Here is a 71,855-nt window from a genome sequence, read left to right as displayed (position 1 = left end):
CCAGTGTCTGTTGTTTCCATCTTTGTGTCCTTGTGTACCCAACATTTAGGTCTCACTTATAAATGAGAACATGCAGTATTTGGTTTTCTGTGGCTGCATTAATTTGCTTAGAATAACGGACTCCAGCTGCATCCATGTTGCTGCAAAGAACAAGATTTCCTTTTTTTTAATGGCTGTGTAGTATTCCATGGTGCATGTGTACCACATTTTCTTAATCCAATCCACCACTGATGGGCACCTAGGTAGATTCCACATCCTTGCTATTATGAATGGTGCTGCAATGAACACAAATGCATGTGTCTTTTCGGTGGAAGAATTTGTTTTTCTCTGAATATATACCCAGTAATAGGATTGCTGGGTTGATTCATAGTTCTATTTTTAATTCTTTGAGAAAAGTCCAAACCAGAGTGGCTGAACTAATTTACATTTCCAGAAGCGGTGTATAAGCATTTTCTTTTCTCTGCAGCCTCACCAACATCTGTGATTTTTTGATTTTCTGATAATAGCCATTCTTTTTTTTTATTATTATACTTTAAGTTTTGGGGTACGTGTACACAACGTGCAGGTTTGTTACATATGTATACACGTGCCATGTTGGTGTGCTGCACCCATTAACTCGTTATTTAACATTAGCTATATTTCCTAATGCTATCCCTCCACCCTCCCCCCACCCCACAGCAGGCCCCGTGTGTGATGTTCCCCTTCCTGTGTCCATGTGTTCTCATTGTTCAATTCCCAACTATGAGTGAGAACATGCAGTGTTTGGTTTTTGTCCTTGCGATAGTTTGCTGAGAATGATGGTTTCCTGCTTCATCCATGTCCCTACAAAGGACATGAACTCACCATTTTTTATGGCTGCATAGTATTCCATGGTGTATATGTGCCACATTTTCTTAATCCAGTCTATCATTGTTAGACATTTGGGTTGGTTCCAAGTCTTTGCTATTGTGAATAGTACCACAATAAACATACATGTGCATGTGTCTTTATAGCAGCATGATTTATAATCCTTTGAGTATATGCCCAGTAATGGGATTGCTGGGTCAAATGGTATTTCTAGTTCTAGATCCCTGAGGAATCGCCACACTGACTTCCACAATGGTTGAACTAGTTTACAGTCCCACCAACTGTGTAAAAGTGTTCCTATTTCTCCACATCCTCTCCAGTACCTGTTGTTTCCTGACTTTTTAATGATCACCATTCTAACTGGTGTGAGATGGTATCTCATTGCAGTTTTGATATGCATTTCTCTGATGGCCAGTGATGATGAGCATTTTTTCATGTGTCTGTTGGCTGCATAAATGTCTTCTTTTGAGAAGTGTCTGTTCATTTCCTTCACCCACTTGTTGATGGGATTGTTTGTTTTTTTCTTGTAAATTTGTTTGACTTCATTGTAGATTCTGGATATTAGCCCTTTGTCAGATGAGTAGATTGCAAAAATTTTCTCCCATTCTGTAGGTTTCCTGTTCACTCTGATGGTGGTTGCTTTTGCTGTGCAGAAGCTCTTTAGTTTAGTTACATCCCATTTGTCAATTTTGGCTTTTGTTGCCATTGCTTTTGGTGTTTTAGACATGAAGTCCTTGCCCATGCCTATGTCCTGAATGGTATTGCCTAGGTTTTCTTCTAGGGTTTTTATGTTTTTAGGTCTAACATATAAGGCTTTAATCCATCTTGAATTAATTTTTGTATGAGGTGTAAGGAAGGGATCCAGTTTCAGCTTTCTACATATGGCTAGCCAGTTTTCCCAGCACCATTTATTAAATAGGGAATCCTTTCCCCATTTCTTGTTTTTGTCAGGTTTGTCAAAGATCAGATAGTCATAGATGTGTGGCATTATTTCTGAGGGCTCTGTTCTGTTTCATTGATCTATATCTCTGTTTTGGTACCAGTACCATGCTGTTTTGGTTACTGTAGCCTTGTAGTATAGTTTGAAGTCAGGTAGCATAATTCCTCCAGCTCTGCTCTTTTGGCTTAGGACTGACTTGCCAGTGCAGGCTCTTTTTTGGTTCCATATGAACTTTAAAGTAGTTTTTTCCAATTCTGTGAAGAAAGTCATTGGTAGCTTAATGGGGATGGCATTGAATCTATAAATTACCTTGGGCAGTATGGCCATTTTCATGATATTGATTCTTCCTACCCATGAGCGTGGAATGTTCTTCCATTTCTTTGTATCCTCTTTTATTTCATTGAGCAGTGGTTTGTAGTTCTCCTTGAGGAGGTCCTTCACATCCCTTGTAAGTTGGATTCCTAGGTGTTTTATTCTCTTTGAAGCAATTGTGAATGGGAGATCACTCATGATTTGGTTCTCTGTTTGTCTGTTATTGGTGTATAAGAATGCTTGTGATTTTTGCACATTGATTTTGTATCCTGAGACTTTGCTGAAGTTGCCTATCAGCTTAAGGAGATTTTGGGCTGAGATGATGGGGTTTTCTAGATATACAATCATGTCATCTGCAAACAGGGACAATTTGACTTCCTCTTTTCCTAATTGAATACCCTTTATTTCCTTCTCCTGCCTGATTGCCCTGGCCAGAACTTCTAACACTATGTTGAATAGGAGTGGTGAGAGAGGGCATCCCTGTCTTGTGCCAGTTTTCAAAGGGAATGCTTCCAGTTTTTGCCCATTCAGTATGATATTGGCTGTGGGGTTGTCATAGACAGCTCTTATTATTTTGAGATACATCCCATCAATACCTACTTTATTGAGAGTTTTTAGCATGAAGGGCTGTTGAATTTTGTTGAAGGCCTTTTCTGCATCTATTGAGATAATCATGTGGTTTTTGTCATTGGTTCTTTTTATATGCTGGATTACATTTATTGATTTGCGTATGTTGAACCAGCCTTGCATCCCAGGGATGAAGCCCACTTGATCATGGTGGATAAGTTATTGATGTGCTGTTGGATTCGTTTTGCCAGTATTTTATTGAGGATTTCTGCATGGATGCTTATCAGGGATATTGGTCTAAAATTCTCTTTTTTTGTTGTGTCTCTGCCAGGCTTTGTTATCAGGATGATGCTGGCCTCATAAAATGAGTTAGGCAGGATTCCCTCTTTTTCTATTGATTGAAATAGTTTCAGAAGGAATGGTACCAGCTCCTCCTTGTACCTCTGGTAGAATTTGGCTGTGAATCCATGTGGTCCTGGACTTTTTTTGGTTGGTAAGCTACTAATTATTGTCTCAATTTCAGAGACTGTTATTCTTCTATTCAGAGATTCAACTTCTTCCTGGTTTAGTCTTGGGAGGGTGTATGTGTTGAGGAATTTATGCATTTCTTCTAGATTTTCTAGTTTATTTCTGTAGAGCTGTTTATAGTATTCTCTGATGGTAGTTTGTATTTCCGTGGAATTGGTGGTGATGTACCCTTTATCATTTTTTATTGCATTTATTTGATTCTTCTCTCTTTTCTTCTTTATTATTCTTGCTAGTGGTCTATCAATTTTGTTGATCTTTTCAAAAAACCAGCTCCTGAAGTCATTAATTTTTTGAAGGGTTTTTTATGTCCCTATCTCCTTCAGTTCTACTCTGATCTTAGTTATTTCTTGCCTTCTGCTAGCTTTTGAATGTGTTTGTTCTTGCTTCTCTAGTTCTTTTAATTGTGATGTTAGGGTGTCAATTTTAGATCTTTCCTGCTTTCTCTTGTGGGCATTTAGTGCTATAAATTTCCCTCTACACACTGCTTTGAATGTGTCTCAGACATTTTGGTATGTTGTGTCTTTCTTCTCGTTGGTTTCAAAGAACATCTTTATTTCTGCCTTCATTTTGTTATGTATCCAGTAGTCATTCAGAAGCAGGTTGTTCAGTTTCCATGTAGTTGAGAAGTTTTGAGTGAGTTTGTTAATCCTGAGTTCTAGTTTGATTGCACTGTGGTCTGAGAGACAGTTTGTTATAATTTCTGTTCTTTTACATTTGCTGAGGAGTGCTTTACTTCCCACTATGTGGTCAATTTTGGAATAGGTGTGGTGTGGTGTGGTGCTGAGAAGAATGTATATTCTGTTGATTTGGGGTGGAGAGTTCTGTAGATGTCTATTAGGTCCACTTGGTGCAGAGCTGAGTTCAAGTCCTGGATATCCTTGTTAACTTTCTGTCTCATTGATCTGTCTAATGTTGACAGTGGGGTGTTAAAGTCTCCCATTATTATTGTGTGGGAGTCCAAGTCTCTTTGTAGGTCTCTAAAGACTTGCTTTATGAATCTGGGTGCTCCTGTATTGGGTGCATATATAGTTAGGATAGTTAGCTCTTCTTGTTGAATTGATCCCTTTACCATTGTGTAATGGCCTTCTTTGTCTCTTTTGATCTTTGTTGGTTTAAAGTCTGTTTTATCAAAGACTAGGATTGCAACCCCTGCCTTTTTTTGTTTTCCTTTTGCTTGGTAGATCTTCCTCCATCCTTTTATTTTGAGCCTATGTGTGTCTCTGCACATGAGATGGGTTTCCTTAATACAGCACACTGATGGGTCTTGACTCTTTATCCAACTTGTCAGTCTGTGTCTTTTAATTGGAGCATTTAACCCATTTACATTTCAGGTTAATATTGTTATGTATGAATTTGATCCTGTCATTATGATGTTAGCTGGTTATTTACCTGTTACTTGATGCAGTTTCTTCCTAGCATCAATGGTCTTTACAATTTGGCATGTTTTTGCAGTGGCTGGTACTGGTTATTCCTTTCCATGTTTAGTGCTTCCTTCAGGAACTCTTGTAAGGCAGGCCTGGTGGTGATAAAATCTCTCAGCATTTGCTTGTCTGTAAAGTATTTTATTTCTCCTTCACTTCTGATGCTTAGTTTGGCTGGATATGAAATTCTGGGTTGAAAATTCTTTTCTTAACAATGTTGAATATTGGCCCCCACTCTCTTCTGGCTTGTAGAGTTTCTGCGAGAGATCAGCTGTTAGTCTGATGGGCTTCCCTTTGTGGGTAACCCAACCTTTCTCTCTGGCTGCCCTTAACATTTTTTTCCTTCATTTCAACTTTGGTGAATCTGACAATTATGTGTCTTGGAGTTGCTCTTCTCAAGGAGTATCTTTGTGGTGTTCTCTGTATTTCCTGAATTTGAATGTTCACCTGCCTTGCTAGATTGGGGAAGTTCTCCTGGATAATATCCTGCAGAGTGTTTTTCAACTTGGCTCCATTCTCCCTGTCAGTTTCAGGTACACCAATCAGACATAGATTTTGGTCTTTTCACATAGTCCCATATTTCTTGGAGGCTTTGTTCATTTCTTTTTATTCTTTTTTCTCTAATCTTCTCTTCTCCCTTTATTTCATTCATTTCATTTTCCATCACTGATACCCTTTCTTCCCATTGATCAAATCGACTACTGAGGCTTGTGCACTTGTCACGTAGATCTCTTGCTGTGGTTTTCATCTCCGTCAGGTCCTTTAAGGACTTCTCTGTGTTGGTTACTCTAGTTAGCCATTTGTCTAATCTTTTTTCAAGGTTTTTAACTTCTTTGCCTTGGGTTCAAACTTCCTCTTTTAGCTTGGAGAAGTTTGATTGTCTGAAGCCTTCTTCTCTCAACTTGTCAAAGTCATTCTCCATCCAGCTTTGTTCCATTGCTGGTGAGGAGCTGCATTCCCTTGAAGGAGGAGAGGCGTTCTGATTTTTAGAATTTTAAGTTTTTCTGCTCTGTTTTTTCCCCATCTTTGTGGTTTTATCTACCTTTGGTCTTTGATGATGGTGATGTACAGATGGGGTTTTGGTGTGGATGTCCTTTCTGTTTGTTAGTTTTCCTTCTAACAGTCAGGACCCTCGGTTGCAGGTCTGTTGGAGTTTGCTGGAGGTCCACTCCAGACCCTGTTTGCCTGGGTATCAGCAGCAGAGGCTGCAGAACAGTGAATATTGGTGAACAGCAAATGTTGCTGCCTGATCATTCCTCTGGAAGTTTTGTCTCAGAGGAGTACCTGGCCATGTGAGGTGTCAATCTGCCCCTACTGGGGGATGCCTTCCAGTTAGGCTACTCAGGGATCAGGGACACACTTGAGGAGGCAGTCTGTCTCTTCTCAGATCCCCAGCTGTGTGCTGGGAGAACCACTACTCTCTTCAAAGCTGTCAGACAGGGACATTTAAGTCTGCAGAGGTTTCTGCTGCCTTTTGTTTGGCTATGCCCTGCCCCTAGAGGTGGAGTCTACAGAGGCAGGCAGGCCTCCTTGAGCTGCGGTGGGCTCCACCCAGTTCGAGCTTCCCGGCCACTTTGTTTACCTACTCAAGCCTCAGCAAAGGCAGGCGCCCCTCCCCCAGCCTCACTGCCACCTTGCAGTTTGGTCTTAGACTGCTGTGCTAGCAATCAGCACGGCTCCATGGGCATAGGACCCTCTGAGCCAGTCACGGGATCTGATCCCCTGGTGTGCCATTTGCTAAGACCATTGGAAAAGTGCAGTATTAGGGTGGAAGTGACCTGATTTTCCAGGTGCCATCCATCACCCCTTTCTTTGGCTAGGAAAGGGAATTCTCTGACCCCTTGCACTTCCTGGGTGAGGCGATGCCTCGCCCTGCTTCAGCTCATGCTCGGTGCACTGCACCCACTGTCCAACAATGCCCCATGAGATGAACCTGATACCTCAGTTGGAAATGCAGAAATCATTCGTCTTCTGCATCGCTCACACTGGGAGCTGTAGACTGGAGCTCTTCCTAATTGGCCATCTTGGCTAGACTCTCCCCCATTTCTTGTATCTTCATATACCTAGTAATTTGAGATTTCATCCTGGATATTACAAGTGATAAGTTGTAGAGACCATGGATTCCATTATGTTCTGTTGAAAAATACTGATTTTGGTTGTTTGTTTAATTTGGAAAGCAGTTAACCTGGCTAATCTCAAACCCTCAGCTCTGAAATCTCAATTAAGTTCCTTTAGCCTTAGCAAGGTACCTGGAGTTCTCCAGCATATAAGTAGTTCAACAATTGGTCAGAAATTTGGACAGAGTTTATTTACAGAATTTGGGGCTCCCCCTCTCTGGCTCTTTCCTTTTTGCAATTCTACCACCACTATCAGCAGATGCTATAATCACCTTGAATTCTGTCCACTGGTTCCTGAAGTCAAAAAAATTAAAACATCTCTATCTGGGATTAAGCCACCCCACAAGGCACTTTCCAGGGCCTGCCTTTAGGCTGAAAGCATTAAAAAAACACCCAAAATAGGAAATCTGCTTCATCCAACCCCCTTCAGTATCTGCTGCTTTTGTTCACTCTCCAGTAATTTCAGAGAACTGGGTTCTTAAAAATGTTTTATTCAGAGTTAATAGCTGTTATTCGCGGGATGCTTGATCCAATAGAAGCTACTCAAACATTACCAGAAGAAACTCTACAGACACTTGGATACTGACACCTTCACCCTGTTATTTAAAAAGTTGTTCATCCCTGTCATCTACCCAACTTCTTTCCTGCCTCTCTGCTCTAAGCCCTGACATTCTACTGGTATGGAAGCCCTTTATGGCCATGAATGTGAGCTATCTAAACACTCAGAAAGAAAGAATCTTGACTTTCTTATCTTCTTTGACCTTCTTCACTCTATTTCAGCCAATACTTCCACAGGGGCCCACCTTTATCCTTGTCATCACTCTGAAATATGAAACACAGACATTTCACTCTCCACCCACAACATCTAGTTTCCCAACTCCTGCACTGTCTCACTGCCAATGGCCTGAGGGGTATACCAGTTGACCATATCTTTGGTTAATCTTCCAAAGAATGCAAAAACTAGAAGTTGAAGTCTCCCTCCTATTAAAAGACTTTTTTTCCCCCTGACATTTTGTAATCTTTTGCTATGTGCTTACAGGGAAGTTTTTCAAGAACCACGGGAGATTAGGGGCAATTTTCTGATGTTTCATAAAGAAAACACGTGGGGCTTGGTAGTCCAGAGTGGTGGTTGACAGCATGGACTTGACAGTCACACAAGGCCATACTCCGGCTCTACCCTCATTCACTGTAGAACCCAAAGCAAGGGACTTCCGATTTTGGGAGCCTTATTCAACTCATTTGCAAAATGAAGATGATAAAACCAACCTCACAGGCTTGCAGTGCAGAGTGTAATTAAGATCTTGCTCATAAAAAGCTTCACATGGTTTTTTTTTTTTTTTTTTTAAGAAGAGAAATGGGTCTGGGCTAGGGCTATTTTTGAATCCAAACACAGAGAGGTACAGGCAAATACACATGTTCATGTGTACACAACAGGGCCCACATGCCTGCATACAGACACCAAAATGTATGCATAAAACATCCAAACACTTATATGTAGTCACCCAGTTGTGCATGAATCCACATAAATGTGAACATGCAGCCATACATCAGGTTGGACAAAGAAATGCATGTCATAGGTATCCCCCAAGTAGCATAACCCAAAGCATGCACTCAGGCTACATGCACAGACAGATAGAGACGGCAAACATTCAGGAAAGGTGGCAGGAACACACATGCACCTCATCAGGTACTCACAAAGATGTGCATGTGTAGACATAAGTTGGAATGGATGCCCACTTATCAAGCACAAACACACACTCCACAAAGCCTGGTGCATGCATAAATTCATCTGTCAACAGGGACATGCTGAAACATACATGCACACAGGAACCTCAAACATGTACCCAGAGTGACACACACACAGACAGATGTATAAATAAGGATAAACATGGCAGATGCATCTAGGAGAAACCACTGGACAAAATCACGCAAACTTTCAAAGTTGCATGAGCACACAGGGCAGTTAAGGGTAAGGTTGACTTGCAGGGAACGAGAAAGAGGAAGACAGAAAGACAAGATCAGAGAAAAGAGGAGACAGACAGGTGAGCAAAGTCCTACGCAGGGCTCCAGGCCCATCCAGAGTAATCTGAGGGCCTGACACTGGCCTTTCTTCCTGCGGATACTGCTTAACTCAGCGCCATGCTCTAGGAGGCAGCCCAAGGTCAATTTCCTATTCACAGCTTCATGGGTAAGGCTTGGCTATGCTAAGGAAGGAATGTGGACAGAGGTTCCCAAAAAACTCTGAATCCCTTCCCCCTTCTCAAAGGAAAAGCTTTGATAACGTTAGACCAGAGAATTGTAGAAGCCAGGAGGGGGCTTAGAGAACATCTCATCCATTCTCTTCAACCTACAGATTAATAAAAACAGCCAATATTCATTGAGCACTTACATGTACCTCCTGTGCTTTGACCCATATACTTCTCACCTAAATAGCTGAAGAGCTAGGAGGTGTTTTTGGCTCCATAAGGTTCAGAGAGATGAAGTCAGCTGTTCAAGGTCACACAACAAAGACGGGATAAGGTTTGGATTCCAATCCATGCCTTAACCTTGCTCTTAACCACTGTACCATCCATCCAGAAAGGGAAACAGAGGCCCAGCAATGGAAAGGGATTTTCCTGGGTTCACCACTAGCTCACTCTGAAAGCCTGTACCCAAGGCACCACCACTGGGACAAGTCCCTCCCACGTAATTTCAGACACCGTTCTCTTACTCCACGCTTCAGAGTAATCAACAAGGCCAAAATTGCTTGACCTCTATGTCCCCAAATACTAGAATTCTCCCAACCTGACTCTCCCCACCCCCTCCCTGGCCAGGTCATGGCAGCCTGTCTGAACACTCAGTGCCCTTCCTAGTGCCAAACTCACTGAGAAACACTCTCCAAATTTCTACCTCTCTCCTTTTTAAGAAACAAGGGAGAAGAGGAAAGACCCAGGCTTGTGGCGAGCCCAAGTGCAGGCTGGTGGCCAGGATTAGATGGATTGATGTCTGCCCAGCTGATGCTAATCCTCCTTCCCACCTCTTCCCCCACAAAATCAATAAACAGCTTTCCTCTCTCTGCTTTGTTCTCTGCTCTTTGATTCCTCCACACAGGTCTCAGAGCTCAACAGCCAATTTGAGCCAGTTAGAGTCAGTCCCAGGAGTGTCAACCTCACCCACCTCCACTTGTCCAAAGTTGGTGACCTAGAGGAGAGGTGCAATCCTGGAAGGACCAACCATCAGAGCCTGTCCTGTGGCCATCTGGGGCCCCTCTCAGGATATGGCTGAGGCTCATCTCAGACCCACATAGGACCAATATCAGCATCTGCCTAATGCTCATGTCAGAACCCATTGGGACCAACCTCAGACCCTATATGGTGCCACTCTTAAGCCTTCCTGAAGCAGGGCACTCATATGCCCTCAATGACACCTGAGACAACACACAGAACCCTCTTGGCACCAAACATGACTTCAGTATTCTCCTAGTGTCAAGTTCAGTGCCAACTTGTTTCCCATCCTCCCGTACACCTGGGGGCAGTCCCAAAGCCAACACGATGCCTTTCTCTCCCTGGCCATACCTGATGTTGATATCAGAGCCCTCCAGTGTCATCCCTGTGTCCACTGCTGATGCTAGTTTCAGCACTCATCTCCTCTCCCAGGGTGATCTAGGCCAGTCAATGATGGGGGACGAGAAGAGAGTTCATATCCCAGCTCCCTCACTTACTCCCTGTGTGGCCTCACTCGAGGATTTATGGAGTCTAGATCTGCTCATCTTCAAAATGAGGGTGATCAGGATGAACAAACCTCATTGTTACAAAGATTCGACCAGATCATACACACCTAGACTTAATCTTCCCATATACGACCGTGCTCACCAAAGGGTAACTGTCCTGTTTACTAAGGAGGAATTTACCCGAGGGAAGGACAGGAGGTCTACTCATCCCTTCTCCACTCCCACCTACCCCAGGATCTACCTCTGTGCCTAACACTGGAGTTTGCCCCAATCTCTTCTGCGATTGTTCCCTCTGCCTGCTAATATTAGTAGCCCCTGACAAAGCAGGAATCGCCCTTTAAGGAGACTTAACTTAAAGGAGACTTAACTTAAAGGAGATTTAACTCACCCTCAAATATGATCTTCTTTTCCTAAATACTCCCTTTCTACTGGTGGGAAAACCAAATCCAGAAAGGGGAACTAAGGACTCAGAGCAGGAGAGACGGGAGCTCAGGGCCACTCACGCATGTCCCTTGCCTACTGTCTGTTTCCTGTCCTCCATAGACCTTTATATAAAATGAGAAACATAAATAACAATCATAATATCAATAGGGATGATACAATCAATCTAGTGGGTTTCCCTAAGGATCTGGGTTGGAAACCAGTGGAGGTCTTTGTAAATTACAACCCTTGGGACACTTGAGATTTTTCCACCATTTGGGGGTTGTTGTTACTATTTCTCCAGACCTGGCCAATCCCTCTGCCAACTGATAACACAAGGTACTCTTCTCCAGGTGTGTGGAAAGTTCCCTTGAAATATGGCTCTGGTCTTCCATCCCTGTCCCAACCAGAGATGGTCAGTGGAGGTTCCATGGCACCCATCCTGGCCTCACTCTGAGGTTCCAGTGAGGATTCTGGGCATCAAGAGACAGCTCTGGGCAAAAGCAAAATCAAATCAGCCCCTGGGCCCAGTGCTGGGCTGCTGGGCTTTCCGGGATGACCTACTGGGCTTGCTACACACTCTTCCCAGAAACTCCACACCCACAGCCCTGGGTCTTCCTAGCCCCAAGACTTTCAAGTCCATATGCCTGGAATCCCCCCTCCTGAGACCCTTAACCCTGCATCCTTCACAACAGAAGACCCCTAAATGCACAGCCACACTTCCGTCTCACCCTAATAAAACCCAGACCTTTGCATTCTTCTCCTGGGGAACCCCCAAATCCACAATTTTGGGGTGCATTCTCACTCCCAGATCCCAAATCCAAAGCCCAGGTGCTCCCCTATGCAAATATTCCAAACTCCTTTGTTCTACCGCTTATCTGTTGCCCCCTCCTAAATCCACAGCCCTGGGGCACCCCTCCTGAGGTACCACAGATTTAGTCGGGAGGTACCCTCCTGGTTCAGCTTCCCTGGGGTCCCCCTCCGCCTCCTTTGCTGGTTGTGTCCAAAGCTTGGTGGGGTTCATGGAGAGGATGTAGTTGGGAGGTGAAATGAGGTGATTATGTAATCAGCCAAAGTCCACCCCTTATTTCAGGCAGTATAAAGGCAAACCACCCCAGCTGTCACCATCTATCATTCCACTGCCACCATGCTGGCATCAGGGCTGCTTCTGGTGGCCTTGCTGGCCAGCCTGACTGTGATGGTCTTGATGTCTGTCTGGCAGCAGAGGAAGAGCAGGGGGAAGCTGCCTCTGGGACTTACCCCATTGCCCTTCATTGGAAACTACCTGCAGCTGAACACAGAGCAGATATGCAACTCTATCATGAAGGTGTCCCAAGGCAGGGAGGTGGGTGGCACGAGGTGGGGGCTGCCCAGTTGGCTGAGGCTTTGTGGCAGGGGATTGACCAGTGTGGACCAGAGTCGTAGGAAAGGGAGTTTTGGAGTTTCAGCATCAGGGTCCTAGCCAGGAAAGACAGGATCTTGGGATGTCCAGCTCCCTGACTGTGAGAACCTGGGGGCGAAACATCCCAGTACATGAAATCTCGGTGCTGGGCCCATTCAGACTGGGGGCTGCTCCCTCTAACCACCCCACCCGCCTCCATCAGATCAGTGAGCGCTATGGCCCCGTGTTCACCACTCACTTGGGGCCCCGGTGGGTCGTGGTGCTGTGCGGACATGATGCCGTCAAGGAGGCTCTGGTGGACCAGGCCGAGGAGTTCAGCGGGCGAGGTGAGCAGGCCACCTTCAACTGGCTCTTCAAAGGCTATGGTGAGGGGGTGCCCAAGAGGGGGAAGGTGGCAAGGCCGACTCGATGGCCTCCATGTCCCCAGCCTTCTCCCTGACTCTCCTGCCCACTGAAGGCTGCGGCAGAGCCCCCTGTCTGGCCTTCTCTCTCCAGCTCCCTTCATTGCGGCCTCTGCCTCTTGCCTGTCTCCAGCATCCCTGTCCCTGTCCCTGTCCCTGTCCAGATTTCTCCCTGCCTCTCTCACTGGAGTCTCCTCTTTCCCCTCTGTCTCCATCTCGAGGACAATCCTGGGTTTCTGTTTTCCAGCCCTGGTCCTCTGTCTTCATTTGTCTTTTTGTTGCTCTCAGCTTCTGAGCTTCTCCGTGTTTCTCCTCTCTCCGCTTCCCTCTCCCATTTCTTCCTCTGTCTTAGGATTTCAGGGTATTCCTACTTCCACATCTCCAGCCTCCTCTCCTGGTAACAGTCTCTCCTCCTTCCCGACCGTCTCTGTTTCTCTCTCCGTAGTTTTCTGTCTTCACCAGCTCAGCTTAAGAATCTTTCACCATTTTTACGCTTGAACCTGGAAGGTGGAGGTTGCAGTGAGCCGCCAACATGGGGACAATGCACTTCAGCCTGGGCGACAGAGCGAGAATCCGTCTCAAAAACAAATAAACAAACATACAAACAAAAAAGACTCTTTCACCATTTTAATTTTCTCCTCGCAGATCTCCCCATACCTCACCTCTCCTCCTTCCATAATCTTCTCCCTTCTCTGTCTTTTTCTCTCCCTCCTTCCCTCCCTATGCTCCATGGAGTGTCCCGTCTCCCTCTGTTCTGCTGTGCATCTGTCTGTCTGGCCTGTCTCTTTTCTGATCCTCTTGTTCCTATTCGGTCTCTGTTTCTCTGACTGAATTTGCAGCTCTCCTGCGCGAGGCTTCTGTGCCTGCCTCCCGCCCCCCCGCCCCGCGCGCCTGACCTCTCCCCACCTCCCCACCCCTGCGTTCCTCTCCCAGGAGTGACCTGCCGCACCTGGGAGCGCACCAAGCCGCTCAGGCACTTCTCCATCGCTACCCTGCGGGACTTCGGGGTGGGCAAGCGTGGCATCAAGGACGTATCCAGGAGAAGGCCGGCTTCCTCATCAAGGCCCTCTAGGGCACGCGCGGTGAGCAGGACACCCCGAGTGTGGAGGCGGGAGAAGGAAAACGCCCAGGGCGAGGAACCCGCGCGCGTTCTGTCTGGGGATTGGGCCTCGGTGGGGAAAGGCGCCCGCGCTCCCAGCCCTGTAGTCTGGCACTGGGAATGTGGCTCATCAGGGCAGTGCCTCCTGGAATTCTCAGACTAGCATCAGACCTCTGAGTTGACTCTCTTCCCAACCCCCTTCTCCCCCAATACACCGCCACACCCACAAGCTCCAGCATCGATCCCACCTTCTTCCTAAGCCGTACCGTCTCCAATGTCATCAGCTCCATTGTCTTTGGTGACCGCTTTGACTATGAGGACAAAGAGTTCCTGTCACTGTTGCGCATGATGCTGGAAAGCTTCCAGTTCACGGCAACCTCCACGGGGCAGGTAACTGGCTGCAGCCTGGCCGTCAGGCCCCTACCACAACCTGCCAACTGCTCCCCTACATGGGGACAGGTGCCCCAAACTCCCACCCCCCTCCAGACAGTGTCCCCTCAAAATCAGCCCCCAGTATTGGACAACTGGACAGTTGCACCAGAACCTGGGATGGGTGCCCAATACCCAGTCTCCAAGGACACCTGGATAGCTCAACAGTTGCTCCCCAAAACAGAGCCTGCGGGCAGGATGCATACCCTCGGCTCAGCTCTCTCACCTGGGCATGTGTTCCCATCCCCAACTTACTGTAATTTCTAACAGATGCTCCCTACCCCGTTCTTCTGAATATTTTAACACCTGGACAAGTGACTGCCTCAACCCACCTCCTGCATACCTGAACACCTGGTGCTGCAAAATCCAGCCCATCATAATCATTTCACATCTACACAAATGTCCCAGATTAGCTAACTGGAATATCTGGCCAAGCGCCCTCTACTTCACCCACTTAAATACCTGAAAACATGGACAGCTGCCCTAACCAACACCCTAAACACATAAATATCTAGACAGATTATTCCCAGACACCCAAATAAGTGTTCCCCAACACTTTCCAATCATACACCTTACAGAGGTGCCCCCAATGCATCCCACTTGGATAGGTAAACACCTGAACAGGTATCCCCTCCACTTCAACATCTTCACCAGCCCCACTTTAATACCTGAACACCTGAACAAAAGCCCCCAGTCCAGACCCAATAAGTATCTCGGTAGTTGTCTTCAACCAGGCCCACCTGAATGCCTACATACCTAGACAGGTGGCACTCCCCTCATACCAGCCCCGTCTGAGTAGCTAAACACTTGAACAGGTGTTTTCCAACACATCCTGCCTTGAATGTCTGAACACCTAGCTGTGCGCTCCAATCCACCCTCATTGAAACCTAGATGTGTGCCTCAGTCCATGTTATCTAAATTTCTGGACAGTAGCCTTCTCACTTAACCCTCATGAAGACTTAGATATATGTTCCCATTCAGCCCCACTGAACTACCTAAACACCTGGGCAGGTAGGTGCCTTTAACCCAGTGCCTTTCTTGCTCTGACACAGGTCCCATTCCCATCAGTTCCTGCCTCCTGACAGTGGTCCTTCCCTTCCCATCCTCTCTCTGCAACCCCAGCTCTATGAGATGTTCTCTTTGGTGATGAAACACCTGCCAGGACCACAGCAACAGGCCTTTAAGGAGCTGCAAGGGCTGGAGGACTTCATAGCCAAGAAAGTGGAGCACAATCAGTGCATGCTGGATCCCAATTCCCCACGGGAATTCATTGACTCATTTCTCATCTGCATGCAGGGGGTAGACCCCAGCAACCAATGGGAGGAGCTGCAAAGCCAGGCAGAGGGAAATCAGGCTGGCAGTGGGGAGGGCAGACAACACAGGCCCATTCAAATTAGCCCCTGTCATAATAATCCTCACAATCCCAACTGTATCAACCACCGCTGTTCCATCTACTGAGCCCTCACCCACAGGCAGGACCTGTGCACGTGAATTAAAATAGCAAGCACTTCTACAGAACTACCATGTGCCAGGCATTGCATTAAGTGCTTTAAGATAGTATCCCCTATAGCACTCACAACAGCTCTTGAAGGAGGTTCAATCACAGCCTCAATTTTACAAATGAGGAAACTGAGGCCCAAAGAGTATAAGTGGCTTACCTGAGGTCACACAGAGAGGAAGCTGAGGTCCCCCAAGCTCAAATCCTCATCTCTCTGAGTCTAAGGCTGGTGCTTTTTTTGAGACAGAGTTTTGCTTTTGTCACCCAGGCTGGAGTGAAATGGCGCAATCTCGGCTCACTGCAACCTCTGCCTCCTGGGTTCAAGTGATTCTCCTGCTTTGGCCTCCCAAATAGCTGGGATTACAGGCGCCCACCACCACACCAAGCTAATTTTTGTATGTTTAGTAGAGACGGAGTTTCACCATGTTGGCCAGGCTGGTCTTGAACTCCTGACCTCAGGTGATCCAAGGGCTGGTGCTTTTAGCCACCACACTCTCTAACCTATCATGCCCTGGTTATCAGACACACCTCTGTGGACAGGTGACCTGGCTTTACATTGCAGGGTCCCCACCTCCATCTGGATGTCAGTTTCTCATGTGGGAAGGCTTAAGGGAGTCTGAAGCTCAGGGATAAAGGATTGAGCTCACACCAGCAGGGGCCTCCCTCACCCACCTCCTGCTCACATCAGCAGGGGCCTCCCTCACCCACCTCCCCTCTCTGAGGTGTAGCCTAGTATTTCTCCAGCTTGGAAGTTCCTGTTAGAATCTACCCTTGAGCCACCAGCTGATACTCCCTTAACTACAAAGCACCCAGTACCTGCGCCCAGGCAAAAGGGAAGGAAACATCATACCCCTTTCAGAGGCAGGGAAAACCAAGGCCCAGAGTGAATCAGAGATTTATTCGTCTAGGGTCACACAGCAGATTCTTCATATCCCTAAAAAGGAGATGACGACACAGCAGTCATATTTGCAAGTGTATCTGGAGGAAGGAGCATCTAAACCTCCCATTATTTTTTTTAGTACCTTTTGTGTACCAGGCCCTGACAGACCTGATCTCTTTTAATCCCAACAACAAGTCTCAGTGATAATCATTACAGCTCATTCTTACAGCACACAATGATATCCCAGACACTTTTTGCAAGTGCAAAAAGCTCTTTGCACATACCTCACCAAATCGTCAAACAGCCACACATGAGAGACACTACGATGATCTCTGTTTACAGAGGCAGAAATAAGGCACACAGAGGGCTTAAGTCACTTCTCAAAGGCACCAACAAGGAGCTGGGATTCAACATCCAGACAATCTGGCTCCAATCGGTGATATTATCTCCTTCATTCCTGAGAGACAGAAAGCTGAGAATTCTAAAGATGTGGCCCCCAGATTTGGAGAAGTGGGAGTTCTTATACAGGCATCAAAAGATCAACCAGAGGAGCCAATGAACACCCTGAAATAGTCATGCAGCTGGGTGGCATCATGCCCACCTAGAAAAACTCCGTGCAAGTATTTTGGACCTCTTGAAGGCACAGCTCTTATTTATTCCACAAATATTTATTGTGAACCCTACTGTGTGTCAGGCACTTGTTTCAAAGGGTGGGGGAGCCCACAGGGACCAAAGCAAACCATGACAGCAGTAATAATTAAATAAATGAGAACCAGCTAGGCGCAATGGCTCACACCTGTAATCTCAGTGCTTTGGGAAGTCAAGATGGGAAGATCATTTGAGACCAAGAGTTTGAGACCAGCCTGGGCAAAATAGCAAGACTCCATCTCTCCAAAAAATTTAAAAGCCAGCCAGAGGTGGTGTCACACACCTGTAGTCACCACTACTCAGGAGGCTGACGGGGGAGGATTGCTTGAACCCAGGAGTTGGAGGCCGCAATGAGCCATGATCACACCACTGCACTCCAGCCTTGGTGATATGGTTTGGCTGTGTCCCCACCCAAATCTTATCTAGAATTGTAGCTCCCATAATCCCCACGTGTTGTGGGAGGGACCTGGTGGGTGATCATTGAATCATAGGGGCTGTTTCCCCCGTACTGTTCTCACAGTAGTGAATAAGTCTCATGAGATCTGTCGGTTTTATAAGGGGAAATCCCTTTCTCTTGGTTCTCATTCTCTCTCTTGCCAGCCACCATGTAAGATGCACCTTTTGCCTTTCAGCATGATTGTGAGGCCTCCCCAGCCATGTGGAACTGTGAGTTTATTAAACTTGTTTTTCTTTATAAATTACCCAGTCTAGGGTATGTCTTTATCAGCAGCATGAAAATGGACTAATACAATGGACAACAGAACAAGACTCTGCCTCTATAAATAAATAAAGATAGATGGATAGATATATGATAGATAGATGATAGATAGATAGATGATAGATAGACAGATAGATAGATAGATAGATAGACAGGAAATAAGAACCCTGCCCTCCTAGAGCTGTCATTTTAGCAGAAGAGGGCATTAGCATTATCAGAGCCAATGCCTACTTGCTCCTGGAAGGTTCCAAGCTTGCTTTCTCACCTCTGGGTCTTTGACCTTGCTGTTCCCTCAGCTGAGAAGGCTTCTCCCCACACCTTCCCATGACCAATTCTCAGAAGTCTTCTCAAAGGAGCCCTCTCTGACCACTCAATCTGAAGTAATCCCCATGGAACCCTTGTACACTGTTGGTGGTAATGTAAATTAGTAGAGCCACTTTGAGGAACAACATGGAGTTTCCTTAAGAAAAAGAAAAAAAAAGTAGAATAGGCCAGGTGCGGTGGCTCATGCCTGTAATCCCAGCACTTTGGGAGGCTGAGGCGGGCGAGTCATCTGAGGTCAGGAGTTCAAGACCAGCCTGGCCAACATGGTGAAACTCCATCTCTACAAAAATTACAAAAATCTTCCAAGCGTGTCGGTGGGTGCCTGTAGTCCCAGCTACTCAGGATGCTGAGGCAGGAGAATCGCTTGAACCCAGGAGGTGGAGGCTGCAGTGAGCTGAGATCATACCACTGCACTCCAGCCTGGGTGACAGAGTAAGACTCTACCTCAAAAAAAAATGAATAAATAAATAAAATAAACAAACAAAAAGAAAGAAAACTACTAAAAATAGAGCTACCACACAATCCAGCAATCCCACCACTAAATCTATATATAAAAAAAGGAAATCCATTTACTGAAGAGATGTCTGCACTCCCATGTATTTTGAAGCTCTGTTTGCAATAGCCAAGATATGGAATCAACCTAAGTGTTCATGTGGTGCTGTACAGAAGGGAATACTATTCAGCCATTAAAAAAGAATGAGATCCTGTTATTTGCAGCAACAGGGATGGAACTGCAGGACATTATGTTAGGTGAAATAAGCCAGGCATAGAAAGGCAAAGTTTTGCACATTCTCACTCATTCGTGGGAGCTAAAAATTATGACAATTGAACTCATGGAGATAGAGAAGAATGATGGTAACCAGAGGCTGGGAAGGGTGGAGGTGAGGGAGTGGGGATGGCTAATGGGTACAAAAATATAGTTCGATACAATGAATAAGATCTAGTTTTTGATAGCACAACAGGGTGATGGCCGTCAGCAATAATTCATTGTACTTTTTGTTTGTTTGCTTGTTTGTCTTTTTGAGATGGAGTCTCACTGAGTCGCCCAAGCTGGACTGCAGTGGCACAGTCTTGGCTCACTGCAAACTCCACCTACCAGGCTCAAGCAGTTCTCCCGATTCAGCCTCTGGAGTAGCTGGGATTACAGACGCATGCCACCATGCCCGGCTAATTTTTTTGTATTTTTGTAGAGACAGGGTTTCACCATGTTGCCCAGGGTGGTTTTGAACTCCTCAGCTCAGGCAATCCGTCTGCCTCGGCCTCCCAAAGTGCTGGAATTACAGGCATGAGCCACTGTGCCCAGCCTGTGGTACATTTTAGCATAACAGAGGGAATATAACTGTAATGCTTGTGACACAAAGAAATGATGAGTGCTTGAGGTGATGGTTACCCCATTTACCATGATGTGATTATTATATGTGACTATACACTTTATGCCTGTCTACATTGTATGTCTGTGATTACACATTGTATGTCTGTATCGAAATATCTCACTTACCACATAAAGGTATACACCTGCTATGTAGCCACAAAGATTTTTAAAAATAAAAATAATTGCATAGACTCCTCAAACCCCAATCTCCAGTACTTTTGTTGTCTTGCTCCACCACAGGACCACATCTCAAAGCCTCAAGTCTATCAGAATTTCTCCCTCCAGTCTGTCTCCTCTCCATTTCACCTTATAAAATTCCAGAAGCTTCTGTAGTTAATATATAAGCTAGAAAGGAACTCCCAAGCTTGTCTGTGGAGTTCCACCCAAAGTTTGACCCCAGCTGCCTTGCTGCCTGTGAGTTGTTTCCCATCTACCAACCTCCACCTTTTCCATCCCTTCAACACTCCCCCATCTGACCACCTGGACAGACTTGAGAAAGCCCTGTGGTTTATTTGCAAAATGCTCCCCCAGGAAGGGCAGAGGCCAGGGCCTAGGAGAGAGGCAGCCCTGGGAGGTGGGATGGCCCCAGAACCAGAGTAGCAAGAGGCCACTGGGGACAATGAGGAGTGAGAAGGCTGAGGGCACCATGGTCCTCATTCCTCCAGCCTTCCATTCTGCTGTTGCTCTTAAAAGACATGTTGCTCTCTGTTTGTTGTTTTATTTCTGTGGTTGGTGAGGGAAGGTGTGCCATGCATTTGCACTGGCAGAGTCTCTGTTAACTCTTCAGAGGCTACAAGGAGCCCAAAGCTGTCAGGTGCTGCAGAGGCCAAAAGGTTAGTATCTCAGGGTGGAGTTCCAGAGCCAGCATCCCACTGGCCACAGGCTGGCTGATGTATCCGTGTGATAAAGATATTAAACTTGCAGCACCTGCCTCAGAGAAGGGTGGTGGTCCTGCTGGTGTAATGTGTGGAGGTTGGATTTATTTATTTATTTATTTATGAAACAGAGTCTTACTTTGTCGCCCAGGCTGGAGTGCAGTGGCGGGAACTTTGCTCACTGCAACCTCTGCCTCCTGCATTCAAGCAATTATCCTGTCTCAGCCTCCCGAGTAGCTGGGACTACAGATGCATGCCACCACACCCGGGTAATTGTTGTATCTTTTTTAGTTGAAACATGGTTTTTGTATGTTGGTTAGGCTGGTCTCCAACCCCTGACTTGAAGTGATCCACCCGCCTCGGCCTCCCAAAGTGCTGGGATTATAGGCGTGAGCCACCACGTCCAGCCTGGAGGCTGGATTTAGAGTGGTTCCACTGCAAGAATAGCGCTGAGCTTTATCAAAAGGTGGCATTGCAGCATGGGGTATCGAGAGTAACTGGCAGGCAGAATGGGGGCATCCTGGGCCCTTTGGGGATGAGAATTTATTCTGGATCTCAGAAGAAAGTGGGATATGGAGGAGACATAGTCTGATGGAGGAGGCCTAGCTCCATTTTGGGTGGGCTGTGGGGGTAGGGAGTGGCTGATTTAGCCACTCATTCATTCATTCCTCACCAAATATTTTGAACACCTGTCATATGCCACACACTGTGTTGAGAGTACAGTGATGAGCAAGACAATGGTTTGGCCCTTCACAGAGTTGTCACTGAGGTGAGGGAGGCATTCTTACCAACATTCCTTCCAGAAAAATCCCTAGAGAACTGACAATAAAAGAATCACACACAAAATAGCACAGATCACCTCTTGACGTGGGGAGGTCAGGCTTTAGAGATGTTTATTTAATTCTCAGCGGATTTGAAGGAACATATCAGGGAATGCAAAGCACCAGTGCAGAATCCCACAGCTCAGGGAACCTGGGCCAAGGGGGCTTTTTGATAGACGGAAGCAGTAGGAGGAGGCAGCTGGGAATGAGGATGGGGGAAGACGACAGCAGTGTGTGACTGTGGTCTACAACAGGCACAAACCTCAAAAATAGCGTTCAACATGAAAGCAACCAGACACAAAAGATCACATATTACGCCTGTAATATCAGCACTTTGGGACAGTGAGGCGGGTGGATCACCTGAGGCCAGGAGCTCACCACCAGCCTGGCCAATATGTCCCTACTAAAAATACAAGAAAATTAGCCAGGCATGGTAGCACATGCCTGTAATCCCAGCTACTTGGGAGCTGAGGCAGGAGAATCTCTTGATCTTGGAAGGCGGAGGTTGCAGTGAACCAAAATCGTGCCACAGCACTCCAGCCTGGGAGACAGAGCAAGGCTTAGTTTCCCAAAAAAAAAAAGAGTCAAATATTGTGTGATTCTGTTTATAGGAAATAATCAGAACTGGTAAGTCTACAGGGACAAAAACTAGATTATCAGGGGCTGAGACGAAAAGGAGAATGGGGTATGGGGAGTGACAGCTCGATAGGTATGGGTATTGTTGGGGGAGATAATGAAAATATTTGGAACTAGGTGAATCATCTGACATCGGGAATTCAAGACCACCTAAAAATACAAAATTTAGCCTGGCATGGTGGCAGGGGCCTGTGATCCCAGCTACTCCAGAGGCTGAGGCAGGAGAATCTCTTGAACCCAGGATGTGGAGGTTGCAGTGGGCTGAGATGGCGCCACTGAACTCCAGCCTGGGTGACAGAGTGAGCCTCCATCTCAAAAAAAAGAAAATGATTGGAACTAAATGGTGGTGGTTGTACAGCTTTGTGAATGAACCATATGCCATGAAATTGTACACTTTAAAATGGCTAATTTTATGTTATGTGAATTTCATCTTAATTTTTAAAATTATATATATATATGGCTGGGCAAGGTGACTCACGCCTGTAATCCCAGCACTTTGGGAGGCCGAGGAGGGCAGATCACTTGAGTTCAGGAGTTTGAGACCAGCCTGGCCAACACGGTAAAACCCCATCTCTACTAAAAATACAAAAATTAGCTGGGTGTGGTAGCGCACACCTGTAATCCCAGCTACTAGGGAGGCTGAGGCAGGAGAATTGCTTGAACCCTGGGGGTGGAGGGTGCAGTGAGCCGAGATCATGACACTGCACTCCAGCCTGCACGACAGAGTGGGACTCCATCTCAAAAAAAAAAAAAAATATATATATATATATATACACACACACACATATACAAAATTTTGTATGTTATAATTTTCAATAATCTCACTCCTCCACTCACTCGCAATGTGATCTCAGACAACAGGTGCCATGGAGGGGAAGGAAGCTGGCTTGCAGCAGGTCTCTTACAGGCAGGAAGTTGCGGGGAGTCAGAGCCATTGTCTACAGAGGCGGGGACACTGAATGACCCTGGAATCCTTTGACCCCCTTCCCTCAGCCCCTTCAGCGGGGCAGGAAGCGGATCTGGTATGTTGGGGGTATTTTGCCCACACCACACTCCTGGGGTGTCAGGTCGATGTCTTCAGGAGCCACGGGGCTGGCCACGGAGAAGTTCTGGAGGATGGTGGTGAAGAAGAGGAACAATTCAGCGCGGGCGATGCCTTCACCAAGACAAATCCGCTTCCCTGTGGGCACAGAAGGTCACCAGCATGGGCACAGGGCAGGTGCATACTTTTCGCTCTGCCATGTCCCTAAGCCCAGACACCTATGTCCATTGCAACAGATTTGCATAAGACTGGCCTTTAACCTACAATTCAGGGTGGACTTTTAGGAAGCTGCTCTGAAACCAGGTGCAAATCTTTGAGTGGATGTGCCATGTTCATTTCTCTCTCTCTCTCTTTTTTTTTTTTTTGAGATAGAGTCTCTCTCTGTCACCCAGGCTGGAGCACAGTGGCACCATCTCTGCTCACTGCAACCTCCGCCTCCCAGGGGGTTCAAATGATTCTCGTGGCTTACCCTCCCAAGTAGTTGGGATTACAGGCACCCGCCACCATGCCTGGCTACTTTCTTGTATTTTTAGTAGACATGGGGTTTCACCATGTTGGCCAGGCTGGTCTCGAACTCCTGACCTCAGGTAATCAATCCACCCACCTTGGCCTCCCAAAGTGCTGGCATTACAGGCGTGAGCCACTGTGCCCAGCGCCATGTTCATTTTTCTAGTACGGAGTTTGTAGCTTCTGTTAGAGTTCCAAAGGGTTTGGTGACCCCCAAAAAGTATAATGACCCACTTCTGGTTTTGTGTGTGTGTGTGTACCTCTACATGTGTGAGTGTGAGCACATTTATGACAACATTTTTAGTGTCTTCACTTTTCATATGGGGAGAATGACACGTCTCTCAAAGGGCTTTTCTGAGGTTAAAGGATACAATTGTAAAAATTATTAGAATAGCACTTGGCTTGTGCTAAGGAGCCTTAAGGTTTGGTTATCGCCTTGTGTTTGTTTCTGGGGGTATGTGTGGGGTATGTGTTTCTGGCCATGTGTCTGTGTGTGTGTCTCTGGGCTGTTTTCTGGTCTCAGCCTGAGATCCACAGGCTTCAAGAGTTCAGGGGGTAAAAAACCCAAATTGTATATAAATTGTGAATGGGACTGATGCATACGAGACAGGGAAGGTCTATGGCTTCTACTGATTCTCAGAGGTGCAAGGAATCTCAAGTAGGTTCTAAACCACAGATTGTGAGAAAAATGAGAACAAAGGGAGCTGGAAAAAGCTGAGGCACAGACAAAGGGAGCCTTTCCTTTTACTTCAGTGTTTCGTAATCTGCAAAACTTGGAAAGGTTATGTCAAGTGTGAGTTTTCAGGCATTCCCTATGCCTGTCAAGTTGTTGGACAAGTGTGTCTACGTGGAGGTGTCTGGAAAGGGGTCCATGTCCCTTTGGCACATCCAGAAGGTGGGCAACATGAGCTTAGAAACAGGCAGGTCTCTGGGCTGGTTCTTCTGTAACTATTTGCGTGACCCAACATTTTTCACAACAGCCTGAGGCTTTTATCTACCTCTCATCACGCCCTGAGGCTTGTTATCTCCCTCTCATCACTCCCTCCCCATCTCTGGGACCGTCTGTTTGGACACTTTCAAATTTCTTTGGCTGCAGTACCCTTTTGGCTTGGGTTATGCCTTTCTTTCTGCCCCTGGCAGCCTTACCCCTGTCTTTGTCTATACCTGTCAGACACTGTGTCTCTTCTTTTCCTCTCCTTCTGTTGGCTTTCTTCCATCTTGCTTAACTTCCTATCTCCATCTACTTGAATCTGACTCCTCACCAATCTCTGTTTCTCTCTCCTTCTTTCATCTCCCTCTAAAGATACCTTTTTTGCCTTGTTCATTCTTTCTTCCTCTCTTCTTATGTCACTCCCTCTTTTTCCTATCTTTTATTCTGTTTCTCTCCTTTCCCTCCTTCTTTCTCCCCTCCTCCTTCCTTTTCCTCCTCTCTCTCCTCTTATTGCTCCTCCTCGTCTTCTCCTTATGTGGCTCTCTATGTCTCTCTCTCTCTCTTCCTCTCCGTATACTGTCTCATGTTCACCCGCTGTCCGTCTTTCTGCCACTGGCTTCCCATCTCTATCCTTCAGTGTGTTCCCTCTTTGTCCCTAACTCTGTTTCTCAGTCTCATTATCTTTGTTAATTATCTGTTTCTGTCCTTATTTCCCTACATCTCTGCCTGTCTTAAAACAAAATAGCAGGCCAGTTGCAGTGGCTCATGCCTGTAATCCTGGGACTTTGAGAGACCGAGGCGGGCATATCACAAGATCAGAGGATCAGGGCCACCCTGGCTAACACGGTGAAACCCCATCTCTACTAAAAATACAAAAAATTAGCCAGGCAGTGTGGCACACGCCCGCCCATAGTTCCAGGTACTCGGGAGGTTGAGGCAGGAGAATCACTTGAACCCGGGAGGCAGAGGTTGCAGTGAGCTGAGATCGCGACACTGCACTCCAGCCTGGGCAACACAGGAAGACTCTGTCTGAAGAAGGAATAAAAAAAAAACAAAAACTTAAGATAGTAAAATTTAGAGAAGACATTGACCCTCAAGCCATCACCCCATGTGTTCCCAATTTTCATTGAAGATAAAATGTGGAAGGAGGTCACTGTACTGCACAAAACCAGGGACTGGGCCAGGACCCTGGATCACTGAAGTCACTGATGAAACTCAAGACTGGGGGTTTGTTTCTGGGGCATTTCATGGATGGTGCATGTTAAATTAAGTTAAATTTGGCCTAAAGCGGCCTCCCTACATAACAAACTGTAACGTAACTCAACATGTAAACAAACTGCAATGCAACTTGAGAGTATATTCTTGTAACAAGTAACCTTGGACAATCAAGGCAGCCAAGCTTCAGCCAATCACAGGCTGCAAGCTGCTCAGACATGCTCAGATAAGGCAAACACAGAGCTGGAACCAATCAGGCTGTTTCTGTACCTCAGTTCCTTTCCCTGTGGATAAATAGTGCCTGACCACATTGCTGGGTGGAGCTCTCTGAACCTTTCCTGGTTCCATGTGCTGTCCAATTCATGAATTGTTTCTTTGCTCAAATAGACTCTGCTAAGTTTAATTTGTCTAAAGTTTTTCTCTTAACCAGCCAAAGAGTGGAGGATGAGAACTGGGACAAGTCAGAGCATGTCAAGACCTTCTCCACCTCCCCAGTGCTAGACCATAAATCCAAACTCCTCCCACAGCCTTCAAGGTCCTGCCCAGCTGAGCCCTTTGTCTTATTCCCTTCTGCAATCCACACCCAAGGCTCACTGGACTTCCTATAGGTTCTCAGTGGTACCATCACGTTTCCACCTTTGGCCTTTGCCCTTGCTGTTTCCTTTGCCTGGAACACACTTTGCAATGATTGAGTGATGCTCACCCATGAACATGTTAGCTTGGAAGCCAGTTCCTCTGGTAAGCTTTTCCTTACTGACCCACCACAAGATTAGCTAGTATTCCCTATTTTGTGCTCCCAAAGCTCCCTTTAGAGCACTTATCACAATTATGTCTAATTATAATAATAAATGCCCTTGTGAGCATGTCCTTTGTGCCAGGCAGTCCTAAGCATGTTGCAGGCATTCATTCATTTCATGAGATGATTATTTTATTATTATTTGATGAATGCCCATCTTCCCTGCTGGACTTTAAATTTCCTGGGGCAGGAACCCTGTCTCTGTGTGACTTGTTTGATGCATTATCTTCAGCCCCCAGTACAGCACTGGGCTTAGGGTAGTGCTCAATAGATTTTTTTCTTTTTAAGAAAATGAATTCACTGAGGTTTAGAGATGTTAAAATACTTGCCCAAGGTCCTGCTTGCCCAGATGTGCCTTTGGGAATGTAATCTTCTTTCTCAAGCCTCCTTACAGGGTTGTAGTGAAAATGGAATGGGATAAGGCAGGTGAAGTAATTGGAATATATTTAGTGCTCAATTAATAAGGACCTGTCATTTTTTTTTCTCAAGCTGAGGATAGGACCTGCCCTCTGGTGTCTGGGAAAGAAATTGTGGGTCCAGCTTACCTAAGGAGAAGGGGATAAAGGCTTCATTCTTTTTCAGTGCCCCACTGGCATCCAGAAAGTGGTCAGGATTGAAGGCGTCTGGTTTTTCAAAGTAGTGTGGGTCACGGAGAGCAGTGCTCAGGATGAGAAATACTTCCGTGTCCTGAGGGAGGATCACAAGATCAAAAGATATTGCCATTCCCTGCCCACCCTCCACACACCCCACAAAAAAGAAAAAGAAAAAACAAAAACAAGGGGACTCAATTGAGAAGCCAACAAAAGGTTGAGTTTGGGGATTAAGAGAATCCAGGATGCCCACACAGGAGGGATATGGGGATCCAGTCAGTCTTGCCTTGGGGATGATGTACCCTCGGAAGCTGGTGTGTTGGGTGACAATGTGGGGCACACCCATGGGGAGAAGGTCGGCAAATCTCTGAATCTCATGGATGACTGCCTCTGTGTATGGCATTTTGGCTCGGTCATGAAGCTCTGGAGGGCGATGTGGTCCAATCACCTGTTCAATCTCCCTGTAGACTCTCTCTGCACAGAAAAGAAGACCAATGAATCTCATTTTAAAGAGGCATTTCAGGCCAGGCATGGTGGCTCATGCCTGTAATCCCAGCAATTTTGGAGGTTGAGGTGGGTGGATTCCTTGAGGTCAGGAGTTCAGGATGAGCCTGGCCAACATGGCAAAATCCTATCCCTACTAAAAATACAAAAAATTAGCTGGGTGTGGTGATGCATGCCTGTATTCCTAGCTACTCAGGAGGCTGAGGCAGGAGAATCACTTGAACCCAGAAGGTGGAGGCTGCAGTGAGCTGAGATTGTGCCACTGCACTCTAGCCTGGGTGACAGAACAAGACTCCATCTCAAAAGAAAAAAAATTTTTTTAAAAAGAGACCTTTCAGCAGGGACACTACTTTCTTTTGACCAATGAAAAACCTATAGTAAAGGGTTAGATCCTTGGTACCCCTCAAAGTAATCAGCATGAGGTGAGGGGAGGTGGGAGGAAGCAACAAGAATTCTCACTGCTTGAAATCTAATGAATATTATGGATCCTCTTCCCACATGCACAGGTACACACACACACATGCACACACACAACATGATTTTGCATGGTATTTCAGATTAAGAACTCCAGGCTACAAACCTCTCAAAACACCCTCTTTAAGATGAGTAGAAAATGAACTAATATTTATTGTGTTTATAATATAGGTGAGACACTATTCTTGGTCCTCAGGTATACAACAGTGTAATAGAACAATAGATGAATCCATGAAGAACTAGATAGATAAATAAATACATGAATCAATCAGTCAATAGATCAATTCATGGATGGAAAGATTGATGAATAAATGAACAAACCAATAAATGGATGTCTATATGTACTTATCAATTAATAGATGGATTGATTAATTAATCACTAATGAATGGTCCATAGACAAAGAAATCAATGAACTCAATTAATGAATAATCACATGAATGGCTAGATTTATGGAAGAGCAAGTGAATAATTAAATTAGTAAAGTATGAGTAAATAAAGGAATAAATGAATGGCTGGATTGAATGATAAATAGATCAGAGGTGAATAAACGAGTGAATTATTGTGATGAATGAAGGAACGCATGGACGGATTAAGTGTGAATTGAAAGATTGACTGATGGAAGGATAAGGGTGAAACCTAGTTCATAGAAGGATGGGTGAATACATGTATGAATGAATGAATGAATGAATGAGCCAATGAATCAATGACAAATAGTCCATCAACATATCACTGTTTCAAAGGATCAACTTGTGGACCAAGTAATCCAAATAAATGAATGACAGTATATGTCCTTAAATGAATTATAAATGAAAGAATCAGTAATTATACATTCTTTAATTAATGAATTAAAGAATGAATAGATGAAAAGATAAGTGGATGGATCGATTTTTAAGTGATGGCACAGAAAGTCAAATATTGCATGTTCTCACTCATAAATGAGTGCTACAAAATGTGTACACACGGACACAGAGAGAGGAATGATAGACAGTGAAGACTCAGAAGAGTGAGGGGGCAGAAGGGGGGTGAATGATGAGAAATTACTTAATGGGTACAATGTACACTGTTTGGGTGATAAATACCCTAACAGCCCAAACTTGACCACTACAAAACCTACGCATGTAACAAAACTGCATATGTACCCCTTAAATTTGTACCTCATGAAGTCAGGAGATCGAGACCATCCTGGCTAACACGGTGAAACCCCATCTCTACTAAAAATACAAAAAATTAGCCGGGTGAGGTGGCAGGCGCCTGTAGTTCCAGCTACTCAGGAAGCTGAGGCAGGAGAATGGCATGAACTCTGGAAGCGAAGCTGGCAGTGAGCCGAGAGCATGCCACTGCACTCCAGCCTGGGCGACAGAGTGCGACTCTGTCTCAAAAAAGACAAAAAAAAAAAACCAAAAAACGAACAAATAAACAAAAACCTTAGAACAAAAAATCCTTAAGTGATGGAAGAAAACAGTGGGAGAATGCATGGACAGATTCTTCATGTGTCCACGCATCCACCAACAGAATTGGCTTGGTTGGAATCTAGCCCAGAGCCTACAGTGCTCCCGGAATAGGAAGCCAGCATCCCCTCTCTCATCCAGGTGGTACCCATAGCCCCATTTCTGCAGCTCAGAAGGAGGTCAGAAGACCCCCTTGACTGGCTGTCCTTGGCCCACCTGCGACATGAGGGTATTTGAGCATGAGCAGGAAGCCGTAGCGGAGAGTGGTGCTGGTGGTCTCAGTGCCAGCAAAGAAGAGCGAGAGCGTGTTGAGGGTGAGGTTCTGGTGGCTGAATTCACTGTGTGCGTTGGATTTCTCCTGTGTCCACGGTAGGGAAGGAAGGAGAGGGTCAGTGGGGGCTGTAGCCTTGCTGTGCATACGACCATCTCCCTGGCTGCCCTCCATTTGCCTAAAGGTCTTTGACACTATCTGGCCCAGTTTGCTTTTCTCTGTCCTCTACATGTCCAGCCACATATCTCTAACTCGTCTCTCTCAGCCTCTCTTTACTCTTCCTGGCTCTGTTTCTATCTCTCTCCACATCTCTTTGATGTGTTTCTCTCTTTTTGTCTCCCAGTCTCTTTCTGCCTCTGTGAGTTTTTTCTCTTGTTGCTGTATTTTTGTCCCTTGCCCAGAATTCCTTCCTCAGCCAGTCTTCTCTCTCCCTCTCTCTCTCTCTCTGTCTTTCATTCTGTCTCCCCACCTCCCCTCTCTCTCCATCTCAGTTCCTCCTCCCTATTTCCTCCTTCCTTTCACCTCGTCTTTCTTTCCTTCCTCATCTGCTCTCCTCCCTTTCCCTATTCTCCCCTCCCTAGTCTCTCTTCTTCCCTCCCCATTTTCCTCTTCCCTACCCCTTTCCCTCCCTCTTCTCACCTCTCCATCTTGCCCTCCCTCCCCTCCTCTCCCTTTTTCCTCTCCCAGAACCCACTTTTTCCATGTGGAGCAGGTAGGTGTCGATGAGGTCCTTGGGGGTGCTGGGGTCCAGGGTTTCACGGTGCTTCTCCACACTGTGGCCAATGTAAGCATTGATTTCCTGAAGGTTTTTGTAAACTTGCCTGTGTGCCCCAGGAAAGTATTTCAAGAAGCCAGAGAAGAGCTCAAACAGCTGCAAGAAAGAAGCGGTGGTGAGGTTTGCCTAGGGCTGAGCTAGCAGGTCACAGGGAGAGAGCCCCTCCTGGGCCCCAATCCCTCCATGGGAACCACAATTCCCCACTTCCCTCTGTCTCTGAATCCCTCACTCACTGACTCTATGTCTCCTTTGATCTATCTCACATTTACCTCTTTCTGCATCTTCCTCCCTCATACTTCTGTCTTTTTCTTGGCCTCTGCCCCATCTCCCTGCCTCTCTCCTTTCTATCTCTCTTTGTCTCTGTCTTACTTCCTTTCTGTGTCACTCATTGTCTACCTCAGCCTGTTTATTTGTCTTTCTCATACTTTTCTCTCCCTCTTCCCACCTCTCCTCATCTCCCTTGCCATGTCAGACATTAATAAAATGATTCTTACACAAGATAAGCCTGCTGACATGTTAGGACTATGTATTTTGGAGGTTATTTCTACTACTTTGATGAACAATGGAATGCCTAATTTATTGCAAATAATTGCAAAAATGCAAATGTATACAGTGAGATGTAAATTTCCTTCTTAATCTCTCTTTCTAGAGATAACCATTGTTAACTGTCTGGTGGGTTGCCTTCCAGACTTTTCTCTGTGGTTCTCAGTGGGAGGAGAACATTAGAATTATTGGTCGGGCTTGTTACAAGTTCTCACCTTGGGCCCCATCCCAGACTTTCCAGATCAGACCGCCTGGAAAGTAGGGTCCTGAAAATCCATAACTGTGACAACTCTACATGTGAATCCAACATACACCCCTGCTTAAGAGCTGTAGCTATGTTGACCAGCCTGGCCGACATGGTGAAACCCCATCTCTACTAAAAATACAAAAAAATTAGCTGGGTGTGGTGGCGCTCGCCTATAGTCCCAGCTACTCGGGAGGCTGAGCCATGAGAATCGCTTGAACCTGGGAGGTGGAGGTGGCAGGGAGTTGAGATCACACTACTGCACTCCAGCCTGAGCAACAGAGCAAGATACTGTCTGAAAACAACAACAACAACAACAAAACTACAGCTATGCATACTGTTCTGCAACTTGATATTCTTAAATTTAATATGTAATAGGCATATTTCCAGGTTAATAAATAAGTAGACATTTTAGTATTTTGTTTTAAAAGAGCAGAAGATTACCTTTTTAATCTGGAGAAAGAAAAAAAACACAGAGGGAGAAGGAGAAATGGGAGAAAATGAAGAAATGCTGTTCCTTATTGTCATTTATCCTTGATTTTCTTTAGGTGGAGAGCTTTACCAAAGACTGAGAAGCAAGGATACAGAAGAACCAGGAGCAGCCTGGGCATGGTGGCTCACACCTGTAATTCCAGCACTTTGGGAGTCTGAGGCAGGCAGATCACTTGAGGTCAGGAGTTCGAGACCAGCCTGGCCAATGTGGCAAAACCCCGTCTCTACTAAAACTACAAAAACATTAGCCAGGCGTAGCAGCAGGCGCCTGTAATCCCAGCTACAGGCGGCTGAGGCAGGGGAATTGCTTGAACCAGGGAGGTGGAGGTTGCAGTGGGCCAAGATTGTGCCACTGCACTCCAGCCTAGGCAACAGAGTGAGGCTCCGTCTCAAAAAAAAAAAAAAATTAGCCAGGTGTGGTGGCACATGCCCGCAGTCCCAGCTACTTGGGAGGCTGAGGCAGGAGAATCACTTGAACCCGAGAGGTGGAGGTTGCAGTAAGCCCAGATGGCAACACTACACCCCAGCCTAAATGAAACAGTGAGACTCCGTCTAAAAAAAAAAAATAACAAAAATGACATCCAGGAGCAGAAGAGTAGACATCAAGCCCAAAGCCTCGTTCATTCTCTCTCTCCCTCTCTTTCACACTCATTCTCATCAACTCTGTCTCTCAGAATCTTTTGATTTCTGCCTTTCTTTGTCTTGTTTTTGCTCATCTTCCTTCTCTCAGTCTCTCTCTATTTCTGCCTCCCCATCACGCCTCATTCTCTCTCTCAGTGTCTCTATCCCTGTCTCACCGTCTCCCCTCCCTCCAGGTCTCCATGTCCCTGATTCTTCACATGTCTCTGCCTTTCTTCCAGGGATAAGCTGCATTTCTGAGCCCCCAAGACAGGTCATCCTTTTCTCGTGTGTCCTGGATGTTCACCTCACCCCCACCCCCACCCCCGCCCCGTCCCTCTCCCTCTCCCTGACCTGGCCGAATACAGAGCTGACGAGTGAAAAAGTCTGGTAGAACAAGTTCAGTATCTTCAGGAACTCTTGATCTTGGTAGTGGAATCGTTTTCCGAAGACAATGGAGCAGATGATGTTGGCGGTAATGGACTGGAAGAGGAAGGTAGGGTCCATGAGGGCTCCTAGGAAGAAGCAGCAGGTCAAGGACACAGACTGAAGGGCCTGGGGAACATCAGGCTGTCACCCATCTCTGTGTGATTGTCTGCCATCACTCAGTAATGGTAAACATGAGAATAACCATAACAGCTAATTATGTACCAGCACTTCACACATAATTCCACTGACCTCTCACTACAACAATGTGAGGCAGATGCAATTCGATTATTAGCTGCAATTTATAGATGGGCAGACAGAGAGGTTGAGTAATTTGACCAAAGTTGCATAGCTACTCATTACTGAGGCCAGGATTTAGACCTAGGCAACCCAGCTATAGAGTCCATGAAGCCGGTTCTCACTCTGCACCTCCTCTCAGGCCCCACCTCTGACTCTGGGAGCGAGTAAAGTTAAATCCCAGGGGTAGGGGCTGGGCAGAGTAGGTGTTCAATCAATTGCTTGTATAAATTAAAAAGCCCTGGGTGGGCACAGGGGCCCATACCTCTAAACCCAGCACTTTGGGAGCCTGAGGCAAAAGGATCAGGAATTCAAGACCAGCCTGGGCAACATAAGGAGACCCTGTCTCTACAAAAAAAATAAAGAATGTAACTAGACATGGTGGCACATGCCTATAGTCCCAGTTGAAATAGTCAGGGGGCTGAAGTGGGAGGATCACTTGGGCCCAGGAGTTTGAGGCTGCAGTGAGCTATGATCGTGCCACTGCACTCCAGCCTGGGTACAGAGTGAGACCCCATCTCTAATTTAAAACGAATAAAAAACCATCTTTCCACCCCTACCTATTACTCCCCCTTAATCTCTTCTTTCCACATCTAGGGCTCTCCAGTCTTCTGGGAATTGTTCTGTACTTGTTAAGTGATACTTGTATACACCAGGCTCAGCACTGGCCCCAGCTGGAGGGAGGGTGGTCTGTGAGCACCCAAGAAGGTCAGGTTAGTGCAGCCTCTCTCTGGGTCTCACTTGCCTGTCTTCTCTCATTCCTCTGCAGACCTTTTCCTAAGCCTTGTCTGTCTGTCTCTCTAATTTTCTCTGCCTCAATTTCTCTTTGCCTTTGTTTCTTTCTGTCTCTCTGTGTGTATATTTGTCTCCCCCCCACTGCCTTTTTTAATTTTATTATTGTTATTATTATTTTTGGAGACAGAGTCTCACTCTATCATGCAGGCTGGAGTGCAGTAGTGTGATCTTAGCTCATGGCAACCTCCGTTTCCCAGGCTCAATCAATTCTCCTGTCTCAGCCTCCTGAGTAGCTGGGATTAAAGGCAAGTGCTACCAAGCCTGGCTAATTTTTGTATTTTTAGCAGAGATGGGGTTTCACCATGTTGGCCAGGCAGGTCTTGAACTGCTGGCCTCAAATGATCCACCAGCCTCAGCCTCCCAAAGTGCTGGGATTACAGGCATGAGCCCTGTACCCAACCTATATTTGTTTGTTTTGGTCCCTCCATCTGTCTCTTTCCTCCTGCCTGTGTCATTGTTTCTTCCTGTCCTTCTCTTCAGTCTTCTTGTCCCTGTTTCCCTATAGCTCCTGGGTCTCTACCTCCCCACGCAGCCTCTGCATTTACATCCCAGAGCCTCTTGAGAAACTTTGATAAGAGAGATTGTAAACACCTGGCATGAATGAGATGGAGGTGCTAGCCAGAGACCCTTCACCTACATGTTCCACAGACACCAAGTTATGGAGAACTCAAAAATAACCTAGTGATTCTTTGATGACCCCTCCAGCTGCACCCAGGCAGAACACCCCATCTGGCCTGTCTGCTCACTGCCAGCTCATCAGCACTTCACCCAGGGCAAGGAAAACACAGGTCATTAGTTGTTAAATGTCTGTAGTTTTTTTCTTTTACATAACTTCTGTTTTTGACTTTGACAGACACAATTCATCCATGAAATTTTATGTCTTTGAGAGTTTGTTTGTTTGTTTGAGACAGGATCTTGCTCTGTTGTCCAGGATGGAGTGCAGTGGCACAATCGCAGCTCACTGCAGCCTCAACCTCCTGGGCTCAAGTGATCCTGTAGTCCCACCTTAGCCTCCTGAGTAGCTGGGACTACAGGCACACACCACCATGCCTGGCTCATTTCTTTTCTATACTGTGTAGAGACAGGATCTCATTATGTTGCCCAGGCTGTTCTCCAACTCTTGGCCTCAAGCAATCCTCCTGCCTGAGCTTCCCAAAGTACTGGGATTACAGGCAAAAGTCATCACATCCAGCCTCTTTGAGTAACTCTTGGACATTATACACCTGGCATCTCTCTCTTTCCCTGGTTCTGTTTGTTTCTCTCCTGCCAATCCCTGTCCTTCTCTATACCCCTGTCTCTCTCCCTCTCTGTCCCTATACCTCTGTCAGATCATGTCTCTGGTTTTGTCTGTCTCTGCCCATGTATACCTCTCTGTCTTTCTGTTCCTATACACCCGCATCTCTCAGTGTTTCATTGTCTTTCTTTCCTATTCATCCCCCAGAACTCACCCTTGGATTTCCGAAGCTCCTGTATCAGACACTGAGCCTCCTCCTGAATCCGCTCCTCCACACTCCGCTTTCCCATCCCGAAGTCCCTCATGGTGGTCACAGAGAATCGCCGAAGCACCTTCCAGCGGTTTCCATTGGCAAAGATCACACCTAGGGTGCAGGGGAGGTGTGGGTTGGTTGCAGAGGAAGTTGGAAGAAGGCTCTGAGTCCTTCTTTCCCCCATATACTCCCTTCCCTGATGCACCCCCCACCCACCCCCTCCCAGTGCCTCTGAGGCCCTCACCATATCCCCGGAAGACTGGGTCGACCATGGCGATTTTTCCCCGGCCAGAGAAGGCCTCAGCCTTGTCCACCAGGGCCTCCCGTATGGCCTCTACTCCACACAGCATGACCACGGGCCTCGGTCCCAGGTGTACCGTGAAGACGTCCCCATATTTCTCTCGGAACTGCCAATCACATCCACACCAGGGGTGGCTGTTAGTCAGCATACACCTCCGTTGTAAAACTATCAAAATACTTACATACCAGATTGGTAATTAGCCCCTCCCCAACATCCGCCTCCCCAGGCTGCCCTTCCCCCTGCCAGGACCCAGCAATTGAGGGTTAATGGTTAACGGTGTCCAAGGGAGAGAATACAGTCATGGATTCTTAGTTTCCGTTTCTGGTTGGGCCAGAAAAGCCCCTTCCTCATCCTTCTTTTCTGTGTATCACTGGAGACAAAAACTGAAAACCATGGCTTCAGGCTGCTAAAAAGCTAAAACAAAACAAAACAGAACAACAACAACAAAATAAGGCAGGTTGGACAAGCTTAGGTTAATGGGTGGCCCAGCCAGGGTCTGCTCTGGCTTGTGCCCTAAAAAGTAAAGATGGTTGATAAAATATGATGAATATCACCCCCACTGCATACTTCTTATGATTTGTGGTTTTGCTTTTTGCAGTTTCAGTTACCTGCAGCTAACCACAGTCTGAAAATATTAAATGGAAAATTCCAGAAATAAACAATTTGTAAGTTTTAAGTTGTGCATCATTCTGAGTAGGATGATGATGTCTCTCACCATCCACTCTGTCCCACCCCAACATGAATCATTCTTTGTCCACCATGTCTGCACTGTGTATACCACCCTCCCCATATAATGTGATTGTATAGGAAAAAAAAAGAGTATGCATAGGGTTCAGTATTATGTGGGGTTTCAGGCATCCACTGGGGGTCTCAGAAGATATCTTCCAGTGCATAAGGTGGGATTACTGTGCAGCCACTTGTGGAACTGCTGGGCAGTATTTCCTGAAGCTGAACAAACAGATACCCAGGAAACCAGCCACTTCACTCCCAGGTACATGCCCAGCAAAAATGTGTATGTGTGTTCACCAAAAAATGAACAAAATATTCACAGAAGCTTTCTTAATAAAATGCTCATCAATATAGATATAGTCAAACAGTGAGGGTTCTCACAATAGAATACAGCAACAAAAACAACAAACTACAGCTACAGGTGATAACATGGCTGAAACTCACAGGCATAATGTTGAGGGGAAGCAACTAGGCACAAAAGAGTCAATGCATCATAATTTTATGTGTATGAAGTTCAAACACAGGGCCAGGTGTGGTGACTCACATCTGTAATCCCAGGAATTTGGGAGGCTGAGACAGGCTGATCAAGAGGTCAGGAGTTTGAGTCCAGCCTGACCAGCATGGTGAAACCCCATCTCTACTAAAAATACAAAAATTAGCCAGGCATGGTGGCTCTCACCTGTAGTCCCAGCTACTCGGGAGGCTGAGACAAGAGAATTGCTTGAGCCCGGGGAGGCGGAGGTTGCAGTGAGCCGAGATTGTGCCACTGCACTCCAGCCTGGGCGACAGAGCAAAATTCAGTCTCACAAACAAACAAACAAAAACAAAAAAGAAGTTCATACACAGATAAAATCAACCCATGATCAAGATGGTAGGTGGATAGTGAATAGAAAAGAACAGGGTGCGGGGTTTTGGGGTGTTCTTGCTACTTGGCCTGCATGTCAATTACATGAGTATGTTCAGTTTGTGAAAATTCATTGAGCTGTGTGCTTTTTACAGTGATGTTCAACTTCAATAAAAACTTGACATAAAAGTCATAAAATTTGTTAAGTTTACTTACAAATGCCCTGCATTGATCTCTGCAAAGCTCCTTCACTGGACTTCTGGATTACATGCTTACTCCACTTAACAATTGTTTCACTGCCCCACAAGCCAAGGTAACCCCACTAAAATGTAAAATAATTAATATCCATATGGTCACCAAGGCCTCCAATGCTCCCACTTTGCTGAGAATAAGATCTGAAGTCTCCACTGATGGTTCACATGGTCCTACATGACATGGCCCTATTACCGCTCTGACTTCTCCCACTCGCTCCTCCATGTTGTTCTCTGAGATTTTTCCTGTTTCAGGATTCTTGCAGCCACCCCTGCCTCCTTCTAGTGCCTTCCACCTGAATCTTTCATTGTCCCTGCTCAGAAAAAAAACAAGACCGTCTTCCCCTAACCACTCAATCTAACATAGTTCTCATCACTGTCTGAAATATTCCCCTGCTTTAGTTTAATCGTAGCTCTTCTCCACCTAATATTTCCTTGTCTGTTTATTTTTTGCTCATCTGTCTCTGCCAATGGAATGTCCATAAGCACAGTGGCCTCGTGTGTCTTGTCCAAGATGCCACATCATCAATTCCTAGAATATTTCCTGGTACATAGAAAGTGCCCAGTGAATTGTTATTGGATTCGTGAATAAATGAATGAGTGGATCAAGGTAGTTGCCATTTAATGAGCACTTATTATATACTAGCTCTATGCAATATCCCATTTAATCCTCACAACCACCTTAGGGGCACACATTCTCATTGCCATTATCTTAATTGACAGAAGAGAAAACTGTGACTCAATGCATAAGAGTTGAATCTGAGACACGAGCCCGCATTCCTCTGACATCAAAAAGAATCTGGAAGCTTATTGGGAAATGGAAAAGCAACAGCACCACCTTCCTCAGCCCTGACACACACTTGCTCATGCCCTCCCTCTTTCCCCCACCCCCAACAGATGCAATCATCATAGATGGTCGTGAATACCTAGAGGATCCTTGGAAGGTTTATGAAAGAGTTTTAGGGAGTCTGTGAAGCCTCACAACTTTATGCAAACATGTATGTGCCTATTTGGAAAAGAGGGGGCCACAGCTTTTATCAAACTCTCAGAGGATTTCATAATCCACAAATCGTTAAGCAGCTTTAGTCTAGGAGGGCTTTGGAGACAGACCTCCTGCTGGATCTCAGCTTCCCCTTTTCCCAGTTGTGTGCCACTGGACAAGTGCTTTCCCCAGGCTGAGCATCACTATCGCTACTTTTGTTTGTTTGTTTGTTTTTGTTTGTTTGTTTGTTTTTTGAGATGGATTTTCACTTTTGTTGCCCAAGATGGAGTGCAATGATGCAATCTCGGCTCAGGGCAACCTCCGCCTCCCGGGTTCAAGCAATTCTCCTGCCTCAGCCTCCCGAGTACCTGGGATTACAGACATGTGCCACCATGCCCAGCTAGTTTTGTGTTTTTTAGTACAGAGAGGGTTTCTCCATGTTGGTCAGGTTGGTCTCGAATTCCCGACCTCAGTTGATCCACCCGCTTCAGCCTCCCAAAGTGCTGAGATTATAGGCATGGGCTGCCACGCCTGGCCACCATCCCTAATTCTAAGATGAGGGTAGCACCTCATCTTGTCCACAGGTAGTTGTAAATGACACCTGGAAAATCCCATGACAACACAGATAATTCCCAGACACATTACTCTAGTGAGAAAGCTAAGTCCATTGATTCACATGATTGCGTGATACTCTTGTCACACATGGAAAATGATGAAAAGAAAACAATAGGCACTTGGGACCTTTACCTATATGATGCAACTCTATTTGGTGGGGAGGGATCCCCAGATCTGTGACCCCCTACTGAGGGCTAGGCAGCACTTTGCAGGCCCTGGCAGACTGCTAGTTCCACTGAGTCAGGCTTGGAGCTTTCACTCAATGACTCCTTCATTTGTTCCTGTACACATATTTACTAAACACCTGTTGTGTACCAGGTACTATGTTCAGCACTGTTCTGATACCTCACAGGCCTTCCTTGTCTGGAAGTGTGAGGGAGAGCTCAGCCACAGGATCACAGGTAAATGCAGCATTGTCAAGGACATAGGCTCAGTAAGGAGGGGCAGCTGGTGTATGAGAGCATATGGTGGGGACCTGGGGGTCAGGAAGTCTTCCCAAGGGAGCTGCTGCCTGCCTAGATAGCTAAGAAACCCCAATAATGAGGAGCAGACACCGTTCTTGCACTGACATTAACCAAGATGACCCACCCGCATCCTCAAACAACAACAACAACGACAAAAACTATTTGCCCCAAGTCCTCCCTGTGAGAAAATGGAAAACTTTGCTGCAATAAAGGAAGGGAGAGGGTCAAACATGTCTATGCAAAACTTATCCAAATGCTTTGGGAGGTTGAGGCAGGAGGATTGCTTGAGGCCAGGAGTTCGAGACCAGCCTAGGCAACATAGTGAGACCGTCCCCCAAACACATCTCTACAAAAATAAATAGTGGGGCATGGTGGCTCACACTTTTAGTCACAGCTACTCTGGAGGCTAAAGTGGGAGAATCTTCTGAGCCCAGGAGTTCAAGGCTGCAGTGAGCTATGACTGTGCCATTGCACTCCAGCCTGGTTAAGAGAGTGAGACCCTGTCTCTAAAACAATTTAAATGAAAAAATTCTTTAATATCATTCCTGACAAGCCTCCACTTTCTATGAACTAATAAGGTAGCCACAAAGATCCTTTTGAAAACTCATTTTAGGCAAATACAAATTTCAATGACAGTTTTGCTTGTTTCAAAATTTGTAAAGGATTGGGATATTCAATGACCATACCAGCTTTCATAAAGAAAGCGGGCAGTGGGATACCAAGAGCTAGAAGGAACAGCAAATTCTGTTAACAGAGGCATGATTTGTGGGTAGATAGCATCTGCAGAGCTTGGAAAAAACCCTTAAAGAGAAGGTTCAGTGAATTGTGTAGGATGTCTTTGACCAGAATTTAAACCTATACACACTTTCCTAAATGTTATCACTCCTCACATTTCAGATGACTTTTTTTTTAAGAGACAGGGTCTTGCTCTGTGCCCAGGCTGGAGTGCAGTGACGTGATCACAGCTCACTGCAGCCTCAAACTGCAAGGCTCAAGTCATCCTCCTGCCTCAGTCTCCCAAGTAGCTGGGACTACAGGCACATGCCACCATGGCTGGCTAAATTTTTAAAAGTTTTTTGTAGAGACAGGGTCTTGTTTGGTTGCCCAGGCTGGTTTCTAACTCCTGGCTTCAAGCGATCCTCCCACCTCAGCCTCCCAAAGTGTTGGGATTACAGGTATAAGCCACCATGTCTTTGTGTGTTGCCCAGTGGGGTCGTGAGCCACCCAAATAACATCATATCTAATCATAAGACTCCTTGGCTCCCTCCATGTCATTCCTCTGAAAAATCTAAGTGTTCCATAATTTGAGAGTCTGTGACCAATTACCTTGTATCTTCCAGGTAAAGTGGCAGTGTCTAATAACCAAAGACCACATGTTTTGACTAAGTGTCTAAGATAAATATATATGTATGACATTTATCACATTCATCATTTGTATGTCCACGTATTCTGTCTAAGCAAATAATTTAAAAATTCATAGTAGTATTGGCATATATACTCTGTAGTTGGTATCATTAAAAAGACCATTGATCAAAAATAAAAAAAAAAAACTCTATTAGTAGTAAAAGGATAATGAGCCTAAGATTCAGGAGTATGGTCAACATGGGAGGGGGAAGGGGAAGAGGAGCTGGAAGGTATTGTCAGTGTTCTAATTCTCCCATTGGAAAGTGGGTTGATTGATTAGTAATAATAAGCAGACAATTAATCATAAAATCATGCATGGTAAGCAGTGATAAGCCAGGTAAATACTGAGCAAGTGGCAGTTGCCATTATAGGGCATTATGTGTACTGTTGATAAGCACTCCCTACCCAGACTCCTTTCCTGCTCTCCCTCTCTCTTCCACTCTCCTGGCACTGACATGGGCTAGTCTGCTCTCTCTCATTGGCACAGCAAAATCTATTTGATTCGTGCCACCACCTCTTTTACCTCATTCTTTCAGTGGCAGGCAGGTACCCAAGGATGTAACAGAGGATGGCAGAGAAGAGTGAAATTCTACACCTGCGGCTCATACCCAGACACCTCTTCACACCCATTCACCCCTCCAAGGACAGTGCCCCCATGCAGTTCCAATTCAGAGACAGGGTCTCAATCTGTCATCCAGGCTGGAGTGCAATGGCACCATCAAATTACCTATGATAACCTATTTAATAAACCAGTATTATGTACCTGAATTAGAGGAGCATAAATTGCTACTTATGGTATTAAAATTTGTACTTAAGAGTCTGTAATTCCAATGTGAAGCGTGCACTCATGGAGACCCTAGATGGCCGCCTGGTCCTTCCTGAGTTCTTAAAATTTCCATTACTAAAAGCTCTGTATTCCATGACTCATCATAGAAGAGAGAAAATGATCCAAACTATGAAAAAATATTGATGAGGTGACTGTTCCAAGATTGCTAAATGGTTTATAACTAATATTTGGTTTCTCAAATCCATAATTCTAGTAAGACAACAAAAACCTCAGGCGATATATTTCTGGCACTTGGTAGATCATTTGAACACTTGAAAATGGAGTTAATTCAACTGCCAGCTTCATTGCATGTTTTCTGGTTGTATTAAAGCATTTCTATGCACAAAGATCAATCAATGCCATAACAGTAGATAAAAGGTTATTAGAAAATATATTTCCTTACTGGGCATTCCTGGAGAACTCTCCAGTGATAGAGGTATTTGTTTCACTAGACAAGTGGTAAAACAGTTAAATAAGGTATTGAAGAAGGAATTAATGAAATCAACTATAACCTAATAGTAGTAGTAATATAAATTTTAAAATCCTTTTAAGGTTGCTGCAAAGTATGGCTGCACCTTACATTCAAGTTGAAAGTGAATATTAACAGCCTGTCTTCTCTCTGTGGACAGTGGACCTTATCTATACTCCCCAACTCCACATTCCTCAAAGTTTATTACAGGCCCAGTGAGTTCCTGCACAGCTGCAGGGTCACAGGACCAACAAGTTTAGGTTGCAAGACATGTCTTTCTCAAGATGTAAGAAATGTTATTTAACTGCTTTGTTTATCACTTCTGAGACTGGCTTCCTGCCTCATGTAATTCCCACCTTAATATGTTTAGAAGTAGGAAAAGCCCTTTGTTCAGGTCTCAGACTTTCTGGATGTATGTCTGGCTGAACCAGTGATCACCTTAATTTAATAAACTCTCCTGAACGTTTTTCAGTCTCTCCAGTCTTTGATTGTCCCGCAACAGTATTACAAACAAATATCATTAGGCAAAGCATGCCGAATTGATTGGAGTCCCTTGGTCTAAGGTATTATTGATTGATGGCAATTAGATCCACTCCTACTGGAAAGACATAGATGGATCTCTTGTAAAATAGTAATAGAAGGCCTATGACCCTAATAATAGAATCTCATGTATCTCCCACTCTTATAAACTCTGATGTGACTCAATAATGCAAGGCTATAATACTTTATGCCAAAGCATGTTTTCACCAGGTAAAATGAGTCATTGATGACACATCAGTTGATGACAACCAAACTTTTCATGATCTAGAATTTAGAGGTTGGGCCCTTTGGAAATGACACCAGAGAAACTGTCCTTGAACTCGATTGTAAGGGACCATACCAAGTTCTTCTAAGACTGTTCCTTGCACTCCATTGGAAAGGACAATGCCAAGTTCTTCTCTGTAGCAAAATGTCAGGGTCTCGGATCTTGGATCCACATCTCTCCATTGGAAAGGACCCTTCTAGACTCCTAGAACTCTATGTCTGTTGGAGACCTTAAGGCAAAGCTGACCAGGGAAGTTTTTCCCCAGAAGCAGTTGGCATCTTATATGTGGACAGCTTTTCCAAGATTGTGGATCAAGATTTCTCTTCCATCGTGAAAGCATTATCTTTTATCCTTTCTTCCCTGTTTCTTGCTGTCCTAACGTTTTCCCATTCCTTACAAGAAAATCCATAGGACTATAATCTGTGAATGGCTTTAGCAAAGGCTTATACTCTAGCAAAACAAACAAACAAACAAACAAAAGCAAGCAGTTGCTGAGTTTGTGAGCCAATGCTCCAAAATCAGGAAATAATTTCACTGGTGCCAATGCCTCTTCATGTTCCCAATGAGAATCACCCAGAAACCCCAAAGGAGGAGTGGAAAGCTATATCTTGATATTCTACGCATCATGGCCACTTGCTTTTTTGCACTCACTGGAAATATTTGGTAGTGATTATGTTATTAGTTAGTTAATATAATATAATAACAGTATGTAATAACATACTATTAACTAGCTAATAACATAATCACTACCAAATATAGAAAATGTATCTGAATGATGGCTGCAAAAGGCATATTTTGCTTCCAGGCATCCTGTATGCAAGACCTGGCGACTACCTATGTGGATATGGGTAATTGCATGTGTAATGTTACTGGATTAAATATGGTAAAGTGGCCAGGCATGGTGGCTCATGCTTGTAATCCCAGCACTTTGGGAGATTGACATGGGAGGATTGCTTGAGGCCAAGAGTTCAAGATCAGCCTGGTCAACATAGCATGACCCCAACTCTATAAAAAATAAATAAATAAGTAAATACAGTAAAGTCTCTTTCCAACTAAATGTGGTTATGCACCCTCGCAGCATGCTAGAAAAAGACCACAAAAAAGTAAGTTTCCCACCTTGTTCAGGAGCTATGCAGACTTATGTGTAAACAAATCTAACTGATCTCTGCTCTAATGCCAGTAGGTGACCCTCTTTTCCAACCCCACGAGGGCCTACCTTGAGTATCCTGAGGTTTGCTTATTCTGTTCTTTCTCCTCACTGGTCCAGAACTGGCTATTTGGCCTAGCTCACTGCTGCTTTCCAAATTGTTTCCCTGAGAGTTTCCTAATACTTCCCGTAGTGAAAAGCCAAAACAGTCAATAACTGAAATTACTATCAACCTCAAAATCGATGAAGATAAGTTGGTTTCTGTTCAGTAAAGATTCCAGTTGGGTTCCTGGGTGCTCACTCTTGGTGGTATTTGAGTGACAGTTGTTTGGAATCTGAGGCTAATTTATACATTAAGGGACATCTTGAATTTTGTAGCCAGTTGAAACTCCAAGGAGTTCTGATGGGTAGAAGCCACTCTCCAGAAAGGAGATGGGAACATATGTGGCAACAAAAATGCTTAATGGAACATCATGCAATTTTAGATCTCCTCTATGCCCATCTTGGAGGCTTGTGTATGGTGCTGAAGAAAACCAAATATTGCTCTTATCTTTCCAGTGAATTCACTAGTACAGATAACTTAATTTAAAATGTGGCTGACATGCTGTTTCTCTAGACACTGCCACCAAATACACTAAGGACATTTCTCAGGGGAAAGAAACAGATATGTGTTTACAGGTGCAGCTAACAGTTGGTTTGCAAGCATCCTGAATGGTGATGTTAAGTGATATGGTTTGCTTCTGTGTCCTCACCCAAATCTCATCTTGAATTGTAATCCCCAGGTGTGGAGGCAAGGACCTAGTAAGAGGTAACTGGATCCTGGGGGCGGTTTCCCCCATGCTGTTCTTGTGACAGTGAGTGAGTTCTCACAAGATCTGATGGTTTTATAAGAGGCTCTTCCCCCTTGGCTCTCTCTTTTTTTCCTGCCACCTTGTGAAGAAGGTACTTGCTTCTCCTTCACCTTCCACCATGATTGTAAGTTTCCTGCTTCTCATTCACCTTTTGCCATGAATTGTATTTTCCTGGGGCCTCCCCAGCCATGTGGAACTGTGAGTCAGTTACATCCCTTTTCTTTATAAATTACCCAGTCTCAGGTATGTCTTTATAACAGAGTGAGAATGGACTAACACAGCAAGCCTGGCTATCCCAAGCTTTTCTTCTCTTAATGTTTCTTCTAGTGGGTCTCCAGGATACTATGATATGTGTTACAAATGAATGCCTCTATAAATCAAGTTATTTTACAGCAAGCTCTGGTCCTTAATCACCATCATGCCCTGAACAAAATCTATGACCAATTGGAATCTAATACTATTGAACTATCTTTATTGTCTGACCTTTGAATTATTTGATTTTTATCAGTTTGGTTCATGGACACACTCAAGTTAAAAGAGACTATTAACAGCCTTTCTTCTCTCTGTGGACAGTGGACCTTATCTATACCCCCAAGTCCACATTCCTCAAAGTTTATTACAGGCCCAGTGACTTCATTTTCTTTGTATTACCCTCCTGAAAGCCATCATAACAGTCTCCCTGATGTGTTGTATTTTCTCAGGAGTGTTGGCCGGGTGCAGTGGCTCACACGTGTAATCCTAGCCCTTTGGGAGGTCAAGGCAGGTGGATTTCTTGAGCCCAGGAGTTTGAGACCAGTCTGGGCAACATGGCAAAACCCTGTCTCTACAAAAAATAGAAAAATTAGCTGGGCATAGTGGCATGCACCTGTAGTTCCAGCTACTTGGGGGGCTGAGGCAGGAGGATCACCTGAGCCTTGGGAGGTCAAGGCTGCAGTGAGATGTGATCATGCCACAGCACTTCAGCCTGGCTGACAGAGTGAGGCCTTGTCTCAGAAAAAAAAGAGGCTTAAATGCTCATATGCAGCCATTCTTTGTACATCCAATGGTCTCATTACAGTGGGAACAACAAAAACATGAAGAAAACATAAAGAATCACTCAACTACTTTGACATTGTCCATTGTGAATTCCATACTGAGAGCAAACAAGTCCATTATGATGGTGACAGAAGTAATGTTGATGCCCAAGGTTTTGGTCAATCTCAAAATTTTGAGGCTGACCAAAAGGGGAGAATTGTTTAATTAAATTAAATTGGACCTAAAGCTCTCTCTGTATAGAGTGAACTGCAACCTAACTTGGGAGTGTATATATATATATATATATATATATATATTTTTTTTTTTTTTTTTTTTTTGAGAAGGAGTCTCGCTCTGTCACCCAAGCTGGAGTGCAGTGGAAAGATCTTGGCTAACTGCAACCTCCGCCTCCTGGATTCAAGTGATTCTCCTTCCTCAGCCTCCTGGGTAGCTGAAACTACAGGCACACACCACTATGCCCAGCTAATTTTTGTATTTTTAGTAGAGACAAGGTTACACCATGTTGGCCAGGCTGGTCTCGAACTCCTGACCTCAGGTGATCCACCACCTCGGCCTCCAAAAGTGCTGGGATTACAGGCATGAGCCACTGTGCCCGGCCCAAATGAATATATTCTTGTGACAAATAGCCAAGTGTTGGCTAATCAGAGCAGCTGAGCTTTCAGTCCACACAGGCTGCAAACTGCTCAGATTGTGACCAAGTAAGGCAAGCTGTGATCTGTGGCCAATCAGGCTGTTTCTCTATGTCACCTCCTTTTTCTGCCTGTAAATACCACTTGACCATACTGCCGTGTGGTGTCTTTCCTGGTTTAGGGAGCTGTCCAATTCATGAGTCACTTCTTTGCTCAAATAAACTCTGCTAAATTTAATTTGATGTTTTCCTCCTAATACTACCACCCATCACGCTTCACTATGCTCCGTACTCACCAACCATCCCTGTGCCACCCCTGACTCTGGAAGTCTGCCTCATTCTGTTTGGTGAAGGATCCCCAAGTACCAAGGCAAGAAGCAGCCCACCCTCAGACCCCATTCATCTGTGTCTTACCCTCAGAAAGGATTTGAGTAGGCCTCTTCTGTCCATCTGCAGAAGGTTCCCCAAAAGGGGCAGAGGGCGGGGACCTGGTGGGAGGCGGCCATGGGTGTTAGGGTGGCCCTGAACCAGGAGTAGCAAGAGGCCTGTGAGGAGTGCAAGGAAGAGGAGGACGCTGAGCTCCATGGTCCCAGTCTGACTGCCCTGCACCCCGCTGCAGCCTCCAACTGGGCCTTTTATCCTGACTCTGCCTCTCCACCCAGTTACGAAATTTCATCCATTCCCCACCTCCTTTTTCATCATTGTCCAGGAGCATTAGCTTAGAAAAAGGTGTTAGGGAACCCAGACTTCCTGCTTGGGCAACCCAGTGACCTGATGCCTATCCCTTTACCCACTCTGTAGATGTTGGCAGGGATACAGCGGTACAGATATCAAAGTCCATGTGAGCAAGTGAATGTGTGGGTGTGTGGGTATGTGTATGTCTATTTTTGTAAGCATAGGTGAGCTTGCACTTTTTAACTTAACTTTGACTGTTTGTCTGTACTTGCATGCATTTGTCCATGCCTGCTTTCATCCGTGTATGTGCTTATATGGTTTTTATATGTAAAGGAGTGTTAGAATTTATGCAAATGTGCTGGCGTATATTTCTGTGGTTGAATGTGGGGGTGCTTATGTGTGTATCCTTGCATGTGTGTGAGCTTCCTTGTATTTATACAGTTTTATATATGAAAGTGCATTTACATTTGTGTGTTGTGGAGGGGATGGTATTGCATATTCAAAACTGAGAGGCTAGCTGGGTGCGGTGGCTCATGCCTGTAATCCCAGCACATTGGGAAGCTGAGGTGGGCAGATCACTTGAGGTCAGGAGTTTGAGACCAGCCTGGCCAACATGGCAAAACCCCATCTCTACTAAAAATACAAAAATTAGCCGGGCGTGGTGGTGGGCAGCTTTAGTCCCAGCTACTCGGGAGGCTGAGGCAAGAGAATCACTTGAACCTGGGAGTTGGAGGCTGCAGTGAGCCAAGATTACACCACTGCACTCCAGCCTAGGTGACAGAGCAATACTCCATCTCAGAAAAAAAAAAAGGAGAAGCTGATGAAAATAAGGAATTATTCAATTCAATCAAATTTGGCCTACTGCCTTTGTAGCATAGCAAACTGTAACCTAGCAATATATGAACCAATTGTGTGTATCTGTGTGTGCTGGTGTATTTGTGCTTGTGTATTGGTGGATCTCCCAGCCCCTCTCTTTGGAAGCCTGCAGATGCTCAGAGTCTAACTCCAGCGTCCCCTCCTTCATCCGCCCTTCTGTGACAGCCACAGGTGGAAGTGATTGGAGAAACAGAAGGAGGAGCAAGAGATGCAGAACTGGTGAGTCTCAGAGGAAGAGGTGGTCAGTTGGAAGGAGACAGAAACTGAGACCTGACAGGTACAGCGATCAGGTCCTCTTGGTTTCTGATCACTCTAACTAGTGCTGAGGAGTTTCTTCCCTGCCTCTATCTTCATGGTACAGGAAATTTCTCTGGCTCTATCTCTCTCTAACTTTGTGTCTCTGTTTTCCCCCTGGAGACTCTTGAGCTCCAGGTGTGTGGAAACTGGGTCCAGTTTGATTGATGTCTACTGCACTCCCATATGTCTCTACACTGTGAGCCTTCACCCACACATCCTCTGACAGGGTCAGTCCATCTTTGCAAAATGTGGGTGTGAATGTGTGCATGTCTGCCTGTCTCATCCTATGCCTGACTTTTGACCATGAGGCAACATCTTTCTTGCAATGTTAAGCAAACTCTTTGCTGGATCCAGGACCCTGAACCCGAAGTTACTTTGACCCAGGAGGAGCAGACAGACAGTCCTATTTTTAAGAGGTGGAAACTGCACTTTCCTGACCCTGGAGAGGTGCCAGCATGGACTTTCCTGACCCAAGGGCCTGGGTCTTGCTGTGCTGTGTCATCTGACACTAAGATTGGGTGCTCATTCCAGCCCCAGGGTGAAGCACCGACAGGGAGGCATGAAGTGCTTTACACACAGTAATTCAGTCTTTACCCCCTTAGGGAGGTATTGTTGCCATCCCCATTTTATAGATGGAGAGATTGAAGTAGTGACGGTTTGTAAGTCTTACCCAAGGTCATACAGTGGGTTAGGGCTACATTGTCCAATATGATAGTCACTTGCTGCATGTGGCCACTAATTAAGTACTTGAAGTGTCGTCCAAATACTATTTACAATAGCAAAGATAAGGAATCAACAGAGGAATGGTTATATAAAATGTGGTATATATACACCATTGAATACTATTTAGCCATAAAAAGGAATAAAATCATGTCTTTTATAGCGACATGTATACAACTGGAGGGGATTATCTTAAGTGAAACAAGCCAGGCACAGAAAATCACTATTACGTATTCTCATTCATAAGTGGGTGCTAATCAATGTGTACACATGGATATAGAGAGTGGCATTATCAGGAGAAATTCAGCCAGATATCGGGCAAAATTCACCACCAATATTCCACGTAGGTTCTTTTCTATTCTCCCTAAGTGTCAGCCAGTCTGAGAAATAAAGGGACAGAGCACAAGAGAGAGAAACTTTAAAGCTGGGTGTCCAGGGGAGACATCACATGTCGGCAGGTTCCATGATGCCCCCTGAGTCGTAAAACCAGAAAGTTTTGATTAGTGATTTTCAAAAGGGAAGGGAGTGTACAAATAGGGTGCGGGTCACAGAGAGCACATACTTCACAAGGTAATAAGATATCACAAGGCAAATGGAGGCAGGGCGAGATCACAGGACCACAGGACCGGGGTGAAATTAAAATTGCAATGAAGTTTCAGGCATGCATTGTCATTGATAACATCTTATCGGGAGACAAGGTTTGAGAGCAGACAACCAGTCTGACCAAAATTTATTAGGTGGGAATTTCCTCATCCTAATAAGCCTGGGAGTGCTGTGGGAGACTGGGGCTTATTTCATCCCTACAGCTTTGACCATAAAAGACAGCCACCCCCTGAAGTGGCCATTTCAGAGGCCTACCCTCAGGGATGCATTCTCTTTCTCAGGGATGTTCCTTGCTGAGAAAAAGAATTCAGAGATATTTCTCCCATTTGCTTTTGAAAGAAGAGAAATATGGCTCTGTTCTGCCCAGCTCACCAGCAGTCAGAGTTTAAGGTTATCTCCGTTGTTCCCTGAACATTGCTGTTATCCTGTTCTTTTTTCAAGGTGCCCAGATTTCATATTGTTCAAACACACATGCTCTACAAACAATTTGTGCAGTTAACGCAATCATCACAGGGTCCTGAGGCAACATACATCCTCCTCAGCTTACAAAGATGATGGGATTAAGAGATTAAAGTAAAGACAGGCATAGGAAATCACAAGGGTATTGACTGGGGAAGTGATAAGTGTCCATGAAATCTTCACAATTTATGTTCAGAGATTGCAGTAAAGACAGGCATAAGAAATTATAAAAGTATTAATTTGGGGAACTAATAAATGTCCATGAAATCTTCACAATTTATGTTCTTCTGCCATGGCTTCAGCCAGTCCCTCCATTCGGGGTTCCTGACTTCCCACAACATGGCATAATAGGTAGAACCTCTAGTGCAATTTTGAATCAGAGTGGTAAGAACAGCCATTCTTTACTTGCTCCCAGTCTTACAGGGAAAGCATTAAATCTTTCACCTTTAAGTATGATGTTGGCTGCAGATTTTTTTGTAGATGTCTTTAGTCAGGGTAAGAAATTCTGTTTATTTCTAGCTTGCAGATAATTTTTAATCAGGAATGGATGTTGGATTTCTATCAAATGTTTTTCATGTCTGTGTTATAATGAATATATATATGCTTGTTAATATGCTGAGCTCCCTTAATTGATTATCAAACATTAAACCAACTTTGCATCCCTGGTTAAACCCACTTCCATTGTGTTTATCCCATAATGTAGTACACTTGTTTTATATTCTGTGATTTAATTTGCCAAAATTTTGTTCAGTATTTTTAAATCTTTGTTCATGAGGGTATTGGTCTGTAGTTTTCCTTTTTGTAATGTCTTTTCCTGGTTTTGTGATCAGTGTGACATTCACCTCAGGGAATGAGATGGAAAATATCATGTCCTGTTAATTTTCTGAGTATTTATAGGCTAGATAATGCTTCTTTCATAAATGTTTGATAGAACTCACTAATGAAGTCATATGGGCCTAGAGTTTTCTTTGTAGAAAAGCTTTTAACTACACATTCAATTTTTAAAATAACTATAGGGCTGTTCAGGTTTTCTATTTCTCCCTTAGTGAGTTTTTGTGGTTTGTGTCTTCTGAGGAATTTATCCAAATCATCTAAGTTGCCAAATTTTTTGCCATAGTATTCATAATATTTCCTTATTATTATTTAAATATTTATAGAATCTATAATGATTTCAACTCTTTTTCCTGATATTGGTAAATTATGTATTTTCTATTTTTTCTTTATTGATTTTATTAATCTTCACAAAGAATAAGTTTCTGGTGTCACTGATTTTCCCTGTGGTTTCTCTGTTTTATATTTCATTGATTTCTTCTGTTATTTTAAAAATTTGTTTCTTTTATCGCCTTGGGGTTTATTTTCCTTCTTCTTTTTTAAGTGGAAGCTAATATCGTTGATTTGATAATTGTTCATAATAGCCTCTGATGATCTTTTATATTTATGGTATCAGTTGCAATGTCTGTTTTTTATTTCTGAATTTAATTATTTGAGTCTTCTCTCTTTTCATTCTTGGTTAGTCTAGCTCATGGTTGATTTATATCTTTTTCAAAAAACATTTTTCATTTCATTGATCCTTTGTAATTTTTTTCAGTCTCTATTTCATTTAGTTCTGCTCTGATGTTTATTCTTTCATTCTACTAATTTTGAGTTTGGTTTGTTCTTGCTTTTCTAGTTCCTTGAGGTGAATGATGAGATTGTTTATTTGAAATCTTTCTACTTTTTTGATGTAGGCATTCATTACTATAAGCTTCCCTCTTATTACTTCTTTTGCTGTATCCCATAAGTTAGCCTATATTTTGTTTCCATTTTCATTAATTTCAATACTTTTTTTATTTTCTTCTTAATTTCTTTTGTGACCCAGTTGTCACTCAGGAGCATGTTGTTTAATTTCCGTGTATTTTTACAGTTTCCAAAGTTTCTCTTGTTATTGCTTCTAGTTTTAATCTGTTATGGTCTAAGAGGATACTTAATATGATTTTGATGTAAAAAATGTGTTGAGACTTGTTTTGTGGTCTAACATATGATCTATCCTGGAGAATGTTTCATGCGCTTATGAGAAGAATGTGTACTCTGTAGCTGTTGGGTAAAATGTTCTGTAAATGTCTGTTAGATTCATTTCTTCCCTGGTGCAATTTAAATCCCATGTTTTATTGTTGATACTCTGTCTAGATGATCTGTCTAATGCTGACAGCAGGATGTTGAAGTCCCCAATTATTATTGTGTTGGAGTCTATCTCTCCCTTCAGATCTAATATTTGCTTTGCATATCTGTGTGCTTCAGTGTTGGGTGCATATATGTTTAGAATTGTTATAACCTCTTGCTGGATTGATCCTTTTATCATTATGTAATGACTTTCTTTGTCTCTTTTTACAGTTTTTGACTTAAAGTCTGTTTCCTTTATAAGCATAGCTATTCCTACTCACTTTTGGTTTTCATTTGCATGGAATGTCTTTTCTCATTTCTTTACTTTCACTATATGTATCTTTCCTGATGAGATGTGTTTCTTGTAGGCAGCATATAGCTGGGTCATGCTTTTTAAATCCGTTCAGCCAGTCTCTTTCTTTTAAGTGGAAAGTTTAATCCATTTAATTCAAGGTTATTATTGATATATGAGAGCTTAATCCTGTCATATTATTAGTTGGCTTCTTTATATATGTATATCCTTTCTTCCTTTTTCTCTTATTGTTTATCATTGTAGTTTTGAGAGACAGGACTAGCTGGATTTCCAGATCTGTTACTATCTGAGGGGTCCTAGGACAGGCAGTCACTAGATACTTCTCCCAGCCACTAAGTTGTGACTGGGGAAATTTACTCTTTTCACATGCCTTTCTAATTATGCCTGAAAGCCCCACTCCTTTGTTAGGGAGAGACATCCTAGCAAAAGGAGGGGCCATGATACTCTAAAATTAGGAGAAGGGAAAAGGGTAAATATATATAAAGGCTCTAATTATGCTTACCTTGCATAGGCTTACCTTCCATGCCTACGCAAAAATATGGTGAGAAACAGAATTCCTAACTTCTGAGGGAACACCTATTAAACATCAGGAAGCCATTATGAGTTATTATTGGCTGTACAGAAACCTAAAGAGGTGGCCATCTTACACTGCTGGGGTCATCAGAAAGGAAAGGAAAGGGAAATAGAAGGGAACCACCAAGCAGATATTGAAGCCAAAGAGCCTGAAGGTGGGACCCTCCATTAAAAATGCTTATAGAAGGACCCCTAGTATGGGGTAATCCCCTCCAGGAAACCAAGCCCCAGTGTTCAGCATAAGAAATAGAATGGGGAACCTCACAAGGTCATAGGTTCCTCCCCTCAGGATGTCTAGCCACCTGAGGGGAAAAATACTTTTGCCTGCAGCTAACCAATGGAAATTACTTAAAACCCTTTGCCAAACCTTTCATTTAGGCATTGATAGCACCCATCAGATGTCCAAATCATTATTTGCTGGACCAGGCATTTTCAAAACTATCAAGCAGGTAGTCAGGGCCTGTGAAGTGTGCCAAAGAAATAATCCCCTGCAATTCAGGCCAGACATTTCAATCCCTGTATCTTTAACCTCCTTGTTAAGTTTGTCTCTTGTAGAATTGAAGCTGTAAAACTACAAATAGTTCTTCAAACGGAGCCCCAGGTGCAGTCCATGGCTAAGATCTACCACGGACCCCTGGACCAGCCTGCTAGCCCATGCTCCAATGTTGATGACACCAAAGACACCCCTCCTGAGGAAATCTCAACTGCCTGACCCCTATTATGCCCCCATTCAGCAGAAAGAAGTTAGTGCAGTTGTTGGCCAACCTCCCCAACAGCACTTGGGTTTTCCTGTTGAGAGGGGGTGCTGAGGGACAGGACTAGCTGGATTTCCTAGGCCGACTAAGGGTTCCTAAGCCTAGCTGGGGAAGGTGACTGCACCCACCTTTAAACAAAGGTCTTGTAACTCAGCTCACACCTGACCAATCAGGTAGTAAAGAGGGCTCACTAAAATACCAATTAGGCTAAAAGTAGGAGGTAAAGAAATAGTCAAATCATCTATCATCTGAGAGCACAGGGGGAGGGACAATGATTGGGATATAAACCCCAGGCATTCGAGCCGGGGGTGGGCCACCCCCTTTGGGTCCCTTCCCATTGTATTGGAGCTCTGTTTTCACTCTATTAAATCTTGCCAATGCACACTCTTCTGGTCCATGTTTGTTCTGGCTTGAGTTGAGCTTTTGCTCACTGTCCACCACTGCTGAATGCTGCCTGCAGATGTGCCACTGACTTCCACCCCTCCAGATCTAGCATGGTGTCCACTGCACTCCTGATCCAGCAAGGCGCCCATTGTTGCTCCCAATCAGGCTAAAGGCTCACCACTGTTCTTCCATGGCTAAGTGCCTGGGTTCATTCTAATCGAGCTGAACACCAGTCACTGGGTTCCACAGTTGTCTTCCATGACCCATGGCTTCTAATGGAGCTATAACACTCACTGCATGGCCCAAGGTTCCATTCCTTGGAATCCATGAGGCCAAGAACCACAGGTCAGAGAATAAAAGACTTGCTGCCATCTTGGAAGTGACTGGCCCCATCTGGGAGTGGCCCACCACCATCTTGGGAGCTCTAAGAACAAAGACCCTCCTGTAACAGTTTGGTGGGTTTTTTTGTTGTTGTTGTACTTCCATTTGAGTCTATTCTCTTCCTCATTTGTATGTTTTCTCTACCAATGGGTTTTACATTTTGTGTGCTTCCTTATGGTAGATATCCTCCTTTTGCTGCTATGTGTAAGACTCCTTTAAGCATTTCTTGTAGGTCTGGTTTAGTGATGATAAATTTACTCAGCTTTTGTTTGGGAAAGACTTTATTTCCTTTTCATTTATAAAGTATAACTTTTCTGGGTACAGTATCTTGCAGATAGTTTTTTTCTATCAGCAGACACAATGCTGGATCCAGAGGGGTGGAAGTCAGTGGCACGTCTGCAGGCGGCTTTCAGCAGTGGTGGACAGCAAGCAAAAGCTCAGCTCAATGAATATATGATCCCATTTTCTCCTGGCTTGTAAGGTTTCTGTTGGCAAATCCACTGTTGATGGGCTCCTTTATAGATGGCTAAATGCTTTTCTCTCACTGTTTTTAGAATTTGCTCTTAATCTTTGACTTTAAGCAATCTGACTACAATGTGCCATGGAGAACTTTTTGCACTGTAACTACCTAGGGGTCTCTGAATTTTGTATATCTACATATCTAAATCTCTTGATAGACTTTAGAAGCATTTAGCTATTATTTCATTAAATAGGTTTTCTATCCCTTTTGTTTCCTTTTTGCCTTCTGGGATAGTTAAAATTTGAATAGTTTGTTGCTTTTTGGTGTTTTATATATCAGATATGCTTTGCTCATTTTTTTTTTTTTTTTCTGACTGAGTTATTTCAAAAGACCTGTCTTCAGGTTATGCAGTTGTTAATTTTTTTTAATCTAGTCTATCATTGAAGCTTTTGAATTTGTTTTGTATTTAATTCAACGAATTCTTCAGTTCCAGAATTTCTGTGTGGTTTTTTTTTTTTTTATGATAGTGATCTGTTTGGTAAATTTCTCATTCATATTCTGAATTTTCTGACTTTTTTGTATTTTTTTTACTTCTCGTATTTCACTGAGCTTTTTAAATATCATTCTTTTGAATTTTAAGGCATTTTATGGATTTCTTCTTCTTCTTTTTTTTTTTTTTTTTTTTTGAGATGGAGTCTCCCTCTGTAGCCTAGGCTGGAGTGCAGTGGTGCAATCTCAGCTCACTGCAACCTCCACCTCCCAGGTTCAAGCAATTCTTACTCTTCAGCCTCCCAAGTAACTGGGATTACAGGTGCATGCCACCACTCCTGGCAAATTTTGTATTTTTAGTAGAGGTGGGGTTTCACCATGTTGGGCAGGTTGGTCTCAAATTCCTGACCTCAAGTGATCCACCTGCCTTGGCCTCCCAAAGTGCTGGGATTACAGGTGTTAGCTACCACACCTGGCCTAGATAAATTTTTTTTAGAATCTCTTGCTGGAGCATTATTGTGTTCCTTTGGGGGTGTCATGTTTTCTTGCTTTTGCATGTTTCTTGTGTCTTTACATTGATATCTGTGCTTCTGGAATCATGGTAGCTTCTTTTAATTTTTTGAATCTGCTTTCATAGGGGAGGACATTTTCCCTGAAGATGTATCTATGGTGTTGGTTGGGTTGGGCACTGTGACTTTGATTCTGAGTGCACGCATTAATATGGTTCCCATATGATTTCTTCCTCTGTAAACAGTGTCAGTAGGGTCTGTGGTTTCCTCTTTGGCTTAGGGTGTGGTTGTTAGTGGAAGCTGTGGTAAAGTTGTTCTGAGATGGGGACATTAGGTGGGCCAAGGTGGCAGCAGCATGCTGAGTATGCCTGTCCTTGGGTCTGAGGGTAGCATACACTGGCAATGGTGTTAGTGGATCTAGGTGGGCCAATTCTTGGGCCTCCAGGTGACTTTCTCAGGTTCTGACAGCGGAATGGTGGGCTGGGCTGGTAGGTGGGACCTCAGGCCCCTGTGTGGTGGACACGGCGTGAGCAGTAGCTGTGGCAGAATAATCCTCTAGCTCCAAAATGGTCCATGCTGCTGTGGTTGGTGGTGTAATGGGTTGGATAGGCCAGTCACCAGGCCTGCTGGTGGCACACGCAGGTGGGTGCCAGCCATGGTGGTAGCAGCAGGTTGGGTGGGCCCATCTCCTTCCTGGGAGGAGTATCAGGTGCCGAATACTTTAGTACTTTGATACTCAGCTACCAAAGGTGGTGGATGGAGCAGGGTGATCCCTAGTCCCCCGTACGACATGTTTGGGCACTAGAGGGGTGGAGCTGGGCCAGGTGGGCCTGTCCTCAGACCCCTCAATTGTGTGTGGGCACTGACTGAGGTAGGCAGGAGGGGCTGATGCCCAGGTCCTCAGCACATGCTCAGCGGGGTCTCCTGAGGAGAGCAGGGTTGCTTTCAGTGGCTGTGGAGCTTTGCTTCACCCCCAGGTGGGAGTCAAAAACCTCTTAGCAATTTTCAAATTTAGCAAATTTCAAGTAATTGCTTTTCAATTAATGTATAGTTAACACAATATATTGTTATTAACTATAGTCACCATTTATGTAATAGATCTCCTGAACTTATTCCTCCTAACTGACATTTTGTATCCTTTGATCAACATCTCCTCACCCTCTCCACCAACTCCTGGTAACCCCCATTCTACTCTTTGCTTTTGTGAGTTAAACTTTTTTATACTCCACTTAAAAGTGAGATCATGCAGTATATATCTTTCTGAGCCTGACTTATTTCACTTAATGTAACATGGTCCAGGTTCACCCCTGGTGTTGCAAAGGACAGGATTTTCTTCTTTCTTAAGGCTAAATAGTATTTGTGTGTGTGTGTGTGTGTGTGTGTGTGTGTGTACATGCATGCATAGCACATTTTCTTTATCCATTCATTCATCTGTTGATAGACACTTAGGTTGATTGTATATATTGGCTGTGTGAGTATGCTACAATAAACATGGGGTGCAGATAGCTCACAGAGGAAATTTACAGTAACTAAACATTCTTTAAAAAGGAGAAAGATCTCAAATCAATGCAACACCCCTCTCTTCCCATTGCCCCCTACCTCTTCCCCACCCTCTTCTATCCCCTTCTGTGTCTCTATTTCTCTAGAATCTGAGGTCCAGAAGCACAGATACTGGGTCCAGTTTGATTGATGTCACCTAGGCTTGGGTCTGTCTCCATCACTGCTGTAAGCCTGTCCCCTCCCCTGCCCCTAGCAGGGGTCAGTCCTTAATCACCCAACATGTGAAAGAATGTGTCCACATCTGCTGTCTCTGCCTGGTGCTTTTTTTCTCATTTAAAATGGGAAATCTGCATCTTGCTTGCATAGCTAAACAAACCACTTGCCACCACTGAAGATGCTGATTTAGGGAATGGAGGTGGCTGAGTCACCCCACATCCATGTGGATTAGACACAGGCAATGCATAATCTGAGGCTGAAAGTCAAAGCTGCCAGGAGCAGCTGCACCCCATACTTCCCCAACCCATGAGGAGAGGACCAACAAAGTACAACCCACACTTTCCTGACCTAGGAAAGATGCCACCATGGACTTTCCTGACCCCAGGACCTGGCTCCTGCTGTGTTGTGCAATCTGGCACAGTCTTTGTAGCAACACAAGTATGGCCCAATACGGGTACTCTGGGTCCTCATTCCACTTTCGGGGAGCACTGATAAGGAGACATGAAGTGCTTTCAATAGAGTAATTCACTTAGTTGTCACCCTTTGATGTAGTAGTTGTTGTCACCCCCATTTTATGGATGGAGAAAGTGAAACACAGAGGGGTTGAGACCTCTCCCAATGTCACACAGCAGACTAAAGGTAGAATCAGTTGTCAAGCCCAGAAAGTTTGGTTCTACAGCCTGCTGTTTGCATCACTACCCCATGATGCCTCTCTCAGCAGAATGTGGAGACAGAGAGAGATAGTAAAGAGTAGGAGGCAGAGAGAAAGAGAGAGGGTGTGAGAGGCAGAGGAAGAGAATAAGTTCTGGAGAAAAGGGATTCTGCAGGTAAATAGCAAGGGAGAAACTGGGTTAAATGGCAGGAAACCAATTTCTCACCAGCAGGTCTAAAGACCTGCGGGTCTTTAGAATGTTTATGTGCATTTAAAATAACATCAAGAGAGGAGGGGGCTGACAGCAGCTGTGTGGACTATTTGGCTTCTCAGCTTTTTCTTTTCCATCACAGCACTTGTCCCTATTTCTCAGGTCCAAGGATCTGAGAGGCATGCTCTGGGAAGTCAGAATAAAGGACTAATTTGAGTCAGACATACCTGAGTTCAAATCCCAGCTCTGTCATTCATTTGTTGTGCTAAAGATGCTCAGGCAAATGCAAGCTCAGCTTGGAGTCTAAAGTTTCCTTATCTGGAAAATATGGATACCTAGTGATATTGTGAGTTGAAGGGGGCCTACCTCTCCACCCCTGTGGGTATTTCTCATCAGGTGGAGATGAGAGACTGAGAAAAGAAATAAGACACAGAGACAAAGTATAGAGAGAGAACAGTGGGCCCAGGGGACCAGTGCTCAACATGCAAGGACCCGCACCAGCGCTGGTCTCGGAGTTCCCTCAGTATTTATTGATCACTATTTTTACTATCTTGGTGAGGGGAGTGTGGCAGGGCAACACGGTGATGGTCAGGAGAAGGTCAGCAGGGAAACATGAGAAGGTCAGCAAAGGAATCTGTATCATGAATAAGTTCAAGGAAAGGTACTGTGTCTGGATGTGCACCTAGGCTAGATTTAAGTTTCACTTTACACACACATCTCATGTAGCCAAGAGTAACAGACCAGTATTGCTGCCAGCATATCTCACCTCCAGCCACAGGGCAGTTTTCTCCTATCTCAGAATACAGTGAATGGTTGGCTTTACACTGAGACATTCCATCCCCAGGGATGAGCAGGAGACAGAAACCTTTCTCTTATCTCAACTTCAAAGAGGCTTCCCTCTTTCAGTACTCCTCCACAGCACAGACCCTTCACAGGTGTCAGGCTGGGGGATGTAAGGTCTTTCCTTTCCCATGAGGCCATATCTCAGGCTGTCTCAGTCGGGGGAAACCTTGGACAATACCCAGGATTTCTTGGGCAGAGGTCCCTGCAGCTTTCTGCAGTGCATTGTGTCTCTGAATAATAGAGAATGGAGAATGGCAATGACTTTTACCAGGCATACTGCCTGCAAACATATTGTTAACAAGGCACATCCTGCACAGCCCTAAATCCATTAAACCTTGATTCAATACAGCACATGTTTCTGTGAGCACAGGGTTGGAGCTAAAGTTGCAGATTAACAGCATCTCAAAGCAGAATGATTTTTCTTAGTACAGATCAAAATGGAGTTTCTTATGTCTTCCTTTTCTACATAGACACAGTAACAATCTGATGTCTCTTTCTTTTCCCCACATTTCCCCCTTTTCTTTTTGACAAAACCGCCATTGTCATCATGGCCCATTCTCAATGGTTGCTGTCTCTTTGGAGCTCCAGGGTACACCGGCAGACTAACAACAGACAGAACAGGCACACAAGGATTAATACAAAATTTACAATAGTGAAACTTCTGCTGGTTTTAACCCAAGTGACCGGGTTAAGATTTGCGAGGCCATCAGCAGCTTCTGTGATTGCCTTAGTTCCTGGCACCAAATTTAAATGGGCTTTTGATGCCTCAAAAATTTGTTCTTTTAATTTTGAAATGTCTAAAGTAAGAATATCTTCTCTTCTTTGTAGATGGCATCTAACCATTTCCCAGAGATGCTCAGACTCATTATAGGCTTGGGGTGCAATAAAAAAGTCTGACGTATTCCAGTCACACTGTAAATGAAAATGGTGTTCCAAGCTCATGAGCCTATTGCCCATCCAAATGATTTTGTCTAACATCATTAATTTGATTTGCCAATATTTGATCAATACCAGATTGTGAATTCCACAATCCCATAGAATTTTTTTGCCAATTGTTAACAAAGTGTACTGTCTGAACAGGAGAGTGCAATGCAACTCCTGCCACAGCAGCTGTAGCTGTGACTGCAATTAATCCCATAATCACCAAAATAAAAATAAAAATGAATCTTTTGGATCTATTTAGAACTCTTTTTTAATACTTTCACTTAAAATACGGAGGGATGGCGAAGCCTCCCATGGTCAGTCCATGGACACAGGGATCCACACACCATCTCTTGGTCTCGCTGGTAGAATACGGTGCTGCCAATTAAAAGTTGAATCAATGCAAGTAAACAATCTACAATTTTCACAGGTAATAGTTTGGAAATCTGGGTTAATAACTATTTTTCCTACAACTAGCATATAAGGGGGCTTTACAGAACTTTGCAGAGGAATTGTCAGACTGGAATTTAGGTTGATAGGATAAGATGGCTTATGGTCTCTTGTTCTTATAGCTTGATTTCCAGACCAAATTCTAATGTGGTGCAAGGTCACAGTTATCTTCCAAAGTTCTGGGTGCTCAGGACCAGTAACAGGACTAACTAATTTTGGTCGAGGTGATGACAGTCCCTTTTCACACCATTCCCAAGGGTAGAAAGACTCTAACGTTTTGTACTTATTTTTATCTAAACCTTCTGTTAAGTCACTGTTCACAGCTGGACTCACATGTGCACTGGGACACGATTGAGTTTGTCCTGTGCAATTGAGGTAGAATTGACCTCGAGTTGCCCAATCTATAATAGCTCCAAATTCATTGTTTTGTAATATCACTGCACTGTCAGCCACGCGTACTTCCCAAAGTAAAACTTCTGGGCTTTTGATCCTTTGGGAATTTCCTTGGGGCAAGGCTTCCCTTAGGCCTATATTTTAATGATCTTTGATAAGAAGGGTCCCGCAAATAATTTACCTGTGGCCTGAGTGACATTCCACTTACCATATGATAAGTAAATCTACTGGTGGCACTGACAGTAGGCACTTCTACCAACCAATTTTGGGTTGCAGGCATTAAGCATCCTGGTGCCCTCCCTAGGCAAATAGGAGGATAATGATACCCAATAGAAATATTCATCATCATTCCTTCTTCCTCAGGTTGGGCAGGGCAACCATCATCTATGGGGCCAGGTACCTATGCACTATTATTAAAGAGAGATCAGATTGTTACTGTGTCTACATAGAAAAGGAAGACATAAGAAACTCCATTTTGATCTCTCTCTCTTTTCCCCACAGTCAGTCAGACATACTTGGCTCCAATCCCATCTTCATCATTCATGTGTTGTGCTAAAGATGCTCAGGCAAGTGCAAGCTCAGCTTGGAGCCTAAAGTTTCCTTATATGGAAAATATGGATACCTAGTGATATTGTTTGGCTCTGTCTCTACCCAAATCTCATTTCAAACTGTAGTTCCCATAATCCCCACACGTTGTGGGAGGGACACTGTGGGAGGTGACTGACTCATGGGGGCAGGTTTTCCCATGCTGTTCTTCTGAGAGTGAATAAGTCTCATGAGATCTGATGGTTTTATAAAGGGAAGTTTCCCTTTCTTGCCTGCTGCTCTCTCTTGCCTCCTGCTATGTAAGATGTGCCTTTGCTACTTCTTCACCATCCACCATGACTATGAGGCCTCTCCAGCCATGTGGAATGAAGAGTCCAGTAAACCTTTTTCTCTATAAATTACCCAATCTTGAGTACATCTTCATTAGCAGCTTGAGAATGGACCAATACAGTAAATTGGTACTGGGAGTGGGACACTGCTGTAAAGATACACAAAAATGTGGAAGCTACTTTGGAATTGAGTAACAGGCAGAGGTTGGAACAGTTTGGAAGATTCAGAAAAAAACAGGAAATTGTGGGAAAGTTTGGAACTTCCTAGAGACTTGTTGAATGGCTTTAGCCAAAATGTTGATAGTGTTATGGACAATAACGTCCAGGCTGAGGCGGTTTCAGATGGAGAAGGGAAACTTGTTGGGAACTGCACTAAAGGCCACTGTTGCTATGCCAAGAGACTGGTGGCATATTGCCCCTGCCCAAAAGATCAGTGGAACTTTGAACTTGATAGAAATGATTTAGTGTATCTGGCAGAAGAAATTTCTAAGCAGCAAAGCATTCAAGAGGAAGCAGAGCATAAAAGTTTGGAAAACTTGCAGCCTGAAGATGCAATAGAAAACCCCAATTCCTGGGGAGAAATTCAAGCCAGCTGCAGAAATTTGCATAAGTAACCGGGAGCAGAATGTTAATCACCAAGACAATGGGGAAGAGGTCTCCAGGGCTCTCCAGCTATGTGCAGCCTTGGGACTTGGTGCCCTGCCTCCCAGCCACTCCAGCCTTGACTAAAGCTGGCCAAGGTACAGCTCAGGTGTTTGCTTCAGAGGGTGCAAGCCCCAAGCCTTCAAAACTTCCATGTGGTGTTGGGACTGTGGTGCACAGTAGACAAGAACTGAGGTTTGGGAACCTCCACCTAGATTTCAGAGGACATATGGAAACACCAGGATATCCAGGCAGAAGTCTGCTATGGGAGCAGAGTCCTCATGGAGAAACTTTGCTAGAGCAGTGCAGAAAGGAAATGTGGGGTTGGAGGCCCCACAAAGAGCCCCCACTGGGGCACTGCTTAGTGGAGCTGTGAGAAGAGGGCCACCATCCTCCAGACCCCAGAATGGTAGATCCACCAACAACTTGCACTATGCACCTGGAAAAGCTGCAGACACTCAATGCCAGCCCATGAAGGCAGCCAGGAGGGGGGCTGTACTCTGCAAGCCACAGGGGCAGGGCTGCCTAAGGTCATGGGAACCCACCTCTTGCAACAGCATGACCTGCATGTGAGACATGGTGTCAAAGGAGATCATTTTGGAGCTTTAAGATTTCACTGCCCTGCTGGATTTTGGACTTGCATTGGGCCTATTGCCCCTTCGTTTTGGTCAATTTCTCATTTTGGAATGGGTGTATTTACCCAGTGGCTGTACCCACATTGTATCTCAGAAATAATTAACTTGCTTTTAATTTTACAGGTTTATAATCAAAAGGGAATTGCCTCATCTCAGATGAGACTTTAAACTGTGGACTTCTGAGTTATTGCTGAAATGAGTTAAGGCCTTGGGGGACTGTTGGGAAGGCATGATTTATTTTGAAATGTGAGGACATGAGATTTAGGAGGGGTCAGGGGTGGAATGATACAGTTTGGCTGTGTCCCCATCCAAATCTCATTTTGAAATGTAATTCCCATAATCCCCACGTCATGGGAGGGAACCAGTGGGAGGTAATTGGATCATGGGGGTGAATTTTCCCATGCTGTTTCATGATAGTGAGTAAGTCTCACGAGATCTGATGGTTTTACAAAGGGCAGTTTTCCCTGCACACACTCTCTCTCTTGCCTGCTGCCATATAAGATGTGTCTTTGCTCCTCCTTTGCCTTCTTTCATGATTGTTAGGCTTCCCCAGCCATGTGGAACTGTGAGTCCATTAAACCTTTTTTTCTTTATAAATTATCCAGTGTCAACTATGTGTCCATTGGCAGCATGAGAATGAACTAATACACCTACCCTATAGAGTCATTGTGAGGCTGGAAATGAGACTCAATATGCCAGGGGGTGGACACACTGTAAGTGTTTGAGGAATGTGTAATTGACACAGGAAGAGACACAGACATTCAGAGAGAGGTGGAGGGAGCTAGAGACAGGCCTGGGGACTTAGACATGGGCTAGGAGAGCTACAGATGGGCTGTCACAGCTACAGTACTCCACTCCAGCCTGGACAACACCCCAGCCTGGGCAACAGAGTGAGACTCCATCTTAAAAAACAAAACAAAACAAGCAATAAAAGAACCCTGTATCCCTAGACATTTCTCTGTGTATCTCTCTCACACCCTTCTTGAGAAGGACATAAACTCTGTGGACAAAGCAGGTGGGGACCATTAATCTCCTGAGGAATTCTTCTGAACTGTGTTCTTTTTTTTTTTTTTGAGATGAGTCTTGCTCTGTCACCCAGGCTGGAGTGCAATGGAGGCATCTCGGCTCACCACAACCTCCACCTCCCGGGTTCCAGCGATTCTCCTGCCTCAGACTCCTGAGTAGCTGGGATTACAGGCAAGCACCACCACACCTGGCTAATTTTTGTATTTTTAGTAGAGACGGGGTTTCACCATGTTGGCCAGCCCTGGAATACATCAGGTACTTCTCTGTGCCCTGTAAAGAGGAATGCAGTGTTCAAATCCTACCCTTGCCTGTACAGTCCCAATCAAGACATTTCCCCTATTTCCCCTCACTGAGCCTTCATTTCTCATCCATAAAATGAGAGTGGAGTGGCCATGCAAAGGAGAATAGATCCGAAGTAACTGTTCTACCTGAATTCTGGAACAGCCACTAGTGATGTGAAGTACAGCAAATATCTTCACTCCTCTGTGCCTCTGTTTCCTTATCTATAAAATGGTGATGAAGCCAGGCATGGTGGGTCATGCCTGTAATCCCAGCAGTTTGGGAGACTGAGGCAGGAGGATTGATTGAACCCAAGAGTTTGAGACCAGCCTGGGCAACATAGTGAGACCCCACCTCTACAAAAAAATTTAAAAATTATCCAGGCTTAGTGGCACACACCTGTAGTCCTAGTCAGGAGGCTGAGGTGGAAGGATCACTTGAGCCCAGGAAGTCAAGGCTGCAGTGAGCTGTGATCATGCCACTGCACTCCAGCCTGGGCGATAGAGTGAGACACTGTCTCAAAAATAAATTTAAAAAATTAAATGGGGCTGAGAATAGCACTCCTCCACAGGGTTTTTTGGGGGTTTTGGGGAGGTGGGTTTTGTGACAGACTCTCACTCTGTCACCCAGGCTGGAGTGCAGTGGTGTGATTTTGGCTCATTGCAACCTCTGCCTCCTGGGTTCATGTGATTCTCTTGCCTCAGCTTCCTGAGTAGCTGGGATTACAGGCACACGCCACCACACCCAGCTAATTTTTGTATTTTTAGTAGAGATGGGGTTTTGCCATGTTGGCCAGGCTGGTCCTGAACTCCTGCTCTCACGTGATCTTCCTGCCTTGGCCTCCCAAAGTGCTGGGATTACAGGTGTGAGCCACCGTACATGGCCCACAGTGTTGTTTTGAAGACCCACTGAGGACATGTGTGTTCTAGACCTGGCACACAAGAGTTGGTCAAATACATTTACTGCTTCCCACCCTTCTAATGAACCAAATGCAGCTGTGGGATGGTAGGGGGAGGCACTGGGATAGCTAAGCAGGGAGGGGATCCTGGGGCTCCAGGGGTGGGCAGGGGACTCAGATGCTCAGATCTGATATGGAGCCCCATGACTGTGAACTCCACTGAGATTTTGGCTTCTTTAACACAACAGTGAACCTTTCAATGACTATTGACACCCAGGAGCCATCCTAGCCTAGCTCTTGGACTCTATCTGGTGCCAGAATGGCCCAGGGCTTGGATATCTCAAAATATCAGCTGATAACAGGTCAGTAAATATTCTGAGAAAATGAAAAATGGACAACCTGAACCCCAAGCCTTGCTTCCACCTGAACGCTGACCCCAGACCTTGGTCTCATTCTGAGACCAGACCCTGGTCACTCAGTGAGCACTGGACCTGGACCGCCCATCCAAGCTACTGACCCCACGCTGATCCTGGCCACAGCCTGAGCTGTGAAACGCACCTCAGGGAGGAGGAACAGCAAGAGAAAAGGGCAGGAGGCTTGGAACTGTGTTGTGTTTGGCTAGAGGTAACAAGAGAAAAAGTTTAGCCCAGAGGGTCCATTGGGGAAATTTTGGGACATGGACCATGAGAGGTCCTTTGGATTCTTAGAAAAATCTCTGAATGTCCCACTGAGGAGTTTTGACTTTTTCCTAGGGCCTTTGGAACCATGGGAGATTTAAAGTAGGGTAAGTCACAATCAAATTTGTGCTGTAGAAAAATCACTCTGAAGCTAGACGCGATGGCTAATGCCTGTAATCCCAGCCTGGGTGACATAGCAAGACCATGTCTCTACAAAAAATAAAAAAATTAGCTGGGGGTGGTAGAAGGTGCCTGTAGCCTCAGCTACTCAGAACACTAAGGGGGGAGGATCGATTGAGCCCAGGAGTTCAAAGCTGTAGTGAGCTGTGATTGCACCACTGCACTCCAGCCTGAGCAACAGAGTGAGACAATGTCAAAGAAAAGAAAAGAGAGAAAGGAAAAGGAAGGAAGGAAGGAAGGAAAGAAGGAATCTCTGGACCTTGAGGGGAATCCACAGAACTGGACCTGCTGACAGATGTTGGCTAAGTCACTGATGGCTGGTGGGAACAAGGATATCTATCAGGGCATCTACAGGAAAACAGCCAGAAAATGTCTATATTAATAACGTAAAGGCCAGGTTGTTGTAACCAACAGATCCCATAATGCAGTCACTCAAATAAAATACAAGTTTCTTTCTCTCTTTTGTGTCCCTTTTGAAGTAGACAGTACAGCAGGCAAGGTGGCTCCCCTCCTTGTGGTCAATCATTTACCCAGATTCCTTCAAACTCGTTGCTCTGCTATAGTTCAGTGGTTCTCAAAGTGCAGCCTCCAGACCTGCAGCATCAACATCACCTTGGAACTTTTTTTTTAGACAGACAGACAGGGTCTTGCTCTGTCACCCAGGCTGCAATGCAGTCATGCAATATCAGCTCACTCCAGCCTCGACCTCCTGCACCCAAGCAATCCTACTGCCTTAGCCTCCCAAGTAGCCAGGACTATAGGCATATACCACACACTCAGCTATCTGAAACTTGTTAAAAACACAAATTCTTAGACCACACCCCAGACCTGCTAAATCAGAAACCAAAAACCTATGTTTCAACAAGGCCTGCAGGCAATTCTGAGGCATGCTCTCAGCAGAGCATCACTATCCTACAGTATTATCATAATCTGCATGGTCAAAGAGCAGAAGGTTTTGTATTTTTTCCCCCTTTTTTCTTTTTTCTTTTCTTTCTTTTTTTTTTTTTTTTTTTTTTTTTTTTTTGAGATGGAACCTCACTCTGTCACCCAGGTTGGAGTGCAGTGGTGTGATCTTGGCTCAGTGCAACCTCCCCAGTTCAAGTAATTCTCATGTGTCAGCCTCATGAGTAGCTGGGATTCCAGGTGCACACAAGCACGCCTGGCTAATTTTTGTATTTTTAGTAGAAACGGGATTTCACCATGTTGGCCAGGCTGGTCTTGAACTCCTGAACTCAGGTGATCCACCCATTTCAGCCTCCCAAAGTTCTGGGATTACAGGTGTGAGCCACCGCACCTGGCCGGTTTTCTACTTGTTGAGTCATCCACTCCAGTACAGAAGATGGAAGGGATGGAAGACCTCTGGCTGTTCAAAGACCTCAGGCCCAAAAGAAACTTGAATTTTGGGCACACGACATGGGTTATGAGGGTGAGGGAGGCCAGTCTAGCATAATGGTGAGTAATATGGGTTCTGGAAACAGGCCGCCTTATTTTAAATCCCAAATGTGTGACTTTCCATAAGTAACATCTCCTCCTTGAGCCTCAGTTCCCTCTTCCATAATATACGGATCATGACAGTATTATCTGTCTCATGATGTTGCTACGAGAATTCATGGTGTTATGTTCCTGATATGTAACAAGCCCTCAAGTATTAGTTTAATATTAGTCTTAATATTTTAAGGTTGACAGGAGTGTCTTTTTGTGCCAAGCCTTGCATTAAAGGATTTCCTGTAGTATCACGTTGAATCCTCATGGTGTAGCTATCATGATTACTGTATGTTATACAGAGATAGGTTTTGTTAAAATACTCATTTTCTAAAGGAGGGAACTGAAGGGCAGACTGGTGAAGTCATTTATCAAAGGAAATAGAGATTGTAGGTGCTGGAACTGGAATTCTAACTCAGGTATGATTGACGTAGCCTCAAGTCTTCATCACCTCTCAAGAAAACCAGCTTTCTGTCTGGCACGGTGGCTCATGCTTGTAATCCCAGCACTTTGGGAGGCCGAGGTGGGTGAATCACAGGAGGTCAGGAGTTCAAGACCAGCCTGGCTGACATGGTGAAACCCCATCTCTACTAAAAATACAAAAATTAGCCAGACATGGTGGCGAGCGCCTGTAACCCCAGCTACCTGGGAGGCTGAGGCAGGAGAATCCTTTGAACCCTGGAGATGAAGGTTGCAGTGAGCTGGGACAGTGACACTGCACTCCAGCCTGGGCAACAGAGTGAGACTCTGTCTCAAAAAGAAAAAAAAAAGTAATGAAATGAAATGAATAAAATGAGGCCTAGAGCTAGTAAATGTCTCAGCTAGGCATGTAGTAAAATGTCTCGACTAGGCAGTGGCAGAGCAGGATTCAAATTCAGCGCTGTTGAGATGCACCCCCAGACTCTGAGCCTGAGTAACCTGTGGAGTTGGAGGAATACAGCGCCACCTGGTGGTAACTTGTCTGTGTCGCTTCTGGCCTGGAAGAACAGCAACTAACACAGCATTTGCTATGTGCCAGCCATTGTTCTAAGTGCTTTACTTAGATTTAATTTTTTTCTTCTTCTTTTTTATTTTATTTTATTTATTTTTTTATTATGCTTTAAGTTCTAGGGTACATACACAACGTGCAGGTTTGTTACATATGTATACATGTGCCATTTTGATGTGCTGCACCCATTAACTCGTCATTTACGTTAGGTATATCTCCTGATGCTATCCCTCCCCCATATTCCCACCCCACGACAGGCCCCGCTGTGTGATATTCCGCCCCCTGTGTCCAGGTGTTCTCATTGTTCAATTCCCACCTATGAGTGAGAACTTGTGGTGTTTGGTTTTCTGTCCTTGTGATAGTTTGCTGAGAATGATGGTTTCCAGCTTCATCCATGTCCCTACAAAGGACATGAACTCATCACTTTTTACGGCTGCATAATATTCCATGGTGCATATGTGCCACATTTTCTTAATCCAGTCTATCACTGATGGACATTTGAGTTGGTTCAAAGTCTTTGCTATGGTGAATAGTGCCACAATAAACATACGTGTGAATGTGTCTTTATAGTAGCATGATTTATAATCCTTGGGTATATACCCAGTAATGGGATCGCTGGGTCAAATGGTATTTCTAGTTCTGGATCCCTGAGGATCCATGTACCCTAAAACTTAAAGTATAATAATAATAATAAACATAAAATAATATGGGAAAGGAAAGTGTTCCTTTCCTTCAGGGTAGGCAGCAACAAGATGCCACCTTGGAAGCAGAGAGCAGACCTTACCAGACACCAATCCATGTGGTTCCTTGATCTTGGACTTCCCCACTTCCAGAACCATGAGAAATAAATTTCCAATCTTTATAACTTACTCATCCTCAGGTATTTTGTTTTAGCAGCACTAACAGCACTCACAGGTCATACCCAAAAGCCCAGAGGACAGGATCAAAAACTGTGGAGAAGGTTTCCTGGGCCTTGAAACCTAACCAAGGGGCTTCAGCTGGAGTTTTTCCATCTGGATTTCAAAAGTGCTTTGAGCTGGTCACTCCTTTTTATCTTCCATCTTCCCTCTCTTGAACTTGAATATCTATAACTCTTATCCTATTGCCTGTCTCATCATTGTATATTGAGAACAGATAACTTGTTTCTTCACTGCTGAGGGTCCACAGATGTCGAGAAATTATACCTAGAAGTTTCATCCACACTGGATTTATATAATGAGATTTGGTACCTTTGAGCTGATTATATGCAGATAAGATTTTAATCTTTGAATTGATGTAATGGAACAAAACTCTTAGGAAACTCAGGAGAGGAATAATATATTTTGCATGTGAAAGGGACATGAATCTTTGAGGGTGGGAGGGTGGACCAAGGTAGGCAAAATTTCTGAAAATGGTTTCACAAGATATTTCACTGAAATATTTCAAGAAATTTCATATTTGGTGCAATAATCTTAAAAACCTATGAATATGATGATATATCACTCTCATATTATTTTGTGTTGATAGATATTCTAATTACCCAGATCTGTGATACTTACACTTTGTACACATGTATTGAAACATCACACGATACTCCATAAATATGTACAATTATGTGTCAATTAAAATAATAATAATAATAATGACAATAATAATAATAAAGAAAGCCCAGGTTCTCTCTCCTTTGGTGCCTATGGAAGATTCAAACCACACAAGCTCCTGAACATGCAGGAGTACAGTAGGACTTTCACACCACCCTCAGCCCCTAGCCACCATAGAAATCAAGGGCCTGTCCCACTCTCCCTAGAGGCCTCAATTATGGGAGCAATAAAACTTTCCATGTCCTCTCATTGTGTGTGTGGCATCATCAGTTTGACACCTGGTCCAAATTTTGGGTGGATGTCCATCTGCCTCTGTGAGTGACCATAACAATTGACACTGTGAGCAGAGCTGCTAGAGTCTGTCTACCATCACCAGGGGTCTTTCTTCTTTTACTTTGGCTTGCTAACCTGCTAACCCACTCCACTACCTGATACCGACCATTCATTTTCAGCTGCTGCCTTCTAGCCAGCTTCCGACTCCACTGCCTGATACCTAGCATGCATTTTCAGCTGCTGCCTGCTAGCCAGCCTGTGCCTTGACCTGTGCTGCCTTGTATTTCATTGCTGAGTCCTACTGAGCCTCCATTACAGATTTAGTAAACCTTGGTCAGATGTTTTGTTAATTAATTGGCATTAAAGAGCAGGATGATGGGATTAAGACCCACTTTAACATAGCCATGGATCATGTGTCTCAGCCTGGACTTTTCTGTGTATCTTAGAATGCACCTGTGAATGATGCTAGGCTCAGGAAAAAGACTCTTCCTTTCCACCAACTGGTATGTGTTCCAACCAGGCATTGGGCCCCCATCTATAGAGCACTCAGGCGAAAGACTCTATTTGGTGTAATATATGGGCCCATTGGATAGTCATTCAAGAAAGAGCAATCTTTGGACAGTGAGAGAGAGACAGCTGGGTGCAAGGGCTCACACCTGTAATCCCAGCAATTTGGGAGGCTGAGACGGGTGGATTAACTGAGGTCAGGAGTTCGAGATAAGCCTGGCCAA

General features: G+C 44.6%; 1 protein-coding gene and 1 pseudogene across 2 annotated transcripts; one reads left to right on the top strand and one right to left on the bottom strand.

Annotated features, from left to right (window-relative positions):
* Positions 1 to 12,007: 12,007 nt before the first annotated feature.
* LOC129021069 (cytochrome P450 2A13-like) lies at positions 12,008 to 15,649 on the top strand (annotated as a pseudogene).
* Positions 15,650 to 21,382: 5,733 nt separating this feature from the next.
* Positions 21,383 to 47,384, bottom strand: LOC129020761 (cytochrome P450 2B6). Of its 2 annotated transcripts, XM_063657206.1 has the most exons (10): positions 47,185 to 47,219; positions 37,651 to 37,858; positions 35,664 to 36,134; positions 35,381 to 35,530; positions 32,769 to 32,929; positions 30,437 to 30,613; positions 29,688 to 29,829; positions 27,331 to 27,518; positions 27,000 to 27,141; positions 21,383 to 23,143 (listed from the first exon to the last, which is right to left on the bottom strand). In XM_063657206.1, exons 3-10 carry the CDS (start codon positions 35,866 to 35,868, stop codon positions 22,962 to 22,964), a joined length of 1,347 nt encoding a protein of 448 aa, XP_063513276.1. In that variant the 5' UTR covers positions 35,869 to 36,134; positions 37,651 to 37,858; positions 47,185 to 47,219; the 3' UTR covers positions 21,383 to 22,961. The 2 variants fall into 2 exon arrangements, with proteins under 2 accessions (XP_063513276.1, XP_054321517.1); XM_054465542.2 differs by lacking the exon at positions 37,651 to 37,858 and having other exon boundaries at positions 35,664 to 35,826; positions 47,185 to 47,384.
* Positions 47,385 to 71,855: the final 24,471 nt, after the last annotated feature.

This window comes from Pongo pygmaeus, chromosome 20, assembly GCF_028885625.2.
Source record: "Pongo pygmaeus isolate AG05252 chromosome 20, NHGRI_mPonPyg2-v2.0_pri, whole genome shotgun sequence".
Taxonomy (NCBI): domain Eukaryota; kingdom Metazoa; phylum Chordata; class Mammalia; order Primates; family Hominidae; genus Pongo; species Pongo pygmaeus.
Note: the sequence above shows the minus strand (reverse complement) of the source record. Positions and strands in the feature narration are given on the sequence as shown.

Coding starts and splice junctions, on each gene's coding strand:
- LOC129020761 (XM_054465542.2), bottom strand. CDS start 47,355: ATGGAGCTCAGCGTCCTCCTCTTCCTTGCACTCCTCACAGGCCTCTTG. Junction 35,827..47,184: donor TACTCAAATCCTTTCTGAGG/GTAAGACACAGA, acceptor TGTGATTGGCAG/TTCCGAGAGAAATATGGGGA. Junction 23,144..26,999: donor CTTTATCCCCTTCTCCTTAG/GTAAGCTGGACC, acceptor CTGTGCCCACAG/GGAAGCGGATTTGTCTTGGT.